General features: G+C 31.4%; 1 protein-coding gene across 1 annotated transcript; it reads left to right on the top strand.

The window, feature by feature from the left end:
* The first annotated feature begins 24,828 nt into the window (after positions 1–24,828).
* LOC147063800 (uncharacterized) lies at positions 24,829–69,921 on the top strand. The gene is made up of 7 exons (XM_085958783.1): positions 24,829–25,288; positions 43,756–43,887; positions 60,916–61,003; positions 63,399–63,484; positions 65,445–65,552; positions 66,682–66,741; positions 68,097–69,921. The coding sequence occupies exons 2-7, from the start codon at positions 43,786–43,788 to the stop codon at positions 68,181–68,183; spliced, it is 531 nt and encodes a 176-aa protein (XP_085814909.1). The 5' UTR covers positions 24,829–25,288; positions 43,756–43,785; the 3' UTR covers positions 68,184–69,921.
* Positions 69,922–72,089: the final 2,168 nt, after the last annotated feature.

Below are 72,089 nucleotides of genomic sequence, written 5' to 3'. Positions count from 1 at the left end.
GAACATACATAATTTTGAAAACACTCCTAAGAAAATATATACCCAAAAGAAAATTTGAAAAAGTAAGACACCCCGCAGGAATCGAACCTGAACCTGCTCAGGTATCGCGCTCACGCACATAGACCACTATGCTAAAGGAGCCATACATAATTGTGTCAATTCACTAATGGCTTTTAATATTCACCGAAGCTCTTTCCAAATTCAGCTACTATAGTGATGCCCGAGAGATGCAGGTTCGATTCCTGTGGGGTGTCTTACTTTTTTCAAAAAGATTTTTTCTATTGGATATAATATATTTTCACAGAAGTGTTTTCAAAATTATGCATGTTAAATAAATTGTAGGTTGATTTAATTGTCGTGTTAATGGAAAATCATTGAAATAATATATGTGTTTTTAATAATTCATTCATTTGTACGTGTGCGTATTTCGGGTAAATTTATTAATTAATCACTTCCGGTAGGTAACATGTGGGTTAGGTTAGGTACGTTGTCCCATGCGTACCTACTCAAAAGTTTACGAAGCAATCAGAAACCAAAGCGCCTTATCCCCATAGTGCCGAAAAGGGATATTCCATCAATATATGTATTGTATACATTAGCTGCTGTATACCTACAGCCCAGCCCCTACTGAAATATAAATATGTGTGTACGCGTGCTACGTCGTAAGACATATTATTTCAAGTCTCAATAATGATCAATTATTTTCAAAAGTACCTTTACCAATCATTTTAATAATAAGCAAGATAAGATAAAAGTATATATTAATAAATAATAATTTTATTTCGTATTGAATATATTATACAACATTGATTTTGTACTATTCCATTTATTTTGGAATACCTAGTACAAATCTTAAATTACCCTCAGTCGAGAGTATTACTAATATAAGATTCATTTTATTGAAAATCAATATTTTTTTATAAATAAACCGTATTACATATTTCAAATGGAGATGGGCTGGACACATAGCTCGAAGAAGAGACAATCGTTGGACAAATTTAATCATTCAGTGGAATCCAAGAGGCACAAACGATTTCGGCCATTCGGGATTTCAGCATTCGGGATTTCGGCCTTCGGGATTTCGTCCGGCACCCAGTACCTAAGTAGTTTATTAATCAAACTACTGAAACATTTATGCTTAGCAGATAACTTACTTAATATTTTGTTTGTAATTTCATACTCTCTTAAAATACGCATTTATGCATAATAATATACATGTATAAGCTTTATTATAATATTAAGTCGATAAAACGCTGAAATATAATGTTATTTTCATTCTAACATTATTTTTAATATTTGTTGTAAATATAAATAAGTACCCATGTATAGACAATAAAGTAATTGATTATGCACATCTTTAAGTTTTAACGAGGGAAGAATTATTTTCTTTTAATAAACATCATAAGGCATAATAATTATTCTCAATCTGTATTAAAAATGTGTCAAGCGCGAAATGTATAAGGTACAACTACTGAGAAGATAGAAGCATATTAAACTGACTTGCTTATTATTTACTCCAACAAATCGTAACGTACGTCTATTCCTTTGCGCATTTAATTCAACTGTGCCGCGTCCAATCCTCCTGGAGGCCAATTGGGTCGGCGTCCAATTGGGCCGGCGTCCGATTGTACCGGCGGCCAATTACCGGAGGCCAATCGCCGGAGGCCAGTTCGCGGTGCCAAATCGTCCTAGACCCTTCGCTATCCGCATGAGTGCTCTTATCCATTAAGGGGGGACATGCTCGTCGAAGGTCAAAATTGAGTTTTTATTGTATTTTCAAACCATGATCCTGGACACTCCTTAAACGTTGTAGATAATCTATTTATATAATTTTGAAGCCTTATTATCCTTTATAGTTATTTTACACATTTGATGACTGCATGAAGTATTTTTGTTACATAAAATAGTATTCTTTTAAACCTCTCGCTTTAATGTTTTAGAATATAGTCATATTTCGGTACAGAACTGTGCAGTGGTGTTAAGATTTTTTACATTTATTAATTTTTAAACGCATTTATAAAACCATTAGTATAATTTATTACGAGATAATTTTTGTAAAATATTCACGATAAAAAATTATTTTGATAATCTCTGTGATCCCAAATTTGTCAAGAATTAGGCATTTTATTATTCAAAAAATCGGCAAGATTTACACATTCGAAGATGATTCTAAAGATATTTATTATAAGCTATGTCTTTGACCATTCAAGTGTAATAAACATCCCACGAATAATGATTGCTTTATAATAATTATTGACCTAAAAATAAGGTAGTGTTTTTTTGAAATACGCCATTTCTTTTGTCATTCCCTAGTGGTTAAGCTACAACATACGGCCGTAGCCATAAAATGACAAACTATAATTAAAGTAGGGAGTAAAATTATGTTAACGCGCGTGTTTGAACATGTACCAAACCGAATTTTTTTTTTTTTTTTTTAAACGGTACATGTTCAAACACGCGCGTCAATATCATTTTACTCCCTACTTCAATTATAGTTTGTCAATTTATGGCTACGGCCGAATGTTGTAGCTTAACCACTGGGGAATGACAAAAGAAATGGCGTATTTCAAAAAAACACTACCTTATTCTTAGGTCAATAATTATTATAAAGCAATCATTATTCATAAGATGTTTATCACACTTGAATGGTCAAAGACATAGTTTATAATAAATATCTTTAGAATCATCTTAAAATGTGTTAATTTTGCCGATTTTTTGAATAATAAAATGCCTAATTCTTGTCAAATTTGGGATCACAGAGATTATCAATATAATTTTTTATGGTGAATATTTTACAAAAATTATCTCGTAATAAATTATGCTAATGGTTTTATAAATGCGTTTAAAAATTAATAAATGTAAAAAATCTTAACACCACTGCACAGTTATGTACCGAAATATGACTATATTCTAAAACATTAGAGCGAGAGGTTTAAAAGAATACTATTTTATGTAACAAAAATACTTTATGCAGTCATCAAATGTTTAAAATAACTATAAAGGATAATAAAGCGTCAAAATTATATAAATAGATTATCTACAACGTTTAAGGAGTGTCCAGGATCATGGTTTGAAAATACAATAAAAACTCAATTTTGACCTTCGACGAGCATGTCCCCCCTTAAGCTGTACTGACCCTCCATTATTGCTGTAAAACATACAACCATTTAATAATAAAAATAGAACAACCTTATTTAATGTAACTAGCTGAGCCTGCTGGCTCTCGCCAGTCTGTCTCGCTAGGTCTTGCAGACAGCTTTTCGTCGTAGTGACTTGGTGTTGGATTTTAATATAATAATTGTAAAGCGTGTATAGACGGCGCCATAGTTTTCCCTTCAGGATGGATTTTCATTCACGTCAGACAGTTGAAAATTTAGCTGATTTGTCAGTTTTACGATCTGCATGTCGTCAATGCCAATACAAATTTGGAGTCATGTGCATAATCTTTTCTGGAGTCTGGCCTTCTCAATATCGTCTGACACCATTTCAGGCTGCTAGGCCTAGCAGAACAGCTGGCAATCGCCGATTGCTACCACTGTCATTTTAATTTTAATACAATAAATGTGTAGGTATGTGCATTTAAATATGATAAATAATTATACATCTCAATCGTGATTATCATAAATAGCAATCCAATATAACGCGAATATTAATCTCTTTCGGGTCCCATTTACATAATAGAAAAAGGTTGGCAGCATAAAAAATAAATTTAAACATTATTTTGTTTCATTGTCTATAAAAAAAATGCTTGGAGCCATAGAATAATATTTTAAAAATCATATTTTGATTTAAAAATTAACCTTTAACAATATAGTTTCCCGGTGCGGGACATTCATATCGAGACAAATGTTGATAAATAATGAAGCAATACATATTATATATGATAAGAATAGGAATTTATAAGACCTAAAGATGTTGAATCAGCTTAAAGAGGCCTTCATCCAGCAGTGAATTGATACAGGTTGATGACGATAATGACGATATAAATGGGTAGGTATATAAAATCACAAATTTAAAAAAATATTGCATTTTATATGACCAAGAAGAGTAGAATTAGGTTGGGATAACCTTTATCCAGCAGTGGATTAATCTTGGTTGATGATGATAATGACGATATTATGAATGGGTAAATATAATATCAACAATTTTGATAAATATAGCAATTTATATGACCGACAGAAATTCAAACAACTTATAGAGGCATTCATCCACCGGTGGATTGATTCAGGCTCATCATGATAATGGAAATATAAATAGATATAATATAATATCACCGATTTTGATAAATACAGCAATTCAAATGACAGAAAGGAGTAGAATCAGGCATGGGAGGCCTTTATCCAGTATTAGATGGGTTCAGGTCAATGATGATAAGGAAGATAGAAATAGGTATAATATAGTAGTACTCGTAGAATCAGGTTGCGAAAACCTTCATCCAGCAGTGGATTGATCCTGGTTGATGATGATGACGATATGAATATGTAGATAAATGTAATATCACCGATTTTGATGAATACAGAAATTTATATTACAGAAAGGAATAGAATCAGGCTAAGGAGGTCTTTATTAAGGAGTGGATTGGTTCAGGTCGATGATGATGATGATGACGATATGAATATGTAAATAAATATAATATCACCGATTTTGTTCAATACAGAAATTCATATGACAGTAGAATCAGGCTAGTGAGGTCTTTATTAAGCAGTGGATTAATTCAGGTCAATGATGATGATGATGATAATGATGATAATGACGATATGAATATGGAGATAAATATAATATCACCGATTTTGATAAATTCAGCAATTCTTATGACAGAAAGGAGTAGAATCAAGCTAGGGAGGTCTTTATTAAGCAGTGGATTGGTTCAGGTCGATGATGATGATGATAACGATGTGAATATGTAGATGAATATAATATCACCGATTTTGATAAATACAGCAATTCATATGACAGAAAAAAGTAAAATCAGGCTAGGGAGGTCTTTATTAAGCAGTGGATTGGTTCAGGTCGATGATGATGATAATGATAATGACGATATGAATATGTAGATAAATATAATATCACCGATTTTGATAAATACAGAAATTCATATGACAGAAAGGAGTAGAATCAGGCTAGGGAGGTCTTTATTAAGCAGAGGATTGATTCTAGTTGATGATGATGATGATGACAAAATGAATATGTAGATAAATATAGTATCACCGATTTTGATAAATACAGAAATTCATATGACAGAAAGGAGTAGAATCAGGCTAAGGAGGTCTTTATTAAGCAGTGGATTAATTCAGGTCAATGATGATGATGATGATAATGATGATAATGACGATATGAATATGGAGATAAATATAATATCACCGATTTTGATAAATTCAGCAATTCATATGACAGAAAGGAGTAGAATCAAGCTAGGGAGGTCTTTATTAAGCAGTGGATTGGTTCAGGTCGATGATGATGATGATAACGATGTGAATATGTAGATGAATATAATATCACCGATTTTGATAAATACAGCAATTCATATGACAGAAAAAAGTAAAATCAGGCTAGGGAGGTCTTTATTAAGCAGAGGATTGATTCTGGTTGATGATGATGATGATGACAAAATGAATATGTAGATAAATATAGTATCACCGATTTTGATAAATACAGAAATTCATATGACAGAAAGGAGTAGAATCAGGCTAAGGAGGTCTCTATTAAGCAGTGGATTAATCCTGGTTGATGATGATAAGATGGATAGAAATATGTATAATATCACAAATTCGTTAAACCAATAGTAGTAGAATCAGGTTGCGGAACTCTTCATCTAGCAGTGGATTGATCCTGGTTGATGATGATGATGATTATGATGACGATATGAATATGTAGATAAATAACAATAGAAATTCAATACTGTCAAGAATACAATCAACGAAGAGAGGCCTTCATCCAGCAGTGGATTTATTGAGGCTCGTGATAATAATGGCATTATATATAGATAGGTAGATAATAATATAATATCACTGATTTTGATGAATATAACAATTCATGTGTAAGTAAGGAGTAGAATAAGGCTGAGGAGGCCTTCATCCAGCAGTGGATAGGTCAAGATTTAAAAATAGGTAGATATTATACAATATCACACATTTTGATAACTATAACAATTCGTATTAATTTATTTCATTGTTTGCAATGGCAACTTTGTTAGTTTAATATGACTATATTGTGATATATGGAAATTAGTAGCCTAGGTAATTATTCAATAAAAAAATAGTGCGTAACAGCCACAAAGAAGTATTTAAAAAAATCAAATTTGGAATATCATGTTATCTATGAATTTGCGGACAGTGGCGCATGCTCCTGTCAAAAGACATTATACGTAGTGAATTGTACCAGGATTATGGTTTTTTCACCGTAAAAAAGTGCGCCAATGCCTACATTACAATATTTGAATAAAAATAATCGAATCCGTTTGTCAATTAAAGGATTAGAAGGTCTTAAGCGACGAAGACGTCATTCTGCTGTACGTTAAATGAAATATGGCGAATCGTATACGGTATGTAAGAAAATATCGGATATAAACGTCACGTACCTGTAAAAACATTGAAAATTTCTGAAATGTGGTCAATTCAAACGGTAGATGAATCGGTAGCGCACATTTTGAAGTGAAGATGTAAAAATAACAATAAAATGTCGCTTAAATGAGCTGTTAGTGAATTTTCCAAAATCTCTTCGGATAATAATATATAGGAGACTAGCTGAGCCAGCTGGCTCTCGCCAGTCTGTCTCGCTAGGTCTTGCAGACAGCTTTTCGTCGTAGTGACTTGGTGTTGGATTTTAATATAATAATTGTAAAGCGTGTATAGACGGCGCCATAGTTTTCCCTTCGGGATGAATTTTCATTCACGTCAGACAGTTGAAAATTTGCCAATACAAATTTGGAGTCAAAAATGCCAATACAAATTTGGAGTCATGTGCGTAATCTATTCTGGAGTCTGGCCTTCTCAATATCGTCTGTCACCATTTCAGGCTGCTAGACCTAGCAGAACAGCTGGCAATCGCCGATTGCTACCACTGTCATTTTAATTTTAATACAATAAATGTGTGTGATGATGATGACGATGTGAATATGTAGATAAATATAGTATCACCGATTTTGATAAATACAGCAATTCATATGACAGAAAGGAGTAGATTCGGGCTAGGGACGCCATTATCCAACAGTGGATTGGTTCAAGTCGATGATGATAAGATTAATAGAAATATGTATAATATCACAAATTCGTTAAACCAATAGTAGTAGAATCAGGTTGCGGAACTCTTCATCTAGCAGTGGATTGATCCTGGTTGATGATGATGATGATTATGATGACGATATGAATATGTAGATAAATAACATTAGAAATTCAATACTGTCAAGAATACAATCAACGTAGAGAGGCCTTAATCCAGCAGTGGATTTATTGAGGCTCGTGATAATAATAGCATTATATATAGATAGATAGATAATAATATAATATCACTGATTCTGATAAATATAACAATTCATGTGTAAGTAAGGAGTAGAATAAGGCTGAGGAGGCCTTCATCCAGCAGTGGATAGGTCAAGATTTAAAAATAGGTAGATATTATACAATATCACACATTTTGATAACTATAACAATTCGTATTAATTTATTTCATTGTTTGCAATGGCAACTTTGTTAGTTTTATATGAATATATTGTGATCTATGGAAATTAGTAGCCTAGGTAATTATTTAATAAAAAAAAATAGTGCGTAACAGCCACAAAGAAGTATTTAAAAAAATCAAATTTGGAATATCATGTTATCTATGAAATTGCGGACAGTGGCGCACGTTCCTGTCAAAAGACATTATACGTAGTGAATTGTACCAGGATTATGGTTTTTTCACCGGAAAAAAGTGCGCCAATGCCTACATTACGATATTTGAATAAAAATAATCGAATCCGTTTGTCAATTAAAGGATTAGAAGGTCTTAAGCGACGAAGACGTCATTCTGCTGTACGTTAAATGAAATATGGCGAATCGTATACGGTATGTAAGAAAATATCGGATATAAACGTCACGTACCTGTAAAATCATTAAAAATTTCTGAAATGTGGTCAATTCAAACGGTAGATGAATTGGTAGCGCACATTTCGAAGTGAAGATGTAAAAATAACAATAAAATGTCGCTTAAATGAGCCGTTAGTGAATTTTACAAAATCTCTTAGGATAATAATATATACTAGCTGAGCCAGCTGGCTCTCGCCAGTCTGTCTCGCTAGGTCTTGCAGACAGCTTTTCGTCATAGTGACTTGGTGTTGGATTTTAATATAAAAATTGTAAAGCGTGTATAGACGGCGCCATAGTTTTCCGTTCGGGATGGATTTTCATTCACGTCATATATTTGAAAATTTAGCTGATTTGTCAGTTTTACAATCTGCATGTCGTCACTGCCAATACAAATTTGGAGTCATGTGCGTAGTCTATTCTGGAGTCTGACCTTCTCAATATCGTCTGACACCATTTCAGGCTGCTAGGCCTAGCAGAACAGCTGGCAATCGCCGATTGCTACCACTGTCATTTTAATTTTAATACAATATATGTATAGGTATGTGCATTTAATTATGATAAATAATTATACATCTCAATTGTGATTATCATAAATAGCGATCCAATATAACGCGAATATTAATCTCTTTCGGGTCCCATTTACATAATAGAAAAAAGTTAGCAGCATAAAAAATAAATTTAAACATTATTTTGTTTCATTGTCTATAAAAAATAAATGCTCGGAGCCATAGAATAATATTTTTTAAACAATATAGTTTCCCGGTGCGGGACATTCATATCGAGACAAATGTTGATAAATAATGAAGCAATACATATTATATCTGATAAAAATAGGAATTTATAGGACCTAAAGATGTGGAATCAGCTTAAAGAGGCCTTCATATAGCAGTGGATTGATATAGGTTGATGACGATAATGACGATATAAATGGGTAGGTATATAAAATCACAAATTTAAAAAAATATTGCAGTTTATATGACCAAGAAGAGTAGAATTAGGTTGGGATAACCTTCATCCAGCAGTGGATTAATCTTGGTTGATGATGATAATGACGATATTATGAATGGGTAAATATAATATCAGCAATTTTGATAAATATAGCAATTCATATGACCGACAGAAATTCAAACAACTTAGAGAGGCTTTCATCCACCGGTGGATTGATTCAGGCTCATAATGATAATGGAAATATAAATAGATATAATATAATATCACCGATTTTGATAAATACAGCAATTCAAATGACAGACAGGAGTAGAATCAGGCTTGGGAGGCCATTATCCAGCAGAAGATGGGTTCAAGTCAATGATGATAAGGACGATAGAAATAGGTATAATATAGTAGTAGAATCAGGTTGCGGAACCTTTCATCCAGCAGTGAATTGATCCTGGTTGATGATGATGACGATATGAATATGTAGATAAATGTAATATCACCGATTTTGATAAATACAGAAATTCATATGACAGAAAGGAGTAGAATCAGGCTAGCGAGGTCTTTATTAAGCAGTGGATTGGTTCAGGTCAATGATGATGATGATGATGATGATGATGATGACGATATGAATATGTAGATAAATATAATATCACCGATTTTGATAAATACAGCAATTCATATGACAGAAAGGAGTAGAATCAGGCTAGGGAGGTCTTTATTAAGCAGAGGATTGATCCTGGTTGATTATGATGATGATGACAATATGAATATGTAGATAAATATAGTATCACCGATTTTGATAAATACAGCAATTCATATGACAGAAAGGAGTAGATTCGGGCTAGGGAGGCCATTATCCAGCAGTGGATTGGTTCAAGTCGATGATGATAAGATGGATAGAAATAGGTATACTATCATAAATTCGTTGAACCGATAGTAGTAGGATCACGTTGCGGAACCCTTCATCCAGCAGTGGATTGATGATGATGATGACGATATGAATATGTAGATAAATAACATTAGCATTTTTAATAAATATAGAAATTCAATACTGTCAAGAATACAATCAACGTAGAGAGGCCTTCATCCAGCAGTGGATTTATTGAGGCTCGTCATAATAATGGCATTATATATAGATAGGTTATATAGATAGGTAGATACTAATATAATATCACTGATTTTGATAAATATAACAATTCATGTTTCATGTCAGGCCTTCATCCAGCAGTGGATAGGTCAAGATTGATGATGATAGGGACGATAAAAATAGGTAGATATTATACAATATCACACATTTTGATGACTATAACAATTCGTATTAATTTCTTTCATTGTTTGCAATGGCAACTTTGTTAGTTTAATATGACTATCTGATCTATGGAAATTAGTAGCCTAGGTAATTATTCAATAAAAAAAATAGTGTGTGAACAGCCACAAAGAAGTATTTAAAAAATCAAATTTGGAATATCACGTTATCTATGATATTGCGGACAGTGGAGGACGCGCCTGTCAGATTTTTATTTACGTAGTGGATTGTAAGAAGATTATGGTTTTTTCACCGGAAAAAAGTGCGCCAATGCCTACATTACGATATTTGAATAAAAATAATCGAATTCGTTTGTCAAATAAAGGATTATAAGGTCTTAAGCGACGAAGACGTCATTCTGACAGGCGTGGACAGTAAATATGGCGATCGTATACGGTGTGTAAGAAAATATCGGATATAAACGTCGAGTACCTGTAAAATCATTGAAAATTTGTGAAATGTGGTCAATTCAAACGGTAGATGAATTGGTAGCGCACATTTTGAAGTGAAGATGTAAAAATAACAATAAAATGTCGCTTAAATGAGCCGTTAGTGCGTTTTCCAAAATCTCTTAGGATAATAATAATGAAAGATGAGATTATTTCATTCTTCGCTTTCTAATAATATTATTATCGACTATGTGCATATTTTACTAGAGTAATTTAGATTATCTAAGGTAAGATTTATAGGTACTTAAAAGATAGAAGGATTTTGTAATAATATACGTAGGTACATTACTTTTATGTATCACCATTTTTTTTATTTTACAGATTACAGAATTAATCTCCATAAAATATTGCAATTATGCATTTATTTCGATAAGGCATTTGTGTGTTATATTTTCAAAATGTTAATATCAATTCTATTGCTAAGAAGGTCAGTTTAATTGCTGCCTTTGTTGTTTTCAGTTTACGAAAACCAAACTATTCTACACCGAACAATCACATTGAAAAGATCGAGGACGTTAGAGTATCGAGGGAAAATAGAAACTCAGGAAACATTTTGGTCAGTAACTTGATAGTTGAGAGTACTTAGAAACCAACATTGAGATGAACCTAGAACTTGCCGGCAGTCTGAAGTGTAGAAATGCAGCGCTCTTCTCACTGAAGAGTCCATTCAGGTCTAAGCCCAAAAAGATAACATTTCGGGTACAAAACGTGACCGTGACCGTGACACCAATCGCTCGGTATTGGTGTAAAACCTAGACCCTTGAGAAACAAGAGAAGGGTATTCAACTATTCGAAAACAAAATTCTCCGAAAAATACTTGGACTGGTTAAAGAAACCAGAGGCGGTGCATCTGTATGACTTTAAATCCACTATAGTCAATGTTTTAAAGGCACGAAGACTCAGATGGGCCGGCCACGTTGTTAGATACGATGGATCTAGAGCTCTCTATAAAGTTTGTGAAGGATCTACTGTAAGCACTTGGCCCCACAAGGGATGGGCGGAGAACGTTAAAAAGGATGCCGAGGGGTTGAGAGTGATCTACCGGACAGAGAGAGCTCGGGATAGAGATAACTAAGTAAGTAAATAATAGCTGAGAATATATATTAAATATATAAAAATATGCCAAGAGAACTTGTCTTCTAGAGTGGAATTAATTCAGCTGATAATCTATCTATTCTACGTGGCTTACGGAGCAACAGAAAACCCTTCGAAGTATTACTACAACAGAATGAAGAAGCTTAAGACAACGAGTAAGTTCCATGAAAAATTTCTAGCGGTTGCGATACGTTATAATATATTTAATTGGATATATTTAGTAGCACTTTATTTTCAAGACCGGGTGGGTATCAATAAACCAATTTAAAAGTAACGTTTATTCCAATAAGGCTCCGGCGGCTCTCACTTAATTCGATTTGTGTAAGAATTTTCTCATGGGGTGGATTTCTATGTACTTATCTGTATCTACATACCCGCGTGTTCACTACTCAATCGATCAGTTAATATTGAAACAATCTGTGCGATGACTAAATGTTATTGAAACGTTAAATTCACATCGCCGTTTGTAAATTCGCATGCCTAACTTGCGATCTTCAAAAGAGGTTTAATCGCCTTTTGTCGGATTTTCATTTAAGCTGTGGAGATCATTTCTGTAATCGCTTTCGAATATTCTTACCTTTTACGCGCAGATAAATTTTATGGATTCAAATTTACATGTTATGAAGCGATATTGTATTACATTTTTAATGTATAATACAGAGTTGGACCATTAATCATTTTCTTCATAAAACCCCACCAAGCGGCAAAAATAAAATACCTACTTATTTATCATACGCATCTCAGAATTTCTATTTCCGCACCAGCATCTTCAATAATAGAAGAATTCAAAATATTATTTTTTTTATTAAAAATTCTATACTTATTCTTTTTTATACAATACAGCAAAATATTATATAAATTAAATATAAGTATTACTTATATGAGTAACTCTCTGTGATAATCCATACAATATTTATTTTTAAAACCATAATTTATTAAATTATTTAGGTAACAGGATTTACGTGTAGGCTGATACTACATAATATTCATGATTTGAATACTACATATTATATACGGCTATAGGTAGAGATCATAATGTAAAAGGGTGGCTATTATAATAAACGAATCACATGAAACGAAAAAAAATATAACATTTTATTAATAATATGAAACTACTGTGAAATTTAATTTTACAACTAAATGCTTTCTCAATGAATATATACTTTACTGTTTTATACGTTTTGTCATAAACTTGATAGGCACCTATTATGCATGAATTAAATAAAGGTACGTAAATAATAATTATTAGTAACTAAAGTTTTTAGGAATTGATTAGGAAATATGCTGTTAAGTTTTAAATAATAATAGCTGCCCGGAACAACTCTTTACTGAAGCAAATGTGGTGTGCAAGTAGGGATTCCAATCCCGGGATCCCGAGCTATTTTCGATACCTATGAATCCCGGGATTGATAAACATAATCCCGGGATTTCGGGATTGATTTTTTTATCATTTTTTATGGAAAACAAAATAAAAGCGAAAATATAACAGAAAAAATACTTTTAATAAAAAATAACTTCATTAGAAATAAACTGAGTTTGAATGAAGTTTGATTTATACCCATGTGTAGGTTGCCGATTCATTTTATTTTTTCACATAAATTATTAAAAATGAGAAAGATTGGAAAAAAACAATGCTTCGCACTTTTAACAAAGTAATTCCGCCATGATATCATACGTTTTACGGCAGTTTCATATTTGGCTGACTAATTAGATTTATGAAGCGGAAAGGCCATACGTACGCCATGATTATTTGCTTTACTATTTTAAATCTCGCTAATCCATTCATTATGTCTTTACTATCAGAAACAGCAATCTCATATTAAATTCACATTATTATTTATATTACAATATTATTTACTCCATTAAACTTGTGTATTTCCAAGATTGAACGTATACAATATTAACAATAAATGTCTGAAATAGTATAAATTATACTAGATTTATTTTTGACCGATTTTATCAATGTTATTTGTAAATATAAAAATTTTATATTAACAATGGAAAAAATGCCAATCCCGGGACCAGTCCCGGGATCCCGGGATTATCAAATTGTAATCCCGAAATCCCGGGATCAGAATTTTGGCTCGGGATTGGATTCCCTATGTGCAAGGATTGCAATACCGAATGAAAATACCTATCACTACCGGTTTTTCGGTATTTCTTATTGAATACCGGTATTAATACTGGTATTCGTTAAAATATAAGTATATAGATATTTCAATCTCTTTAAAACATTATTATATAGTAAAACCTACCTAGCTACATTTATTATGGTGACATTTAAAAACTTCACACACATTTTTTTTAGATGGTAATTATTAGATATATACTGGCCAAAAAACTGAAAAAAATATACCATAAATCGGCAGACAAAATACAATATGTAAAATTTTCCTAGGGCACCCAAGTTATTCTGCTGAACTAATAATACAACCACATGCCTGCAGGTAGGTCCAATCACTTTGATATAATCATACTATGCTGCTGTAGTGCATTTGAATTTCTTTGAAGCAGTTTGTTTACCTTGCCCACTTTGCATGCAATTTTGTTAGATCTGTTGTTGTCTTCAGATAAAATAAATTTTAAAAATTCTCAGGGCACTTAAGTTATTCCGATAGGTTTTAAATCAATAAACAAAACAAAAAACGTTTTAAAAACGATATTTTTTATAGTAGATAATAAATTTTAATGCATACAAAGTGGTATCAATGCAAGTGACAGAAGGTGAAATAGGTATTCGTTTTTTAAATCTTATATAAAATGAGTGAATAGTATGCAAGTGACAGTGTTTGTGACCTTTTTCAATTTAGTAGAAAATGAGTGGGGTATCGTATTAAAGCGTCTTGAATTTGGAATGGTTATATAATTAGAAAAATATATTAGACACCCCTTAATATCTATTATTATTGTCATATAAGTACATGACCCATGTGCAATCCTATTTAATAACTACGAAATTAACTAGCAGTTTTTATATCTTTTTCAATCTCAATTTGTCAAAACCTTTTTCTAGTATGTATGTATCAGCAGCGAAGGGTGGACGTAGGCTGTTAAGATCCGACATAAATAGTGCACATTAAACTTTGTTAGTCATACGTATTTCTTTTTATTAACTAAGACTACAATTTACAGATGGTGTTGGTTAGTTTTTAAAAATCAATTAAACCCTGCCAAAACCAAAACATGATAGTTTTGGTACGTTTGATACAATAAAATTGTGCACACTTTTTCATTCATACTTATTTATTTTCGTTGGATTAAGAATTTTTTTTCTTCCGACCATGGCCGATCCTAATAGGATCATATGGGCCACCACAGAGTAGTTTGTTTTAACAGATTAAGATTACATATTACAAATATTGTTGGTTCATTTTTTTAAATTCATTAAGCTCTTCCTAAACCAAACTATAATAGGTAGATACAAATAATATTACTCGTAGTATATCTATAAATTATCCAAAGTTATGTATGATTTAATTGCACAACTTTATATATTTTATAGATAGACTAGTATTTTGTTACTATTATTTAGCATGGCTTAGCATCGCGGGATTTTATTGAATTTTAAAAATTAACCAACACCGTTTGTAATTAATCGTAGTCTTATTTCAGTGAAAACAAATATGTATGACTGACAAAGTTTAGTGTTATACCATGTATGGCGAATTTTAGCAGCCTACCTCCACCCTTCGTCACTGGTATGTATATGTGGAATTTTCAAATTATGTATGTTCAATGTAACATTCTCGAATTTTGTGAATTATTTATTGAATAAAAATAATTGTTTGTGAATATTATTATTCTTTAATTTAATGGTTGGTTGAAAAGGCATTATATTAATAAAAAATCTAAATAGGTACATAGTACATAATATTCACATAATAATAACTTTGAAAGGCTCATTGTAAGCGGATACATTGAGGGTTAACTTAGAAGTGGAAGGTCGACTACGCGATGATCCAACTAAGTGAAGGACGCAACGGGTTTCTCAATATCTTCAGTTATTCAGGCCATCGCTGGATTGGCATAATAATTATTTGCTCTAATTATTCGGGCATTTGAAAAGAGTCACGATCCAAAACAGTGAAGGACGCATAAACGAAGAATTCACATAATATAATAATGATCAGGAACAGGTTCGTTCGTTTAGAAGGAAATAATTATTGTCAATTGAATATTATAATATATTACAACTATTTATATTATTATACAAACAAGTTAATGACTGCAATTTTTTTTATGAAAGCATCAAAAATTATTTTTAAAATATTAAGTGGTGTGCTTTTGGGTGCCTGAATAATATCTTCAAAGGCGACCTCCAATTCTGTCGTAAAATGTTTAACCAATATGTGCTACCATTTTTTACGTTTGTGTGTGAAACATTAACATATGCTATAAATACATTACCATCACGAGCTCACATACTAAAACCACCAGAACATTAAATAATAAAAACTGGCAACCTATAAAAACCTTGGATAAATAATTATTTGGCATTTGGATCTTCCTTTCAAAATACGAAAAACAAAATATACCTACACGTGAGAATACATGACTCGATAAAGTATGAATATTCAGGAAATATAAAACAGAGTTCTATTACGTGTGCGGTTGGTGCTGTGGCGTGATATGCGTGTGGTTATCGTAATGTGGTTCTGATACATTTTAGCAGATTTTGATAACTGACATTTCGTGTTTCGCTCAAAATCGACTACAGGATTAGAGCAACTACCTAATAATATTTTAAATGCCAAGTAAAACAACATTGAACACTTTTACGACAGCCATACTAGTATTATAATCTATACTCGTGCCGAGAGCTAACCATTAGCTTATGTACTCACGTGACGTGATCGTAATGTGTTTCTACCATTAATGTAAATGAAATTTAAAAAATGCGAAAAGCGCAACTTGGTATCAAAAGGTGCATGGTGGGCATAATGCGGAAAGACCACAAAATAAAATATGAACTGGTAATGGGATAGAAATGTGGCTCGGCTAGTGGATAACCTGTTATTAAAAATATAATTATGTTGTATTACTATAAATTAATTAGGTATTCTTATTAATATAGAAGCATGTAAGGTTATTAACAATAACAAGAGTTAGACATCAACTCTACGGTAGAGCTAAACAAAAATTCAATACAATTACAATAACCTCAAACGGATTCTCCAATTCAGGATAGATTGCGAATCTGCTACATAACAAAAATTCCGTCTTACTGTGGTACCCGATAGGCACTAAACGACTAAACCAGTGGTCGGCAAACTCATTAGTCAACAGAGCCAAATATCAACAGTACGACGATCAAGATTTGTTTTGAGAGTCAAATTTCTTAAACTGAAATTATGTAATATGTACACTGTTTATAAACTTTAGTTAAAGATTTAAGTCTTAATTAAACTATAGGTAGGTACACTGAATAAAACTTGATATCATACATAATAATGACCTTATTTATTGATAAAAATTAAATTGTAAGTAAGGTATCCATAGAATTAAATCATGACTGACTGACAAACACCCAATGTGAATATTGGCCTTGTACCTCCTTGAAAAGTTTGGGTAAGTCAGGTTTGTATGTTGATGTTTTCAATTTTAAGCACGATTCTGGGTTCTCATCAATAAGACAACTTCTCAATTTACTTTTGATTTCCTCTCTTAGAAATCTCTTTACTAACCACAAAACATGCAATATTAACATTGTTGGAAGATTGTATTCAGTAATTAAATACAGAACTTGTGTTTAGTTGTAAAGCGTCCCTCCAAACTTGTACCAATTTTTCCCGACAAATAATAAAGGTCGGTTGGCCATTTAAGTTTTGAATAAACACGAAAGTCTCGGTCCATTCAACTTTAAATTCACGATTTTCGTCATCCATTTTTCTTTGCTTATTCTTTGTAGCCATGTCAAATAGGGCAGAGGGCATTTTTGGCAGAGCCTCACTCAAGGGCCCAAAGAGCCCCATGTGGCTCGCGAGCCGCGGTTTTCCGACCACTAGACTAAACGATCACAGTGACGCTCTAAAATCTACTGAATAAACGTACATAAAGTTTGGTGGATGTACGAGGCAGCAAAGAACGAGAAACCGAGAAGAGTGGAGGAAGCTAGGGTAGGTCTTCAAGCAACAGTGAATCGACCCCTGCTGATGATGATGATGAAGAATTCAAGGACTTCAATTAACATATAAAATTAATGTCGTTAAGTAGATCTAATATTATAATATTATGTTGCAACTAAATCAATCATTAAATATAGTACATTAAATTTATATTATAATAATTATAATACACAATAAATGCTTAAATATTGAAATTTTTAATTATTATTCTATAGAAACAATATACTTTAGTGATCAACAGTGTGGATAGATAACGCTTGGATAGATAAACCAGTTCAGTATGATGGTAGGTACACTTACATCAAAATGTATTAATTAGGCATTCTTGATTTATGACCAGGATTACGTCTTGCGTAGAGCCTTGTATACATCGTAACAAAATAGCAAAGGTCAAGTGAAGTGAGTCGCCATTGATGGGAGCATGTACGATCGAATGGCGCACTTTGGAGCGGAACAGTCATTATAACAAGAGCCTTTGCACAACTAACTACTCAAATCAGACCTTTAACTTATACTCTGGATATAATACTACCCCCGACATACTAAAATATAATATTTGAAAGCGTAATGGAGCATTTAATACGCAGGAACGTTTAAATTGCTTTAATTCTTAGATCGCTAGTACGTTTCACTTTGCACTGATCAGATACTTGTGTATAAGATTTTAGGTTTCAAATGAACTAAAATAATAATTTAAATTGATATTTATTGACTATTCATGCTCTGGAATATTTTATTAATTATATCTGGTTTACGCAGGGGTTATTGGGGCCACGAAAATCATTTTTAACCACTTATTATTTCATCAAAATCTAATTATTTTAACATTTTAGATTCAACATTAGAGCAAGTAAAATTACTCGATTTTGAATAATCGTATTACGTCTTCTTCTAGGTCGTTCCATAATGGCAGAGGATTGTGACTACTTTTAAATTTTGTCATTTTTTGAGCGACCAGAACTTTCCATCCATCTCGATCTTCTACTTCTCTTAGCGCAGAATGAATGATGCCCCCCACCCCCAGTCAGCTCCTTCATTTGGTTGCTCCAATGCGCTGATACTCTTCCACTACTTCGCCTACCCTGGAGGCCACCCAAAACCAGCAGTCTCTCTAGGTTGTCCTGTCCGAGCCGGAAAATATGCCCAAAAAACTGAAGATTGCGTCTCAGATATATTTCGAGAGTCGTTTCTTTACCTGCAATATATGGATGATTGACTGGTTTTTCCTGTGCTCTGACCAAGAAATACGAAGCATTTGGCGCCAACACCACATCTCGAAGACATTAACTGCCTTCCGCTCCCTTGCCTGCAGGGTCCATAACACCGTATAAAAATATAGAAAACACTAATGCTTGCACAAGCATCATTTTTGTGGCAATTGAAATTCCTCGATCCTTCCATATAGTGGTAAGACGTGTCATCGCATTTTTTGCATTCGGTTTGCGCCATCTTATCTCTGCTTCACATCCGCCTTTTCCACTAATAATCGATCCAAGATATACAAATTCGTCGACTTTTTCTTAGTTTTGGAGAATACTTCCTGCTGGTAGAAGGTTAGTCCAAACGACAACCTTTAAATTGCGTTACTGGTATTATGGAAATAGTTTTTTTAATAGCTCTGCAATCCAATATGGATTTTGACTCCCACGTTATGAGGGTAAAAATTAAATTACTATCTTCACTCTTAAGTGGATTACATGCGCATTGACAGAGAGGAGAATTAACAAACTTTTCTTTCATTGCTTTATTTTTTATTTATTTATTAAAATATTACTTTTTTAGCTGCGGTGAATGAAAAGATGAAAAATCAACATTCATTGCATATTCAGGGATTTATAGATAATCTCTACCAACTCGGATACCATGATTGAAATTGATTTATGACAATGTGGAAATTGACGTGTCACCTTGGCAATTATTTTCAGTAAGTAGTAGAATATATGCTTCATAACTTTTCACTCCGGCTCTATGATGAAAATGATGTAAAATATTCTAAAAAAAAAAATTTACATAATGTATTATCTATTTATTTATTATTACATAAATATTAATACAAGTGAATATCATTTGATCTAATTTTATGCGAGGTAATCGGACAAAGAGGCGTATCTGTATAACAAAGAATGCAAAAAAGTCCAAAGTTATAAAACGAATATTCTAGTTTACTGTTCACCGTGTACTTGAAAATTCAATGTTTATAAAGGATCGTAGAATTGGACTCGTATTTTATAGATATTCGTATATTTACACAATTTTCAACTTTAATAAAATGTAATAAAACTCATCTACAAACCAAATCATTAGAACATCTGGGTATTCAGCTATGCATTTTTCCCATATTATAATTCTGAATATCATTATATTTTAAACTCAATGAAATATCTTCAACAGTATTGCAATCATCAATAATAAAATTAATATTATGAATCTAATCTCCGAAATTACAATGGCTATTGCGTAATTTCTTTAGCCAATGTTATTACTGAATAAAGAAATCCCATGAATGCCGTTTTGAATAAAAGATATTTTGACTGCTTTGAAAAAGCACTGGCTACCAAAGGAAACTAAAAAATCTAATTAAGGTTTTCTTTTGTGTAACATTTTATAAATTTTTGGCCTAAATTCGATTCTAAACAAATCCAGATTAAACTGGTAAATAACATAATTAATTTCATTATCAACCTTTAGTATAATTCAGTATTATCATTAACCAACAGTGTAAAATGATATACAACAATATTGTTCCAGATAAATATATAAATTATCGTTCACTCGTTACAAATCCATTGTAAAATAGATGAATGATTTTATTAAACTATTTAAACAAAAATCAAGACTTGGTATAGTGATGTAAATGCTGAAATTTATATATTAGGCAATAATAAATTTATATGGCTTTTTATGTTCTCTCAATTATCGTCTCAATCAATCTCAATAATTATTCCCTCGATTTTAATTATACATATTAATGTGGTAATGTTATTTTGGATTGGTTTTCTATCATCGAAATGAAACGGTATGATGGCGATTTTTGTTTATTTTCCGAAATATTAACAATTATTGCAAAATTATTATTATATAAGATTCATAAAAACATATTCGACGTGATTTTATATTTCTATTTACCTCGTAAATATCACATTAGTGGTTAAACCAGATAATAACCAAATATAAAATAATCTGAGAGAATATTGTTTTTGCGTCGACTTAAAAGGATGGTTTAATTATAATTATAACCCACATTACATTCCAGGTCCACATTTTTACAAGACTGTAAGATCTGTGCGGAAATTTCAAGTCTAAATAGAGCCAAGATATTAAGCGAAGTAGAAAATCGTGTTTACTTAAAATCATTAAATCTTAAGCAAGTCATGAGCGACGAAGCATTTTCATCAACTTTTCAATCTGCTCAATAGCTCAAAGCATTCCTGCAAAGCGCGCCATTGAATCTTAAATTTAAAAGTAATTTGCCTCAATCTCGAGTGTATTGTGTTTTTTGTGCTCTTAGTAGAAGTAATTTTATTACAAAGTTTCACCATTTTAGAAGATTAGCAAGGCGTCACTTCGAATTATTATTTTGAAGTTATTTTTTGGAAATAAAATGATCTCTTGGATACAATTGGGAGTGGAATAACTCTGTAGAGCCGTCCTTCCGTACGAACAAAGCGACATCTGGTGAATGCGCTAAATAAATAAACTGGCCATTGGGTGAATTACTTTTCACCGCCGGTTGGGAAGACTGATAATAAATACAGTGCGCGAGCCAACTTAAATGTAGATTTAATTATACTGAAATGGGTAGCTTTTCGCAGGTATTAAGTAACTACTCTATTGAATGAAAATAAGTACCTACGTTGAATCTCTTTTTATTTTTATTGCAATCATTTATTGTACCTGTATCACAATATATTCTTATAGACTTAATTTGCAAATTTAAAGGATTTTAAGGAATTTAAAGTTCTCAAACGTTTTAAATTGAATACTGGACAATTTTCATTACAGTCATAGCTATTGTGAAAGTTCTTCAGTGCATATTTATATTTATCAGAGCTATAAGTACCACTAAGTCACTAAAATCAACATTTCATCACGATCTTGATATTATATGACCCTTAGCATGTTCGTCATAAAACGTCTGGGAAATTAGAAAATTGGCATTGAACATGCTTCACGGAAGCACATAAAGTTTTAATTGGTTCCATATATAAAATGAAGTGTTATCGTACTTTATTGATGTATATTATTATAGTAACTATACTTACATATATTATATATTTATTTACTTAGGTGCATAATTTGAAAATACCACAAAATAGAAGTTTGAGGTGTTTTCAAATTATTAATGTTCAATTTAAAGAATGTTGTAATATTCGCAAATATTAATATTAATAAAATAAATAGTTTATTAAATGACTAGCAAGTGCAGGTACGGTATAACTAAAATTTGGAGTAATCCGGCTGTCGGCTAAAAGCATTTCAAACTACTAGTTTATTTCGTCGTAATTAGACAGGACGCCAATATCTAAAAGAAGTTTGGCGTGAATACAGGTTTACATCCCTTCAGGCATTATATTTTTCAAAAATGATTTTTCTAGTAGGTATTTGAGGTGTTTTCAAATTAAATATGTTCAATATAAAGAATATTACATTCTAAAACCGTGTGAATCATTCCTTGAATAAAACGAATTGTTTATTATATATGTTTTTACTTTTTTCATTGTCGTATCCTTAACTGCTGACAATCGTGGAAAAAATGATGCTTCACACTAAAGGTAGGGTCCCGTGTTCGCCCGATTAAGACCGGGTGTGGCACGGGGTGAGTGTGGTTTGGTGGTGCCATTAACTTCAATATCGTCAAAATAATAAGTACCTACTTATAGTTATTTTTGTTATTTTGTATACCTACCATTCGAGGTTCAATGTATTCTATATTCATTTAACTTTTCTATAATATTTATTTTATATTTAAAAAAATATGTATAAATAATGAATTCGTGGTATTGAACATAAAATTCTCTATTCGTAGTATGATGGTGTTGTGCAATTTTTTTTTTTGATTAAATTTTGGTTAGTTGGAAATGAAACCGCTAAAAAAATTTACCTTGAAAGAAGGTACGTGAGGCTTTGCTGTGGAATATTACAAAATATCCAATGTTTACTAAACAGAAACAATATTTATAATTAATTCATACAGACTGATTATAATATATTCTGTATTTCTTATAATTCGACACGGGGTTTTCAAAAGTTGTTTATTTTTTAATAAAAATTAGATGTTCATAACAATATAATATGTAGGTACCTAACATAATATCCCTTAGATATTTTTTATAAAAAACGAACTCATTTTCTTTTTTGATTAAAGTTGGTAATTGGAATCTGAAAAGGTTTTAGTGATTCCAAGAGATGACATTTTTCTTTAGATTGAACGAAAAAACTTGTTTTTGGAATAATTCCAAACATTAATAATCATTAGAACCGAACCAATTTATGATATCACAAAAACATTTATAAAAACACTACATGATCTGTTATTGAGATTTTCAAAAAGAGACTCAACTGTTTTTTTTAAACAAATACACATAGTACCTAATTTTTTCTCGTAAAGAATCCGTATATTTTTATGGAATAATTACATTTATTTCAAAATAACATACAAACTTGCATTTACTATTCACCGCTAATAAACTGCAATAAAATAATTACAAGATAAAAATAACTTTTTATACATAATGTTTTTAAATTTCCTGTTGAATCATATAAACTTGACTTGACTAGCTTAAACGATCAAAAAAATTTGTGCTCGATAGAAATAATACTGAAATGTCATTTTGACATGTCATATTGATTTCCATAATAACGCACGTATATATTAATAATTTAGTTGCTAGGACCTCAGACCCCTAGCAACCAATAATGGTGTCGAAATAACTTTTCATACAAAATAGAATTAACTGAAAATGAATTCAATTCTACTTAAAGATGGCTAAAAGTATTAAAAAATGCATTGGCATCGTGTTCTGATATATTCTAAAACTTTCAAATGTCTAGCTAGTTGGGAAGTTAGTTAAAAAGCGATTGCAAGATTTGTACCGGACAAAGAACCACCGGACAAATAAGAATACGAGCTAAAAAAAACATTGTAATAAAATACGTATTGGTCATGTATAATAGTGTTATAATGTAGCTGTTGATAATTGCCAGATCTCTAGGTCGTTATACACCAAATATTTTTTTTTATTTTCGGTAATCATTTTTAACTGATAATATTTTAACACATTAGGTGGGTGTATTCGAATTCTAAAATTTATATCAAAATGACGAAATAAACTACGTTGAAATTGATTGTTTCTCGTAGTTAGTCGGGTGTGAACAATGCGTTGTTATATTATCCAGTACAATTAAATCTGTTAATTTTTAATCTGTTTTGTTTTAATGTATAAAAAATAATTTTATCTATGGATAGACTTTTTTAAATTAAAATAATAATAATAAGTAGGTACCTTTTTAAAATACTAATTTATGAAACTTGGAACGTGAAACCTTTTGACGGACTTTCACAAAGATATTTGAAAATTACAAAAAAATCAGGTACTAAGGCACTTTTGTTGATTAAAAAAATAGTTGAAAAATATGAAGGTGCAGCCACAGTTCGTGTTTTTTTAAATACCAGAAAATACCAAACTCCGAGACGGAAAAAAAACAGCATAAATTAGTAGAAGGCGAGTATTGTAAAAGCTTCTATAGAGCGCATGTCTATTTGAGGCGTCAAATCATTTCCCAGCAGGGCGAACATTCGCGTGCTGCTGTTTTTCCGTTCAGTAAGGTTTCGCTCCCCGGGCCGGGAGGACGTACCAATTGCAGCCCCTTCTCGCCTTTCGCGAAAGCTATCGGCGGCACTGTTTATTCGCGATTAAATACTGCGCTACTGAAAATAATAAACATTGAAATCAGTCTGGCAGGCGAAACGTGTGCTAAACACCCTAGACAAAATCTGCTTTGTTTCTACTATAAAAACATTTAATTATGACTATTTTTAAAATGAGACGGTATTTTATTGGAAAAATTTTATTGTAAAAAATAAAACAATATATTTTTCATTTTATTATTGTGACTGAAATATGAATGACACCCCCTGTGCATATTGTGAATGTATGCGTTAACAGTATTTCATTTGAAATAAAAAATATTGTATTAAGAATCGATATTTTCTGAATATGTTTTTTGTAATTTGTACCGAATGCAACACAATGTGAAACCAAACGACCGACGGTGTATGACACTTTACAATATCAGAGAAATGCTGTTCGTTAAAATGTATGTATAACTTTCCTTTTTCTAAACAATAAAAAAATACTTATAAACGATCTATTCCACTGCGTATTTAACTAATAAAATATTATCGTTTGATTATAATATGTAAATCTGAAAACACTTTGTAATTCCTAATAGGTATCCAATATCATTGTTCTCTTATTTAATAAAAGTAAGTATTTTCATAAAACTCTACTGTTATCTTTTTTTTTCTTGTTTTCTAAGCCATTGTCAAAACAACAATAGTATGTTAAAATAATTTGATTTATTATTCATTTACACGAAACACGTGCTTCGTCTACATAGCAGACACTGTTTGCTCTTTCGGTCATTTAAAAATAATTATTATTATTTGATTTAATAAAGCGCATTTTTTTGTAATACTTATTCCACTTTAATAATTAAATTTGGACCGGTTTCGTTCGCCTCAGAGGGAAATAAGTGGAATAAGTACTACAAAAAAAATTGCGCTTTATTAAATCAAACAACAATACAATGCAGTTCCACCATGAATTGACAGTGTTAACAAAATAAAAGAAATTAAAAATAATTACATATCAATCAGTTTTCATCAAATTCTCAATCCTTTGTAAACTACATCAACCGAGCTTTATTACAACATTCACTATTTATTCAACAAAATATAAAATTATATTTGATAATTTATTTAGTTTTATTGTAGCTATTAAAAACTAGTCGCAAAAATAGTCATATATTAATAACGCAATAATGTAATTTATGACAAAATTTGATTGCATTTCATTTTTATATGTTTTTTTAGGTTTTCGTCAATAGGTTTTTATTTAATATACTTACATATTAATTTATTCTTTTATAAAACCAATATTAATAAGTAGCTTAATTAAAAAAATATTTAGCAATTCGATAAACCCTTCAATAAAGTTATACGTTTCCATAATAAATATTTTTTTAAAAGACTAATAATATGACATGTTTATTTGACATTCTGTTTTTTTTATTTCTCAGGTAATACTTAGCTATTATGATACACGTCATTATCTTTCTAATGAGCCTAAGGCCGTGTAGTTTTTGACATGTGTACTTATTGTCGTCATTAACTTGATACATAGAAAATCGCGCAAGCTTTTATTATTTTCGATATATTATTATCACAGGAAAAGTTTTTCCTTTATTAACAAGCGAATATAATATTTAATAGAGGAAAACAATGTATGTTTTGCGTGTTTCCTTATTACATTGTTTTAGAACAAAATACTTTTATTGATTTTTATTAGGTATCTAGCATACCTATTACTACTAGGTACCTACTTATTGTTGACTATCGTAGTCCGCACGAAAGGGCTATGTCACAATTACCGTACTTCCTAAACCTTTTTAAAACCTTACAGTATTTAAAAGCTTTAGCATTTCACTTGACGTATTAATTACACATCTAATGTTTATAAATAAATATACGTATTTTAATAACAATGTACTTTTTATAATAATTATACCACTTAATTGAGCGTATAAAAATAAAGGTCGCCATTATAATCACAAAGGCAGAGTTTTCCACTGGCAGTGCATCTATTCAGAATTAAAATTTCACGGCTGATTTAAGCTCACGTGTTCTTTTATTTAAAATAATTATGTAAGTATATCTGAATCTAGGCCATATCATTTTTTTAATACGAGGATGGGTCAATAATTCCTTAGAAAAAAGCATTAAAACAGTTTTTATTTTTGTATTTTTTTTTAATTTCTCAACATAATCTCCTTGGAGCTCAATACACTTGGTTAGACGTTTCTCAATTTTTTTAAACCGTCAGAAAAATAATTTTTCGGAAGGTCCTCAAAATAAGCATTTGTCCGATCGATGACTTCTTCATTTGAAAAAAAACGTTGTCCACTTAGCAATTTTTTTAAGTTTGGGAAAAGGAAAAAGTCACTGGGGGTTAAATCTGGCGAATACGGTGGGTGGTCGACCAATTTGAACTTCAATTCTTCAATTTTAGCCATTGATCGTAAACATGTGTGAACACGGGCATTGTCCTGATGAAAGAGGATTTTTTTCCTGTTTAAATGAGGCCGTTTTTCTTCAATTTTGTTTTTTAGCTGGTCCAATAAAGATGCATAATAATCCCCTGTTATTGTTTTTCCTTTTTCCAAATAGTCAACGAAAATAATTTCACGTGCATCCCAAAATACAGTAGCCATAACCTTACCAGCTGATTTTACGGTTTTCGCCTTCTTTGGACATGGTTTGCCTTCGCAATCCACTGCTTTGACTGTTCTTTCGTCTCGGGAGTATAGTGGTGTATCCATGTTTCATCTACAGTCAGAAAGCGACCAAAAAATTCATCCGGATTGCGTTGCATGAGCGACAACAGGGCTTTAGAGGCCACCACCCTATTGCGTTTATTGTCGACTGTGAGCAAACACGGCACCCATCTTGCAGAAATATTTTTCATGCCCAATTTGTCATGTAAAATAGAAATGACGCTACCTTTTGAGATCCCTGTAACCTCAATTATCTCACTCAACTTTAATCTTCGGTCACTTAACACCATATCGTGGATTTTATTGATCATTTCTGGTGTAGTCACCTCTACAGGACGTCCTGGGCGTGGTTCATCCTTTGTTGATGTACGACCACGTTTAAATTCATTTAACCAGTTATAAATAGTTGCAAGTGAAGGAGCAGATATGCCGTGAACTAAATCCAACTCATTTTTTATTTCCTTTGCTGTTAACCCTTTTATATTAAAATGTTTAATAACAGCTCTAAACTCAATTTTCTCCATTTTCCATTCTTCCATTTTCCACAAGCAATTTTTTTTTAAATGTACGAGAAACACACAACAACCCGACCAATCTGATTGAAACTTCGCAGCATACTGAATCGGTAGTGCCGCTGCATGAAAACAAACCGCTTACAGTACTAGTCGCGCCACCTGTCGGCTTTTCTAAGGACTTATTGACCCACCCTCGTATCTCCCTTTTGATTTTCTGAATAGAACCGAACAACATCAGAAGAGATTGTAAAGATGCTTCTATATTAAAATGGAAATAATTATTATAATTTAATAATAACAATCAATCCGCATAAAAACACTATTTATGCATTCCAAAAAATATTTTTTGTTGTAATACGTTAACGGCCCACATGCTTAGCGTAGGTCAAAATGGTGCTTTTATGGTAGTTATATTCAGAACATAACCCTGGACATTCCATAAACGTTTTACATAATCTATTTATATGATTTTGAAGCCTTATTATCTATTATTTAAGCCTTATCTAAGCCTAATTACTATAAAGCAAACATTATTCGTAGGATGTTTATCACATTTTAATGGAAAAAGGCATAGCTTATAATTAGTATATTTAGAATTATCTTCAAATGTGTTATTCGTGTCTATTTTATAATAATAAAATGCCTAATGTTTGTCAAATTTGGGATCACAAAGATTATAAAATATAATTTTTTATCGTAAATATGTCACTATATAATGTTAACATTAATTTTATTAATGGTTTTGTAAATGCGTTTAAAAATGCAAAAAACCACTGCACATGGATGTACCAAAATATGACTTTATTCTAAAACATTAGAGCGAAAGATTAAAAAGAATAGTATTTTATGTAATAAAAATACTTTATGCAGTCATCAAATGTTTAAAATAAATATAAAGGATAATAAGGCTTTAAAATTATATAAATAGCTTATCTACAACGTTTAAGGAATGTCCAGGATCATGCTTTGAAAACAACATAAAATCTCAATTTTGACCTACGCGGCGCACGTCCCCCCTTAATTTAATTAAATTAAAAATAGTAATTTTCATTACTAGTGAAGACATCAACAAATTTTAGTTTTAACGTACGTACTTGTAGGTACTTGTCAATAATTTTCAAATTAAGCTAGGTATTTTGTTTTCAGTAAACAAGGTATGAATATTTCTTAAAAATATAGAGCTTAGATGTTAATATGTCTTAGATTTACCAAATGTATGTCTAATAATAAGAATAAAAATAGTTTCATTAAAAATATATTAATGTTTTTATTCACCTATTTAATCGCGTAGCCCTAATCAGATAACGGAATATAAATAGAATATATATATTACAGGAATAACATATGAAAATAATATCTAAAACGATTAAAAACAGAAACATCATAATAATTATACCATAATTATAATACTCATTATGTACTCGAATTAATTAATAAATTGCGGTGAATTCAAAATGACCTATCTATTAATTATAGACGTACTATATCTTATAATAATAATTATTATAGTTATTATATGTAATGGTTAGAACGAAAAATACAATAAATTTAATGCATTGTTTATAAAATTTTATTATGAAACTTTGCATGAAGTAATGGATAGCTCTTTTCAATTTTCAACACAATTATCATAATAATATATTATTATATATTATATTGAATACTTACATTTTGAGTAATTATAAATATCATTAGAGATATTTTTAATTTTAGAAGTTTTACAACAAATCCACAAAATAAAGTAAGTAACAAAAATGTATGTAGGTTTGGAGCTCGATTTATTTTTTACAGGATAATAATATCTTAACATTATTTGCTATTTTTCAAGAGATTCAATTTTTAGTTGATGGTTCGTCTTAATGATAATTTATAACTGATATTTACCATAATATATAAATATTAATACAATCGAGGAGAAGAGGGGTATTTGATGGAGTTTTAACTATTCCATGTCAATTGTTTTAACGTCCAGCGTTTTACCTTTTGGCAATTTTAATCACGAATATACATTCATAGTGCACGAAGATGTTGAAAGACAAAACCGGGGTCGCTTAAAACTATTTAAATAGAATATTAATATGATAAAATAGAAGAAAAATTAAATACCTACATTACTTTATGATTAGCGTTTTACTCACGTGATGAGATTTCTAATATGAGTTTGAATTTATGTAATGTTACAATTATTGTCAAAACTGTATAAAAAAGTAAAAAAAGAAGTTGCAATGATAGTATCAAAAATAGAGGTAGATTTACTAGTTTTCCGAGATGACAGGGGTCTCAAATTGAAACAATATTAAGTAAAAATAGTCGTTTCGTACATGTTTCTTATTCTCCAAATGATTTTTTTGGTCCAATATAATAAAGTCAGACGCATTTAAATTTTTATTAAGACTGAATATAAAGAGCGATAATTTCATAAGATTTGAGAGACATTATCTATCAATCATTTTTTTCAAAAAGATTTTCTAGTACTTATCTTCAATATGTTGTCAAATTATGTATGTTCAATAACAAAATTACATTCTCAATTCTTGAATAGAATAAATATTTTTTTAAATTATTAGCAAGTGCAAGTACCTACGTACTAAAATTTGGAGAACCACTGATACCGTAATTAAGACAATTAATTGATACTTTGATTTGAAATAAAAAAGTCGATTGCCGAATTAACGCAATTTGTGAAGCGCTTCGGAAATGTAAAAACTACTAGTTAATTTTATCATAATTAGATAGGCCGCACATAGTTTAATTTATAGAGAACATTTGGGCGAATCCAGTGAATACGGGTTCGCATCCCGCTGCGTTTTCAAATAATGCATTTAGAATATTTTTTAAATACTTTTATATTTTTATCGCCGTCTGCGAGAATATAAAGAATGTTTTTGTGTCTAGCGTAAATCTTAAAAGTAGTTTTATTTTTATCAAAGATTATAAATGTTGTAATTTTACAAGAGTCTCTTCACTAATAGCACTCATTAAACTAGGCAAAAAATACAAATGTTTCAGACAATTACGTATAAGTATTCATTAATCACGTAGTTTTTACATGTAATATAAAAAAAAACTTAAAGTAGGTCCTTAGTTCATTAATAGTAGGTACGTTTTAACCCAGGTGCTAAATTTTTAATTGCATCGTAATTTTTTTTAACATAAAAAAGTTTAATGTATACTACTTAAACGAGGCACACTCAGTATTAAGATAGGCAGAGTTTAGTAGCGTAATTTAAAGAAAATTAATTCAATACATAATATGTATTGGACGTACTGGTAAAAAATAAGTTTACTTAAAAATTAAACTTATCTAGGGTAAGGACTAAGAAATCTCATAGTTTAATCTCTGCTCGTTGTATCGATCACTCGATATTTATATAAGTACCGTTATAAAATCAAAATAAATTAAATCATTATTAAAATGTAAAGTAACGATAAACCATCTTTAATAATATATTGTTTTTTGTTAATTTTAATAGTTTCGACTAAATATGATAATTAGTAGGTATTATGGTATGCAAGTAAGTATATAATTGTAACATTAATTCTAAATTATAATATAATATCCTCCCAATCCCTTTATATGCCATGTGGATATGAATGCTATATCACGGAAAGATATCCTCGACTATTTTTGAACTGATACATTTATAAATGTTGACGTCCTCAAACAAATCGGAAAAGACCTGAAGATACGCGTGATACTACTGCAGAAAACTACAGTATTTGCCATGGTCATATTATTAGAGGTCAAACGTACAGCATTTCAAAACTTATCCATGGAAAAATCAACCGTAAACGTAGCAGAGAATGACGCCACGGTTTGTCGCTTAATAACTGCGTGATTGGTAAAAGTGCTGCTCCACTGAATAATTCCAGGTAGGGTATAATATGCTTCATAAGTTTGCACTCCGGCTCTAGGATGAAAATTATGTAATATATTCTAAAAATATTTTTTTTACATAATATATTATCTATTTATTTTCTTATTACCAGGTACATATTATATTAATAAAAGTGCTTATTATTTTATTACATTGTATGCTAGGTAATCAGGAAAAGAGGCGAATCAGTGTAGTAATGGTGCAAAAAAGTTATAAAACGTATACTCTAGCAGACAATAAAAGTAATGATCGACTTGATGGTGGCTCTCCTCCAGCATCGGATGACACAAGGATGATAAAAACAATTGGACCTCGTGATTCGACCACCTGATCTTCTATTTCATAAGTATCTGGTACATGAGAAATTACCGAAAAAATCAGTTGAAAAATTAAATAAAATTTATATTATGTGTATGCATCTGCAGACTGCACTGGAATCCACCTGCATATAATGTCTAAGTTACCGGCAACACGGGCTATGTGCGCATCCCCGGAGAGCAATAGAAAATACGTGAACGACCGATACTGAGATGATTGGAGTGCGCTATGGGAGATTTAAGAATGCTTAGCCAAGCAATTGGAAAGCGTTCACTTTGTAAAAAGTTGTTAAAAAGGCCAAGACATGATAATGGATGAAAAATGATAATGAAAAATTATTTTCTGGGTCAAGAATCTAGAGACCGGTTGGAACTCAGTACGTTACTCCTGGACATCCCCTCAGACAGGGAAAAGTAGCCGAAATCATCGCCAACGTCCGATAACGGATATGGAACAGAAAGAAATAAAAATATGATAACATATTGAGCCTAATGATTGAAGTTAATAATAATATTATAAGGTGAGTAAAAAATAGTCAAATATACCGGCATTACCTATGTGATAAAGTTTAGTTTAGGCGTTCTGCTGAAATTGAGATTTATCTAATTTCTACATTATTTCTTTGTTAAAACATCCTTTATAAATGGTAACTGATTTAAATTTGCTTAACTGTATTATTTTTGGCATGTTTCTTCCTTAATAAATGTAAATGTTTTCCTTTGTTCCATATCTTGCTACCAGTCCACCAGCGAAATTTGTTGAGTTTTTAAAATATCAGAAAATACATGGAATTTTAGTTTTACGTGTTTTTAAAAATAATTCTGCCTTAAGTATTGTTAATAAAATTGTTTGATCAATGTAAAAATATTCACCGATCGTTTTGTTTAATATTTTATTTTATTTCAAAAATTGTTTGAAAAAACAAGTTAAAAAACAGTCATCAATGTAATATAATGGACTAAACTGTCAAAAAATAGGAAAATGTTGAAAAAAGACAATTTTTTTATTCAATACTGAAGACTAAGTATTTTAGATTCTTTATTATTAGAAAAAACATAATACTAAAAAACATCCAAAACATACATAATATTACAATTCAAGATAAAACGTTGAGAGGACCACGTCTTTTACCTTCCGGGTGAGTGCTTGCGTAAAAGAGTTGCGTTGAGTAAAAAAATCTAATACCTATACGAGTAATTACCGCTCATTGAAATAAAATGTATGATTGGGGTTACAAAATATGTGTACCTAATAAAGATTTATATACAAATTGTAAAAATAAGCCCATCATAAATACCCAATACTATTAGAATATACATAATTTGAAAACATCTCATGCATATTATGCACACTAGAAAAAATCATTTTGTAGAAAAAAAATACGATACCCGACGGCACTTTAACCTGGATCTGCTGGATCCGCGACGTCGGTTAGTAATTAAGGAATTAATTGATACCTACCTTAATTTAACATACAAAAACCGATAGCCAATATTATAACGCAATTTGATAAGCATTTCATGTAACAAGTACTAGTTCAAATTGTCGTGATTCAATAAGATTCACGTTGCTTTAATTTTCAATGCTCAAGTCCCGTCGGGTGTCGTATTTCTTTCTACAAAATGATTTTTTGTAGTTTTTATATGCATGAGATATTTTTAAATTATGTATATTCAGTACATAGAAAATTACATACTGAAATCTTGTGTCATATTCGATGAATAAAAGAAATAGTTTATTAACACAATACTGTTAGATTAAAAGTTTTCTTTGTGTGTAATGTGTGTGTCGGTATATCGAATTCAAAATATCTGAGCAAACTGAAAATAGATAAAATCCCATTTACAGTTTAAACACAGATATGTCAGGAACTGTATAATGACGAGATTGCTCGATATCTGCGTGAAGCGCATTTGGGCGGTTACATGTAAGTTGTACATAATTATGCAGTTCATCGTGGAATACTTATTCATGCGCCGCAGTACGTGAAACATGAGTTCGTATAACATTTTATCAAATGACGAGTTCTTCGTTGAACATTTCACCGTAGAATACATTTGTACGTATCTCAAAATGCGTCGATAGTTTGCAAATAGTACTGTTCCAATTAGATTAACCCTAACCTAACCTAACCTAACCTAGTAAAGACATCTCCACATGTTTTAGCATACGTACAAAAATATACTCCACGGTGAAATGTTCAACGAAGAACTCGTCATTTGATTAAATGTTACACGAACTCATGTTTCACGTACTGCGGCGCACGAATAAGTGTCCTGTGGTGAACTGTTTACGTACAAATTTCCGGATACGCATTTGGGCTTCTTAATATTATTTCCAATAGCGACCTCCTATTACAGCTAACGTATAAAGTATTCAATCATTGCATGTGAAACATGAACACTTAATGTAAGAAAGATCCGCAAACTATGAGTAACACAACATGAATCGTGCATTTTGGGCATAACTTCAAAATAAACCAATGGATAAAGAGGCAGAAAAGAGTACATGACAGACACCGAACAGATAATAAATAGAATTCCGATAGGTTATAATTATACCAATATAGTAAATTTTGACGCAGGGTTTTAAATGTGCGTGTCCTACGAAAATGAACCACGCATTATAGACGTACAATAGCGTGCGTAATAGACCAATATTATATGAGCATCATTGCATATTAAACCTATTAAAGCAGTTGTCAGTATGCGACGTAGGTATAACGTATTCTTGATACGTGTTTAAATTTATCCCGTATTCTTCCTTACTAGAGATCGGTGTCCTGCTTCTCCTTGCCCGTTTCCTGGTGACAGAGATCACCGAGATAATAAAATGCCAAAAGGCCGACGTGTCGGTAACGGTAATCGCTAAACAACTAACGCAGTCATAAAGTGGTATTCAACGGGTACTAAACGTCCATTCTAAAGCTCGCTGGATCGACGAACTTATCAAGCGATCGAGAAAAGTTGAAGGAGCAAGGGTAAGCTTTCATCCAACAGTGTATCGACACCACTGATAACCATTATAATAATATTATATAGACCTAATATAGAAACAAGGGAATTAAATCCTGGGATCTTGGACAATTTTCGACTCCTTTGAATCCCGGGATTAGTAAACACAATCCCGAAACTTTGGGGATTGATTTTTTTATTAATCATAATCAATTGGTATGTGTACAAAATCATTATGTTAGCGACGTGTATGTACCTGCACATGTCACAGGTGGAATCGCTGGATGCTCACGGATAATAAATACACATGTTTGCTGCCATGTGCAATCGTAACAACATCAAAAAAATAATAAATCCATTTATTTAATAACCAGTTAGATGTCACTAAACGGAACTAGACGGCGTCTAACCGCCATTGCCACGGACGTGCAGGCACGCACTTGTTTCTACGCCGCATTTTATGAATGTATATTTTAATTTTCTCATTGATTAATTGATATTATTGACTTCATTAACCTATGTATTTCCAAGATTGAACGAACACAATATTAACAACATAATATGTATTAAATAGTATAAATTATACTAGACATTTTTGACCGATTTTATCAATGTTATTGTATACATATATAACAATTTAAGTAATATAAACTATCAAAAAAATACTAATCCCGGGATCGTCAAATTGTAATCCCGAAATCCCGGGATCAAAATTTAGGCTCGGGATTGGATTTCCTAATAGTGACTAAGTGATGTTGCTTTAAGGTTGGTAAAGATGTGATATTAATAGATCTATGTCAAAGTTTATTTAAAAAATCTATTCACAAATTGTCTAAAAGCGTTGGGGTGGGTTATTTGTTTCTTTTCGCCGGATAATTAGTTAGGCAAGTCAACGTTTATGGCGGCCGGAAATCCATCATTGAACGTTTTTGCTGACGCAGCGAGTGACAAGCGAGGATGCGTCGTTAGTAATTCTGACTCCGCTTGACTTCAAATCCAGACCAAAGAATCAAGACGCAAAAACCGGAGTGTGCCCGACTCACCAATTAATTATTCCAACAGATGAAGACGACATCTGTGACATATCATTTAATCTATATCATTATTTGGCTCAACTAACCTAACATCTACAAAACGTGTATCACGTTAGTATTATAATATGTTTAACTCTCTATCTCTTAAGGAAGTTGCTCTCATTTGATCGCTGCTATAGCGAAAATGTGTACCTATCTTCCAAGATACATAAAACTAGGGATTGCAATACCGAATGAAAATGTCAATACCGGTTTTTCGGTATTTCATATTGAATACCGTTATTAATACCGGTATTTATAAACATTAAAAAAACAGAAGTAGGTGCTTATCAATAAATATAGCTATTAAAAACTTTTTAAAATATTATTTTATAGCAAAAACCTACATAGGTACCTACATTTATTATGTTGACATTTAAAAATAATGTGTATTCATCATAATTGTAGAACTAGTGATTTTTTACAAATAATTTGAATATATTGATAATTTTAACTAAAGCCCACAAAAGTTCATCAAGTGCAAATAAGTCCCGGCTGCAGGAAAAGCTTCTTAAATTCAACGCTTGCAGTCATCAATAATTATAGAATAATTATTGAACATTTTTGTCACAAATGTTTTCTATTTCGAAATAATATTATGATAATTCATCGCGACAATTACTTATATAAGTACTTAAATATATTTGATGCAATTTGTTTTTTATTTTTTCACCTCTGTTGGATTCACTCAATATATTTGCATTTTAGTAGCACATTACTTATAATTCATTTTCAAAAACGAAAACGAGTGTGCTTTCTTAATACCGAAAATTCCGGTATTTTGTATTTTTAAAACCGGTATTTCGGTATTGATAAATACTGGAATACCGGTATTGCAATCCCTACATTAAACTAACTGGTTACCAACTTTATAAATGACATATATGCATATTCAACATCATCTAACAGGGTCGATCCACTGCTGGATGAAAGCCTTCCCAAGCTCCTCCCACTCTATTCAGTCTTTAGTTCTTCGCTGTCAGGTAATCCACCGAACGTTATGAGTTCGTCTATCCAGCGGGTTTTAAGGCGTCAATATGGTCGTTTAGTGCTCTTTGTCCCTACCAATGTATGACGGTTACATGTAAATTTTACGTAAAACATTTCACCGAGGCGCAGTTAGCCGTGAGCTTTATTACCGGAAAAGAGATGACCGTATACTACAGTCTCCTATTTTATTAGATTTTAATTCATTTTTCATAGCTGATTTTGACAAAATTCATGAATTCAAGAATAAAAACCTAATCTAACCTAACAAATAATCCAATATATCGGCTATTTTCAAAAAAAAAACCCGCTGAATGCCAAAACCAATGATGATGATACTTATTCTGGGATCGTAATAATTGTACATATTGATAGGATGAGAATTTTCAACGCTTTTGACTAGTATTTTGAACCCAGTTATGCATTTTAAAATTTTATTTAACTTGCATATTCATTGTTATAATAATTTTATTCGTATTTTGTGTTTTATTATTTAAATATTATTCTTCTGTGTGACTGAAATGCATACTAAATTACTTTAACGCAAATTTATATACACAACTTAAAAATACATAATTCATTTATAACGAGAGGTCCTGGAATGTTTTCGTAGAAAGTTTTAATCTCATTTAAATCGTGCTACTAAATGAAATGTTAATAGATTAAATTTATAATATCATTCTTTATACGAGTTCTTAAGACGATTAGAGTGATTTAGTTTTCTTTTAAAACTTAAAACGAATATACTAAGTACCTAATAAGTTTTCTTATAAAAAAGTGAATATTATGGGCAATGTCCGTTTGAAGTAAAGCGTTTCCAAAAATAGCAGCACTATCTCACAGGTCGTTGCATTTAATCGAAAATATCTCCATTACACTCGGCAGTCAGTGGCTGCTCAGGAATTTCTGCGATTTCTTGAATTCCTTACAAATTTTCAGATTAGACTCTCTTGGAAATTTTATGAGTGTAAATACACACATTACGCAGTCTCCCCAGACGTTATTTTTGTAATAACCTTTAATGTGGCCAATGTCACAAGGCGTAGGGTCAAACAAATTTCAGACATATGTTAATAATATTTGTTATTAATTTAAAAATCGCGGTATTTAATAAGTCACAATATATAAAATCAATATTTACATAAGGATTGTATTTTTTATAATTGGGCAGTATTTTACTTCATCTATTGGCCACGTCTCAACACATTTAACTGCATAATATACCATAGCAAAACAAATTAGAAATTCCCTTCAATGGTTTACTGTGAGTGTTGCAGCGTCTTTAGCTACCCAGGTCTCGGATATTAATATCGGCAAGATTCCTTGTTTGGCTACTTCTATTGTTATTTTGAACCTTATATAGTAAGTTTTTATTGTCTCAAACAATTCGGTGTATATCTTGGGAGTTAGCCAACTGAGAAACTGGTCACTTGATACATTTGAGTTTTATGATGAAGAATTATTTCTGATATCCAATATCAGAGGTCAGCCACTATCAAAGCGACCTTTTCTTGAACTTTTACCAATTATGATATTAATTCCATAATAGCCATTAAATGCAGTGTCTTTTTCTCTGATGCATTAAGTGTATGTACTTGTATTGATATGTACTGATGTATTAAATAATCAGCTGGAGAATAATTTACTTTTGTCATGTTTTAATGTGACATACGTCACGTCACGAATCCTCTCATCCTTCTCGGTCTTTTTCCTTTCGTTCGAGGATGTCAATATTAGTCACTCCATCAGTCTAAGGGACTTTAGAAATACGTATATATAGTGAAGCTCTTAACTCCCCGCAATGTTTCATTATTTAGTTTACATTATATTATATACCCATACCATAAAAAATGAGAGGAAGAAACAGCAAACCATACGTAGTCTCGGTTCTAGGTTTATTTGTCTTGTTAAAGAGGCTTTGTTAAAGGATTAGATAATAATAATCTTCTGACGTTATTTTATTATGTGATTTTAGTACTGAATAGTATGGAATATTATGTTAAGTTAAAAGCGCGTAAGGGACTTTACGGTCAAAATTAGGTTAGGCTCTTTAAAAAAAGTAATCTTCAGCATCTCAAATATGCACCAAAAGGATTTAATGAATAACTAATTTAAAAAATATATAAATGACAAAACCAATAAAATATTGGTTTCAAATTTCCCACAAGTAAAGTTACAACTTACCGCTAATGCATATTTGGCTACCAGTGTCATTATACTCGTATCATAAAAGTTCCACCGCTATCAAAATTTACATTTATGAAATTAGTGAAATAATTATTTGAATTAATATTAATTAATATCTTCAAGTTTCTCATAAAATAATTGCCCGCCATTAGCGTGTCTCGTTGTCACTCACAAAATATCAGCATTTCTAATTAAAACTACAATTTATTATTGCGTGACTCTACTTTAATATCCACACAACACATTTTTAAAAGCCAATTTAGTCTAGTACTTAATTTATTGTTTTTTTAGATTATAATAGTTATATGTCAAACTGTCAAGATGTAAGGTTTGCAATTCCGATGGATGTGTTCATCCCGTAACCCTATGCATGCTGGTATTTTGCGATTTTAGAACAGGCTATCATACTACGAACCAATCTTATAAAATAAATATGTCTAACATAGCTTATTAATATACCTATATGTTCATAAGTACGAACAATATGATTTTACATGTGTTATAATCAATTTTAATTTACTAAAATTACCCACGGTGCCCGCGCGGCTTAAGCGTCGGCATACAGCGTCGTGGGTCCCAACTTGTAATCCTGGGTCTGGCAAGTACACATATTATTTTTTAATTTGTATATGATTCAGAGTATGGACCTAATAGGTTGAGCAAGTGGCTGACATGGTCGAAAAACAAATCAAATAATATTGTATACCTAACTATTTTATTATATTATTATATATTATATATATTTTATTATTAGAAATCATTTATTTATTTAAAATATCATAAGTATTTTATTCCTATTCGGTATTATATATGATGTGTCGCCGGACACTACATCCACTACACGCTGCAGCAAGTGGTTATCATATGCGTGTGGTCGTAGGAGACCTTAAAAATTATCATTTTTTTCGAATTTATGGAATAGAAAAAAAATATACTTAACAGCGTACATAAGTGAAACGGCAAATAATTTTAAACTGTATGTAGAACGAAATTACGGCCTCGTTGTCATTCGGAGAGCGATAGTCGAGGCGTCTGCACGTCAATTCGTTTTGTCATGGCGTTGGATGAAAATATTCTTAAATCGTGTAAAGATGACTAAAAAACTTTACGTATGCACTTAAAAAAGAAAACATGTCAATGAATATACTATTATTATTACGAATATAATAATAAACATCACATAAAAAGAACGCATGTTGAACTTTTATGACAAACTATATTTCGTTCGGCTTCCGTCATTTACACCCGCGACCCGCATTCTGCGTATCGTCTAGTCACGATCTTTTTAGACCATGCCTCAGCTGAGGTATAGCCTTAAATATTAAATTTGTTACCTGCCAAATCACAATAAAAACATGCAACTAAATGTGAAATATTTAAATTTTATTGGTTAAAACTCGTAATGTATAATTAAAACACTTCTCACCGCGAGTCACCACCAATCTCGGAATCTGGAGATTAGGATTGGGAATACTAATCCCAATCGCGTTCGTATCGGGAATTATGCACTAACAATCAGTATAGTAATTTGTTTTAGAATTGTTCAATTTGCAGGAGCAATGGACTTTCTCTTACAAAAGCAGACAAACGTTTTATATACTGTATACCTACATATAGGGTGTACCAATAAGAGTTATATTTGCCGCCATTTTGCACTGGTGTCACTTTCTCATTTCAAATTTGATATAGGTAGGTACATAGTCTAAACTCTAGAGATATGTGTAATTATATTATCAAAAAATGGTTTAACTACAATACTGTGCAGCGGAAATCAGGGATTTTAATATCCTCAGGTGATTTATGATACACGTCTTCGCGAAATAATAGTGAGAATTTTGTGTGATTTCTGGGCAGGGGGTGTCATCGAACCGTACTTTTAGTTAGATGTTAATAATTGGCCTCTGAGATCATGTGATTTAATACTATTGGATTTATTCTTTGTAAGTATTTTCAAAATTAAGGTGTAAATGAATCATGCTCTCCAACATAATATCTGGTACTTAATTGGCAAAATAGAATCGGATTTATACACAAAGGCCTTGTGAAACATGGTTAAAAGAATGATAGCTATTTGAACAATGTTACATAGGCACTACTTATACATAAATACCGTGTATCAGTATTAATTACAAAGGACCAAAAAAATCAGAAATATTCGTGTTACTTTACTTTTTATCGAAAAAACAAATCTGTTAGTTCTTATTGAAAGACGCTTTATGTGTCTTATGTGTGTGTGCGGGTTTTAATATAATGTCACAAATTGCAGGATGTCGATCTCACCCTCTAAAAGTGACATCGCGTATGGATTGGAAGGGAAGAGCTTTTAAATCAGTTTGACCGGCCGGCTAGTACGACTTGATTTTGACACAGACAAATTTCGCAGATTTCAAATATTTTTCGAGGTCTTTCAGCGATTGAAATGTTGGCCACACCAGCAGAATATAAATCACACACATGCTCTAGTCATGGTGCAATGTTTTTTTAACCTTTTTACATCCGTGGACTATCAAAAAATAAAAAAATGTTTTGCGGACCATCAACATTGGAATAAAATAATAAATATTTATATAATTGATTTTTTATTCAAAACAATTAATTTTTCCATATTATTATATTGCAAAATTAATTGTTTTGAACAGACAGTAACAAAAAATAAAATATAAAAATTCATAAAATTCAACATAAATTCCATTTTTTAATTGAAATTAAATATAAGCTTTTAAAAATAGATACTTACTATTTTTGAACTGCAGAAAATTTTTGCGGCCCACCCAAAAATCTTCGCGGACCACCGGTTAAGAAACTATCCTCCAGTGTACGTCAACATAGGTATAAAAAGGTAGCTCCTGGCACAAATTTGAAATGCGACTAACGTTTGTTACACCGCGATATATAACCGCATAATCGGTGTACAGACTAGGCGAAAACTTTAATCGAATTTAGTGTTTTACTAGATAATACCTACATCACATTGTAATCTCCGTCACATTCAATCTATCGACTTATTAGCTGGTTAGACGTAACCTGGTGATATTAAGAATATTTATACTAATTGTGAAAACACTAACTGTTTTCATGCAAATTTCATTGATTCAGGATACCGATATATTCCAATTACGTGAGATGAGTTTGGGTAAACGTTGTTTTCTAAATTTTCAACAATTTTGTTTTGTACAACTTTTTAAGACACTAATTTGTATTAAATATTATAATATTATTACCTATTATGTATTACTTCACTGTTTTTATGAAATCATTACCATAATATTTACAGACATAGGTACATCGAAATTTTAATTCTATTGGTTATTTAAAATAAAATCGATAACTAATTACAATGATTTAAGCTATTTTACATGCTGTTTCTATAAGGGGAAAGGGTTTTTTTTACAAATAAAAAAATAGCAATTTCAATCGAGTGAGAAAATATTTCCCTGTATTACGGCGGTGTGCCTTTGCTTTACCATTCAGTTTTTTTTGCTATTTTTTGTCGACAAGCTGTAGTTTTGCTTACGGGATCAGTATAAGAGTATTGCTGACTAATATTTTTGCGAGGTATTCTGGGTTGGGTCATGCTCTCGCATTTTCCTGCTAAAAATCGTATGAAGGGAATTCGAAATTTCAGTAAAAAAAGATCTCATCACACGTTGACGTTTTACATTCGAAAACAAATCGAGTAAAAATGAATTTAATGTTATTTCTCCATTACTTACTACTAGGTATATTGTATATTAATTTTCGTGTACCTATAGGTTTTATGCTATCATAACGCAAAAATATTGACTTAAAAACCAACAAAAGTTAAATGATATTAAAACAAAATCTCTCAAATGTTTTTATAGAATTGTCGCAATGAATTAACATACATATTTTGAAAACGAAAATATTCGTGGCAAATATTTCCAATTATTCTATAACTACTAATCTAACGTTGTTAGTACCTACATCCGACAAACAACGTTGAATTTGAGAAAGATTTTAGATTTTAATACTTATATACTTATTTATAGGTACTAACTTGTTTTTTTCTATAATATTTTTTGATGAATACCGGAATTAATACCGATATTCGATAAGATATACCGAAATACCGGTATTGATATATTCATTTGGTATTGCAATCCCTACCCAATACGCTTTCTGAGATAATTTCAGCTTTATTTACTTGAATATTGTGAGCTTGGTGGCTGAGCAGATTCACTCCCAGACAAGCTGCCTATCCTGGTGTATTGGTGTCGCAAAGCTACCTTTATTATATGTTATTATAATTACGTATAACTTTGACATGTGAATAAAGTAAACTTGTTTTGATTTCAGGCGGGATGTAATGAAGTCCGCCGTGTGGTAATGAAGTCGGGCGTGCTGTACTCGTACGGAGCGCTGCACGGCCGCACCTGCTGCCGCCTGCACGCCAAGCACGCCGCATACTTCAGCGCCCTCTACACCCTGGTAATTACCACCATCACTATTCACTATATGCCTATACCACCAGTTTCATTCACGATCAGGCTTCGGGCACACGATAACCACAATATGCATTGCGTCAAATAGCAGCCTGTAGCTGTAAAGCCTAGTACCCACGTAAGTTCTTGCTCGACGGTTTCGCTCGACCAAACATGTTGACTTAGGCCCTCCTCCCACGGCGCAACTGAAATCTGACGGAACTGGTTGGTGATTGAACTCATAAACTAACCAATGTTAAACTTCGCAGACGGCGCTACTGAAACCCACTTCACATAATAATCACATAACTTCAAACTGTCAAACTGGACCATCAGCTGTTTTGTACAAAAACCGACAACACGCACGCTGCTGCGTTTACTCGAATACAATTAGGTTATTTCAATTTTGCTTATCTTGTACTTTGACGTCTTGGGTTGTTGTGGTTTTTATAGCATGACGCTTGTTACGCAGTGCTACCAATTTTGCTAAGAAAATATGATTTTTCACCAAATTTACTGATATACCACTGTTTTACGGTGACTGGTGATCGCGCGACTAGCATGTCGCGTCTCTTCACGACCCTTTTGAAACTGAGAGATTCCAGTCTCGCTGTCTGCGAGCCACCATTGACATACATTAGCTACATACTGGTTGGAATTTTAGTTTCAGTTCCGTCGGATTTCTTGCTCCGTGGGAGGAGGGCCTTAGAAGCATGCTCGTCGTTGTCAAAATCCGTCAAACGTTTTGATATTTTTGCGCGAAGTGGACGCGGCGGCGTAAGCATCGCCATGGTAACAATTTTATAATAAACATAGTAGGTAATTATTTACATACATCTAAATATTTCTAGGCGTTACCATGGTAATAAACAAATTGTATAAATGTGCGATGGTGACAGCTGGTGATTCAGCTACACGTAGGACAACGATGCCGCTTTGCATTGTTTTGGATCGTATCGCTTCAATCCGCATCGCGAACGCGTTCGCATCGACTTCGCCCATATAAGACGTCCAGTAAGACTAGATTTTTAAATGATATATTAGTCCTATACCATGAAAAATATTGAAATTTCTCTATTTGCAATCCAATGTTAAGAATATAATGCTAATTTCTCGTACATATCAATTAAGTAGTTGAATCTCCTAATCTAATCATTTATAAATAAGTACCTATGTATGTAGTTACATATACACAAAACTCTTCCTAACTGTTTTATATATCATCATTTTTATCCCTTTTGTCCTTCGACCATTAATTATAAATTGGTCGACTGGCATTGTTAATTTACATTAATTTAATTGTCAGCTTCAATTACCCTTATTTTACACTATACGGTTTTAGCCGTACGGAAAAAATCGAATGTTAAAAATCCGAATCGGCAACAAGTTCGCTCTTTTCACACTATGCGGTTTATGCAAAGTTTTTTCCCATCAAAAGCTCAGTTTGTGGTTGAGTATTATGCTGACTGTACGAATTAAAACTGTCTAATATGAAACCATGAAATAGGTCACATACATCACTGAGTCATCGGTGGCCGTCCGGGCGCCGTGAATACAGTGGAATGGACGGCTGCTATACGGCGTCGTTTCGGTTTTTAACCATCGACGTGTAATGTGAAAAGAGTCATGCTCTTCTTCACGCCACTAAAAGAATTTCGGTGTTCAATTTTTTGCCATACGGTCAAAACCGTGTAATGTAAAAGGAGCGTTACTCAATTTAATTCAAATTTATTTGGTGGTACCTTGTCGAGACGAGTAAAAGTGTAATATTTGACCGGAAAATGTGACTGATAACTTGAAGAAGGTTAGGAACCTTGTACCTTAATCTAGTAAGTGAGTTATATTTATGTCTAATATATTTTTATTTATGTTGTATTTTCGTTGTCGTGGAATTTAAAAAGAGTACATTTGATTATCATAATAGAGCTTTAGGTCGCATGACTAGCTCTGCTATCTAAGCGATCAGTTTATTTATGTTATCTTACATTATCTTACATTTTGTCAGAAGCCTTACATGTTATATGGCCCTTCACAAATAATGTGGCCCTTAAATACTTAATTGAATGAAAACATGCAATGAATAGCGAAAGAATAGAAGCCGAACATTCACTATGACGAGCTCTATTTCTCAGCCACCGACGCGTCGCGACGGCCCACTCGCTACAGTCATGCTATGAGCTTCTTTATTGCTCAACAAAATTGGAGCGCCGTCACAATACTTTCTATTGAACAAAAGAACACGTTGACAATTGAAAATTACTTGGTTTGTAAGAAAAATCGGATGAAAAATATATTCTCGAAACATAATGTTTGAAATGGTGTAAACTGTTATTCACGGCCAGATTGGTTGCGTAGGGCCAGCCCGATAATTTTGTAATTCGATCAGCACGAAATTTAATTTTACATTACAATAATATAATAAATAAATATATAACAATATTTTTTCATGAAACTAAATGAATCATATTGCCGAATATTGAACAGCTCTGAGGGCGATATAATCGTTATACACACAACACGATAATGCGTCAGGAATCATTTCGTATGATTACCGATTTCTGTGATTATATTTACGATCTATGCACATGTAAATAAGTATATGAATAATTTACAATTTTTAGTAAAACCTTAGATATTATCATACTGCTGGGATTTCTCTCGGTTTGTCACCGGGCCAATTCGTGTCTCCTGTCTTCAAAATACCTCAGAGATATACAATATAATATTATAATATACGTAATAGAAAAAAATCTTTGAAAAAACTACGACGCCCAGCGGATTCAGTCTGGATTGGGTCCGCCCCAGTGTGCTTTACGAATTGAGCCATGTACGTTATATTGAATTACGATGAAACTTTTCAGTTGCCTTCGCGGCCAGTTAGAGACGCCGGATCATCTTAGATTTAAATGCTCATACAATATGTTCTATTCAGCTTGAATACTCTTCCTCTACCTGTGAATTACCCTGGTAGCTTCGGTCAATTTCCTTTATACAAATTTTAATGTATTTTTTCTTTTTTCCCATTGATTCTATAATCCTATCTGAATCTTGGAAGCCGTATGAAATTTTCCCTTATCATTAACAGATTTTTATTACTAGAAATGGATATAAGCCAATTGCTTGACTGATTAAGTCCATATCATGCTACTGATACGCAACGTTTCCTGTAAGGTGTGCGCGTGTGCGCGCGCACACCTACCATAATGTGTCCGCACACATGTTTTCATCGCCTGCACAGTCCTCACACAACTCATTTCTCGGAAGGTGAAGGTCAAGTACGACTAACGCGATCACGCAAATGAAATTTTACGTCTAGCACGATCACTATATCCGTCCCGTTCTATCGCGTGCCAAAGTATACGAAAAGAAGATACATATTTTAGTGTTTATCAATGATCACCTATGTGTTGGTGATATATTTGTTTATCTGCAGCAATTATGCAAGGAAAATTCACGTCTGGAAAGAAATGGATTGAATGAAAAATTGTATGTGTATTTTGGGGGGGGGGGGTGTAAATTTACCGCACCGGGTGACGGCGATCCGCACACACAATAGAAAAATTAGAGGGAACGTTGCTGATAGGTACAATAAATTGGTTAACATTTTACTGAATTCGTGTCTCTCAATTTTCTCATTATTTCTCAAGAATCCTCGAGACAAGAAATCTAGATCACAAGCTCCATTAACATAATATTTGTATACCCACATAAAAGACAAAATATTCTCAAATAAGTAATAATAATATGTATTATGGCTTCAAATGCATTTTATTCTATTGGTGAATTCTGTTTTGTTATTGTCGAAATCTCCACAGTCACGTGAGTATCGAGTGATTTACTCGGTTGGCTGGTTGACTCGAAATCAGCGCGATCCATTTTATTATGTAGTTGTTTGGTAATAATTACCGTCGCGCTTGATTGGCAACCAAAAGATGGATGGTTCAAGGTCGACCGTGAGTTATTTTTATTTTTCTATTTTCGAATCGACTGTAATGGGTTTTTGCTACATATCAGCCGGATTCATTCTGACGAAGAGAACGGTTTACCGTAAGTAAAACAGTTACCCAAAAAATATAAAATTCAAGTAAATAGTTGATGATTTATATTATAAATGATGTGCAGGCAGTCAGTGAGTGGCCAACGTTTAATTGTGCTCATTTAAAATTGATACATCTACTTGGTATATAATGGTGAGTAGCAAGCTAGGGGTCGTAAATTAAGCGTCGCTTCAAAATGCTTGGCCAATGATAAATGTCACAATGACACGCCATTTGGGGTGGGGTTGACGGTTATGCACGTAAACTTATGCACGCACCAGACCTTCTTATATTAATTGAGAATGTGAAAAGCCTCTTTATATACAACCTTCATTCAGAGCTACGTGTGGGAAAAGACGAAGTATGGTTTGTATCAGTAGTTCAGTAAAGCTTAGTACAAAATTAAATTAATTTACTGACGGAAAAAAATAAAGTTGTTTTTAAATGAGTATTATAGCGTCTGTACACGTGCTTTGTTTACTGTCGGCAATAGTGCTTATTTTAAAATATCGTGACAATAACAGTTATTGTACAGTACAGTAATTTACTATTTACACGTAAAAGTGCTGATTGTCTCTTCAATCTCATTCTTCAAGAGTAAGTGAGGCGCGTTGTTGTCATTTTGGTACTATTATTTAACAGGACGTATTGAAAATCGGTTAATGTCAAAGCGAGTGGTTCATTTTTTTTCCGACAGGTTCGCCATTATTGTTCTACTGCGCAGAGTGCAGATCTTACTTGCGCATTAAAAATCAGAATAATTCAGAAGCTTCTAAACTTTTTTGATTCATGCACGCAATCTTGACAACTGCAGGATAATAAATGTTTCCTCATACATTTTCTTACTGTGCACAGTAAATCTATGCACGTGTAAACGGGGTATTAAGAATGGTAAGGATTAATGGGTTTGCCCTGTCACCATAAACTCCACTCTGTGGAGACATTACGTGCAACGTTCATGAGCGAAATGGTTATATCACTCATATTATTATGCTTAAAGATTTTTAAAAACATATTATAATTCTCACATATACACCACTTTTCTTGATTATTTTACACTTTCATATCCACAAGAGCTTACAGTTGATTATTATTGATGGCATTGACGCATTCACAGCTATTTCCTGTTGAAGATCGACATTACTATTTTTTCGATGTCTTACCTTTCAAAAAAATCATTGCAAACTCGCTTATTTATATATTAATTTAATATATCACATGTTTGAATCATTCCATAAAAATATTTGAATCTGTACAATACATTTGAGTACGTCTTTCATTAAGAAATGTATTTCCCCAGTTATAATACGTACATACTGAGACAGTACTTTTAATCTCTCCACGTTATTTCGAATATTTAGGTATATAAAAGGAAACAAATATAGAGATATTGTGAATACTAATATACATTCCGATTAAAAAAAAAGTATACTAGAATATTATTATCAATATACATTAATACTATCGACCTAGTGTACTTGATGGATTTTGAATTGAAATCCATTAGAATAGTATTCTCAATATAACTAAGTATAGGATATTTACAAACTAAATAAAATGTATATGTGAGTTTTATTTATTGGCTCATCAATCCTATGTAGGTATATCTGTGCTGCCTTACAAAAAGGCTTCTGCGCAATTTTTTTTACGATAAATGGATATTAGCGATTTATTCATCTCATCAGGTTCATCATCTGGGTCCAAACATACCTAAAAACAATATGTGAATTTGCCACACCCAGAAATAGCCGACATGTTACCGCTCGGCCATCACGGGCATGTATATGGACGTATTAGAATATATTTATTACCGACTCGTATGTTCAATAAATATAAGCTTTCTATATCTGTAGAATATATTCCCATGTCACCCTACGTTACGGTAAAAATTTAAAAAATCTCCTCTACACTGATTTAAAAAAAAATCTCAAAAAATTTAAAAATTTAATATAATATAGGTACCTACCTACAGAGATTATACGTACTTAGTTCCTATTATACTTGGCATAAATCCAAGAGGAATGAAATCATAATTAATAATAATTATTATAGCTATTAAAACCTGTGGCTTCATCTTTCTTATTGAAACACATAATAATATATTGTTATTATTCAGTGGTCACCTACCATATTTGCCTTGGCGGTTTTTTCTATTTGATTACGTTTTGGGCACACATTTGTTTTATATTAAATCTATAGGTATAAGTCTTAAATTCCAAATAACGTACCCGCAGAAATATATTAACATATATAGGTACGACAAAATATATTTTTTTAATCGTGTTGTTATTTTTCATGAATACATATTTAACAAGTTCATTTAAAATAACAATGTTAACTCTCTATTAATGTCACTTACTTATTAAAACAGATCATGGTATACTGCACTTTCGTCCTCTATATTTTTTCTCCACTTAGTCACACTCAGCTTTTCTACGTTATTTCAGCATCTTTTCCAGAGATATTCCAGGGTCCAATTAAATAACATTAATTTTTAATACATTGTATACGGCAATAATGCGTATATATTACAGGATTTATGCAAGTAAGTATACACCAGTGGCAAAGGGTGACTTTTTAGAAGAGGTAGGCTGTGGGAGTAACCATGCTTGTCAGATATATTTGCGGGAAATAAGAAGATAACCCAATATTACTACTGATGAATAAGTACGCTAAAACGAAGAAATTTCAAAAGCCTAATTAGTTTGTTATAATTAGTTCATAAAAATATGCAATTAGTTTGAATTACTTATGTATTTTCCTAAACATTTATAAACGTAACATACGCTCAAAATATATAACCTATCATCTATGAAAATATCCGTTGATATACGACAACGTTATGTTCCATAACAATTTATAATTTAACCCGTAAAACTAGACATTTTAAAATACTTCTATATTTCAAACACAGACTTAGGTAGGTACAATATCAGATATCTAAATTGTTTAATGAGTGAACTTATAAATAAATAAAAATCACGAGATAAATTATTTTATATTTTTAACAACAATCAATACATATTTATGTGATTGAATCCCATAGAAATTATTTTTTAAATTATCTTCTTATTAATTATTTTGAATAAATGCGCTCTCGCAACGTAAGCACCAACGAAACAGCTTGTACATTTGTATGCAGGACGCCAGACATTTTGAAATAAGGAGAAAAAAACTTCATATTGAAAAACCCGTCGATTCACGCGAAAATAATCCTTTACAATATGTGAAGCGAAACGCGGTGTGTTCTATTTTTTTAAACTTTCGTGAGATGCCATAGATGGTGCTTATTGAAATATGGGAAAAGATCGTAAAATTATGACAATTATACGATAGATGTCTTTGGGCATATTGAATATATTATTATTTGTGGATATATAAATACGTCAACGTGAAAATAAAAATTATTTTTCTTAAGAAGGTAGGCTTTAAATAATCGCCTAGTATGGAGTCTTTGCCACTGGTATACACGAATCAAAAGAAGTTTTCTCTCAGCCGAATTTTGAGCTAAATTTGCCATAATCGAAAACTAGAAGTAGAAACTGCCAAAAGCATCGACGTGCTATATTATTTTATTATTAATACACGCACTTACCAAAAACACCAAAAGTTTCATTACATTTTGTCAAAATATATTATAATATACCTAATATATCTCGATCACATTTTACGCCATCTTCTAATGGCTGTAAAATTATAATAAGTGCCATTTTATGCAAATTATATTCTGTTATTTTAATTTTTTTTTTCGCGTTATGAAATATCGTGAGAAATTTTCCTTGTTTTCAGTATATTTTAGGAGAAAGTAAAAAAGGTTTCATCTTTGAATAACAAAAATTATGGAAAAAAATGTTATATTGATAATTCTGTTGAAACACTTTTATATCCCATTCATTTTTTATCATTGAATTAATTTAATATTTAAAAAAAATGTTGAATTATTGTATAGTGAGTGAATTGCATGGCCCCCATAAGCGGGTGCTGACAGGGTTCTAGCTTGGGACCCCGTGCTCAGGAAGGGCCCTGCGTGGCGAGTCGACGAGATAAGTGAGATAAACACAGATTACAAATTTGCTCTAACGGTAAAAAAGTCGCCTGCAGCGCTATTTTACTTCAATGATATTAATAATTTAAAATATTTGGTTGTACGATGCAATTTCTGTGTGCCGATACTCGACAACTCCATAATTCAAATGGACGTACATATTAAAATATATATATATATATATACACACTGTCTTTACCCTTAGCGATAGGTAGGGGGCCCATCAAACATCCTAGCCTGGGGGCCCGCTTCAGAATATCGGGGCCATGGTGTCAATCGTCTCTATTATTAAAGTTTCTTTGCAAATTATAATCCAGAGTATAACTAATGTGCTCTTTATAGAAAAAAACCATAGAGAACCTGGATGTAAGTCTTTAAAAAAACTCTTATTATTTTTATTATCGGTAGAATTAATTAATCACGTTTTTAGATTGCAAATATAGGCTCCAACTAAAATAAAAGATGATAAACAATCGTAGGTGTAAAAACGATAGTAAAAACTGATTGAGAAATAAAAGCAAGAGCGGTCGTAAACACTAGTAATCAGAACGATTGAGATCGTTTGTTAAGTATTAGAGATAGTTAAGACTTGGGAATAAAATAGGAAATTTTCTTCTGCTAATCTGATAATACCGTATGAAACGTGTATTTTTTATGGCCCCGAGCGATTACAGTCACGACTCGACGCATCAGTATCGTTTTATTGGAGAAAAGAAAACAAAGGAAAATACATAAACTTAGTACAATCCAGATTACGTTTCTGCTTACTTACAATAATAATAATAATTGTTCATTGGTATTATTCATTTTTATCTAAGCGTCTTATTATTTTCCGAATTTTCCGAACGTAATAAATTTTCGGTTTGCTTTTGCGTATGTATATTTTCCGTGAAAAATCACGCTTTGATAAAATCGTTCTATCACGTCTTTTCACCTATGAAATGTTCCAACGCCACGTTGTGTTTGATCGTGCGTTACAATATAAAAAAATGTGGATTTTTTTGTAAAGTTTGTGATATATTTCCGGAACAGCATTGACCTTTAAATTTTCGTTTTTTTTTTTATATAAATGTTGACCCATCATATAGTCTTTCAAACCGAAATGAAAACATCAGCATTTACATAAAAGGTGTATCAAATCATCAACATTTTTTCTATTCTTCTTTATGGCGGCAGGGTACAGAATACAAAACTGTGGGCTCCAACAGATACCCATAAACATGCACAAAGCATTGTCAGTTTTCATTTAGTTTATATAATAACAGCTTAATGTTAATATTGTTTACAGCGCTTATAGTTTCGTGGATCCCGGGATCGAATTCCGAGTCTATAAAATTTACATGTTGCTGTTTTTTTAATGTGTGTTTAGACCCAGAGTATTGACCAAATAGATTGAGTAATTGATTTATATCCATTTCTCGTAAAAACACATTCTCAATGTGACTAAATATTGAGTTTGTATGTTTATATTATGTTCTCTTTTTATATTTTCATTTTTATCGTTTTTAATACTTTTTTCTTTATAATAATGTTTCATGTCGTGTTATGAACGTTTTAAACTTATAATTTCTAATGTCCACAATATGTTAAAAAAATTAAGTTAAAAGTTGAAATTAAATATCACAAGACTTTTTTCTAAGCCATCATTATCATGACCGAGTAGTCATTATTGATTTTTCAATTAGCTGAACGTCTAGAGATTTTTAGTAGAGATTTTCATAATATTGTATGTATCTATGCAAATTTTCATAATAAAATTTTGGTTAAAACAATATTCTTAATTGCTACATGGATAATATTATTGTAATGGAAAAAGTAATCTACTCCCAAATCGCCAGAATGAAACTCTAATCCCTTCCGCTTTTTCAGAGCCTTTGTTTCAAATTAAAGAAACCCTACCCCATGTTTGCAAAATTAAACAACAAAAAATGCTAAAAAGAAAGAGATAATTACGGACATTTAATTAGAATAGCGTCCCTATAAATATTTATCCAATTAGGCAAGAGGGTAGAGCTTTTAATTTAATGTTTTGGAATAAATTATAGATTGCGATTTGATCCTTCCCCATTACTAATCAATGCGGCTTAAGGGTTTGGAGAAAAACCTTTGAAATGCTAATTAGATTTCACTTACACTCTCTTCTTTTTCTTCCATGTTTGCTTGCGGGCGAAGAAATTGGTGACCAAAACTTTAAGTATTTTTCAAGAAATAGTGGAATATTGTGGTGACTTAAGTAATTTGACACGAGTTACTAATTCAATATGCTTTGATTATTAATGCAATATTTATTAGAAGGTAAAACTGAATTATGAAGTTTATAAGTTTCTGTAAATCATATTTTAGTGTTATTTTTATTTTAGATTATTATTAAAGCGCCTGTACACGTGGATGGATTTACTTGCAACAATACTGTATATTTTAAATGATCGCGATAATAACTGTGTACACGTAAAATTGCTGACTGACTCGCCAATCTCATTCTTCAAGAGTGTGCGAGATGCGATGTTATCATTGTATGGTACTTACTATTTGACAGGTCGTGAAATGAGTGTAGTTCGTTTTTTTACCGGCAGGTTCATCACTATCGATCTACTGCGTAGGCACAGTCCAATTTTCGCGTGAAAATTCAAAAGTTTCTGAACTTTTTTGATCCATGCATGCAATCTTGCAATTTGCACGATAATACTTGTTTACACGTGCATTTTTTTGTTATGGCCGCGATAACACGTACTGTTAGCAGTAACAGGGTATTAACCTACGTTTCAGCTGAAGCTTATATAGCTGTAGGTACATCTATATACTGTTGTTACATTCCATTTATTCAAGATTATTTTTTATATCATATTGAAGAAATATATTATTCATATTGGATAGATACATTATAAATAACATTTTAACTTCAACCATGTCGTATTATAATCTATACTTGCATGTTACATTTTTTGAGAAACATTTGAAAACTCAAAACCGAGTTGATTTTTGGCTGAGCTATCAACACCTCAAGATTAAGTGATAATTATTGATAATCTTGATTTCTTAAATTTTCAAGTAACCTTCATCTTTGACCATCCGGACATTGACAAATAACGTGATTTATATCTTCAAATACCCGACAGCCCTAGCCATATTTTAGAGATAATATCAAATTTTGATGGCGTCGTGGCGTTTTTGTGTTGATGTCCTAATCCTATATTAGTATGTTTGACTTATTATAAGTAAACGATGTCTATGTTAGGAATGAATATTTTTATGATGGATTGTAATTGCAATATTTTTCCAAGATTCACAATAAGTTGCAGTATAATTAATAACTATTTGTTAAAAAAGAGATATCAAAACGATTTTATTATCAGTGAATACAGATTTCCAAATATATATTATTATCAACACCGCAACATAATATTTTAGTTTTCATTCAAAATAAACTCTGTAGAGGCTTTTCATCTTAAATGACAATTTGAAGCATCTTCTCAAAAGTTATTCCTTAGAACCGAAATAGTGTATACCTATTATTTGCTTTATTGTAAGTAAACATATAAATCATGAAACTGAAATGAAGGCAATTTAAATTGTCCGCTGGGCACTGGAATTGTGGAATTGAAATGTGTCAACGGAATCCAATAACGACGCCAAAATTCCACAAAAAATCAGACTGACATTTTTATATCTATGCGAACAAACTGACAGAGCGATGCTCATAAAATACTTTTTTCCTTCGGTTCAGATTTTCTTCTCAAAAAATTTATCCTTAGTACAGCCAATTTAACTTTAAATTTTATGACTTTTGTGTTGAAAAACTGTCTGCATTTTAGTATTTTTTTCATGGAGGTTTTAAATATGAAAGTGTTTTATAAAATTAATAAGGTTTTTATAACAGATGGGTTACAAGATTAAATGCTCGTAAATATTCTTATACATAGCTAAAGGCATTGTAACTTCAAATAACAAGATTTAATGACCATAAGATTATATTATTATATAAAATATAATTAAGTAACTTTTTCATAAAATAAAATAATTTCTAATTAATCAGATTCTGTCAAAAATGAATAACCTACCTACAGTTTTTGTACCGAAATCGTCATATCAGGAATAATTTTGAGCCTATTCATGACAGAAACCCGAAATTTTCAAAATCATTCACATTAAGAGCACGAAAAACTTTTTAAATTGTATTAGGTATAAACACATAGAATAAAATAAATCTTTAAAAGTGTGAAGAAATTTTAATAATATTGGTGAGTACAATAAAGATTTTTTTTAAATAATTTTTAAATGAGTAGCACATAATATTATGTAAACGGATTGATAGATAAATATTTATTTATGGCAAGCACACTTATGTAATATTGCAAATTTTACAGCAAAGTTTACAACAAAATTTCGGTGGTTGCCAATATAAATTTGCCTTGTGCTTCATTCGTGGGCAAGAGTATTGCTTCAATAGTTATTTATCTTATAAATTCTTCATCACTTCAAGCCAACTTCAAAGTTCAACAGCCTTGTTAATATTGATTGCCTTCGGAAACCCCTTTCAAAACTTTACCAATTATTATTGTATTTAATTTTGAATTTTAATTTGATGCAGATATTGGTAATAATATATAGAAATAATAAAATAAGAGAAGAACATTCAAAAATATTAACATTAATTCTTATTAGATCTTCTTCTTCCATATCCGCCACTTAGTGAGAGCATATGGACACCAAGCGGCGCCTCAAAGAATCCCTGTCGCTAGTCATTCTTCTTGCATTGTTCCAGGTCATATCAGCATTCCATAGATAGTATTTAACGGCTTTCCAGAACGTCGGAATCCGGTTGGCTTGAAGTATAAGCAAGCCAGGTTGAGGTTCTCTTCTGGCATCTGGTGTTTTTGTAAGGTGCCATGATTCTCTATCCTAAAGTAGCACCGTCAGAATGCAAGCATCGAATAGGCGGTATTTGGTTTTGACCGAGTACAATCGTGAGTCATAGACACTCCGCATCTAGTTGAATGTTGCCCCAGCCATTCCCATTTGGATATCGAGCTGTTTGCAAAATGCCATCTCCCACGATGTGCAACCCCTGGTATTTGAACCTGTTACCGCACTCAACGTTTTGCCCGTCACTAATCAGAGGGTAATACCAGGACAGGTGCTATTGCAGAAAACCAACGATTTTCAAACCAACGCGAGATGAGTTGTCATGCAACCTATCAATTGTCTTTTGAATACCCTCCATTGAGTTGTCAAATAGGACAGCGTCATCGGTATATTGTAGGTTGCATAGCTTCACTGTGGGGGTAATAGATATGCCTCGGTCAGGTGGTATTAACTTTTTAGTACAAATTCAAAGAGGATAATGAAGATAAACGGAGCAAGGACAAAACCCTGTCTGACTCAGGTCGTGACTATTAATCGAGTATTATCAATATAATAGTATTTTCTTTTTTAATATTTACGTGTGCATAATATACTATGTAGGTATGTATTTATTATTAAGTACAAAGTTGTAATAAGCTTCCATCGCATCCATCGCATCTAGCAACGTGACCGGCCTATCTGAGTCTTTTCGCCCTCAAGACATTGACTATATTGGGCTTAAATTCGTATGGATGCACTGCCTCTGGTTGTCATTAACCGGTCCACGTATTCCAATAAAATGTATGTCCAAGAATGTGCTCCGAGAGGGAAGAGATGCTTAAGTCGATCCAACGAGCTATTGGGCCCATCGAGCCGTGAGACCTGATCGTCACAAAGGCCAATTATATTGCATTTGCAACGTCTTATTGCGGACCTGAAGATCTCTTCACATAATTTTGTTTGTCCGTAATGTTTTAGCTTTGTTTTTTGTAACTTATATATTATTAAATGCATTTATTTCTGTTAAGTCTCTGTGCCTTTCTCTTCTATGTCGCTTTTTATTAAATTACGTATTTCAGTAAACTTAGTTCTTGAGAGCGTGGTGATCTTAGTCTTGGGAATCTGCTCCTGAGACATTCCCAGGCGTAAAAAACTGATGATGCTTCACATCACGTAGGGCCTCGATACACTCGATTAAGCCTAAGTGTGGTGCGGTGCGGATTGGTTTTGAGGGGTCTATGTTTGTGTCGGTCCAAATATTCTTCGGAGAATTTTGTTTTCAAATACTTGGATAGCCTCGTGTTTCTCCACCAGGTTTCAGGTTGTAATAAACATTCAATATAAATAGAAGCATCAAAAAACCTTTGTTAATAAAAATAATATTCGTCATCAAAGATTGACGGGAAATAATATTAAATATGAAAAAAAAATATAAAAAATAATTATGGTCTATATTCAATTTGATATCCATTGAATTTCATCTTAATTGAAAATTTATCTCCATTGTCTCGTGAGGAGACGATGAAGTAAGGAAACCACGATAAAGAGCAATAAAAGCGTTGAACCCGTGGCCATAACTTACTTGTTTGAAAACGCGAGGGTTCAGATCAAAGCGTTTTTGCAATTGAGCGGTTTTCGCGTTAAAAATCCACGCAAAAGCGTTCTGCCACTTAATCGCCAATCAAACCTCTCAGACGCTTTTTATATTCTTTTTTTGTTTCACTCGCGGATTGAGAGGAAGTAGGCAGTGAACTGGGGGACATTTTTCTCTCTGGAAATCAAAATTTTTATCCGAATTATAGCTATAAATACATCTTTATTACATATTTTTTTTGCAAGTGTTGGGCTTACATGATTTTATATATTTTTATTACATATACTAATTATTTGACGTTTATAACTACCAGTAGCGAAGGGTGGAGGTAGGCTGTTAAGATCCGCCATAAAAAGTGCACATTAAACTTTTTAAGTACCTACGTATTTGTGTTTATTGAACTATGACTACAATTTACAGATGGTATTGGTTAGTTTTTAAAAATTAATTAAATCCTGCCTAAATCAAACCATGATAATTTTCGTATATTTTGGGCGATACGACAAAATTATGCACACTTTTCATTCATTTGTTTTCGTCGGATTAAGAATAAATGTACATATTACACATATTGTTGGTTCATTTTTTTTTAATTCATTAAGCCCTGCCTTACCAAACTATCATTTGTATAAAAATATTATTCTATCTATAAAATATTCAAAGTTATGTATGCTTTAATTGCGTAATTTTAAATATTTTGAAGATAGAAGAATATTTTTTGACTATTATCTATTATGGCTTGGTTTTGCAGGGTTAAATTAAATTTTAAAAACTAACCAATGCCATCTCTAAATTATTGTAGTATTATTTCAATGAAAACAAATACGTATGGCTGACAAAGTTTAGTGTGCACTATTTGTGGCGGATCTTAACAGCCTACCTCTACTCTTCGCCACTGAACCTACTTATAGAATATACAACGTGGAAGCTTTTTAATAAACGTTTAAAAAGTTCATCTTCATTATTCGCTGCACCCAAGTACTGCTTCTTTTTTAACTATGTTTTATCATTGAGTACAACATAATAAATGGACAAATGGTACACCATTTTTTATTCAAAATTGAACTTACATCTATCTCTATATCCACTCATTTTTTTATGATTTTAGTCTCGTTTTCTCTTAATCAGTTTGATTTCAGTATTATTTCAGTTAAGATTAAAACGACCTGGAGACTTTTTAGAATGGACAGTGCCCAGAAGCGTGTACGTATTTAGACTACAAAAGAGTTGTGGTTTAATTCAATGTCTGGCCAAGTTTAGAGCTAATAAAAAATAATCAATTGTGTTTTTCAAAACAAAATCTGGGTTGTGTTTTTGGAGATTTACAACCATATTATAATCTACGGGCATGTAATTAAATAATGTGTTTGAAACTAACTACAAGTCTTTTTTTGCAGAATTGCAGTAGATGATTCGATTCTTTTTCGTTTGCAAGACTATATTATGTACACATAATGTTTTAAAAATCGCTTTTACCAATGTTGGAATTAAAATCTCATATAACCATGATGTCTTAATTATTTGTGCTTTATGTTCAAATTGATAAAATTAAAATTGAAAAAAAAATCCTTACGTCTCTACGTCACCCCTGTAAGAAGCATCTACTTGAATCACATTTATGTTGAAAGGTGGGCACTTATTATTATAATCATACAGTAGATATATAAAGAGTATAATAAAACCGTCCATATTATTATTCATTCAGTTAATTACTGCGTAAAGGTTCTACTCCACATCGCCGTTTCTCCCCTTTAGATATTCTATAAAATAAATAACAGTTCGGTCTGTTTTGTATCAGTTCCAGTTCATCTCATGTATACACTTTATAATACTTTATTTGTATAAAACCAGTACGTTTTAAAATGAACTATTAGTGACCGACTAATAATAAATGATAACATAAAGCTCGAAGGTTCAAAGCAAAGATAAATTTGGAATGAAATCTTCCTATTCAAAGCAACTCTAATGCGTCTTTTATAATTGCCGATATAATATTATGTTGTATTTTTGTATAACTACTTCGTATTTTATGTAACCGTGGATAACTTATTTTCCAACAGTTAATACTTAATAATATAAGTATGAAATTTTATAATTAATACATACATAATAATACTAATAGAAACGCATGACATTTCATAATATTTTTCTTTTTCTAAATATTTTGTATTTTACAAATTTCCTTGATTTCTTTAATTTGATAAATTACGAATAACGTGAAATATTATCTGAATCTAAAAAAAACCCAAGGTGACGATATGAAGAATCTTTCCTTGAAGGTGTGAGTGCAGGTTTAATCCCGTGTCTGGCAAAAATACCTACATATTATTGTTTCAATATAATAACAAAAAATGCGAATGGTTAATAAAAATTCCTGATAGAAAATGTCTATTAATATAACTTCCACTTTGTAGATAATCATTTGCCTAGCTAAAGAGAAAACATGGGAATATACTTTTAGTAAATCTTTTTTTTATTGAGAATAATATTAAACTATGACCATTTTTTTTCTTACAGCATATATCCCTACTGGTAGTTATTCTGTATATCTGGAGACTTGGCGTGAACGTCAAGAAATATGGAGATTTAGAAGACGTCTACTATGGTACGTATATTAGTCACTTTTATAAAAAAAAAGATATTTTTATAATATGTGAATTGGATATATTAATTTGTGTCAAATCTGTATATTGAGATTGCCCAAAATACATATTTCAAAACAGGAAGAATTTTTCTAAAATACCCGATTTTATAAAAGTAGACGAGTTTCAAACAAAGTTACCTACTTCGTTTAAAATATAACATATTTTTCATAAAAAAATCTTTTTTGCTTCAGTAAAATGGCTTTTGAATTATTAAAAAATACTGTTTCCTAGTTCTAGAGCTTATCTGAGGCACCGCGTGATGTCCATATATTTTTATTATACCCCAAGTACGGAGCGGATGTGGCCGAAGAGTTCTAGACCGAAATGAGTTTATATTCAGATTTATCTGCTAATAATTTTGAATACAAATAAGTTTTTTGGATTTGCAAAAGATTCAACGTTTAATTGGTGCTAATTCATGATAATTTTATAAAATGTGTGTATCATTCAGTATTCATCCCATATGAAAATTATTATTTATTATCACACGTGTCCCATTCATGAAAAGTGCCCATCAAAATTTTACATGTGAGTTTAAATAATATAATTATTACCAAGGCTTTGAAAGTGGCAGGGAGAAAACAGCCACATGTTGTGAGGAAGGGACAATTACTAATTTCTAAATTACAACCGTATGAAGGTCGTAAGGATTTTTAATGGTTTGCAAGTGAGAAGTGATTTGATTTTTTTTTAATTAATGTATTATTACTGCTAATTTGTTTAATTAATTATAAGAACTATAAACTATCCATTATAAATCTCATTTATTCGCGTGATATATAATTTTATAACTAGTGAATTATGGATATTTTCAGTAAAATGGTTTACGAATTCTAAAAAAAATAAAAAATGTCGACATCTTTTATATTCATTAAGCAAGAGTGGGTAATATTGAGTCAACGCGAAATCTTCCCCATATAGGTATACGGTCATAGTCGTTACTCATGGCTCTCTATTTCAATACACCACGTTCATTTTTATCTTTGCTTTTAAACAGTTTTCTCTAAAAGTATATTATGGAGTATGAATAATGTATAATCATTTCATTATCACTATTTTGGTTCTAAAACTGAAAAATCATATATAATATAGACTTATATGTTTTTATTACACAATTTATCGTATAAACATAATTAATATCGAACATGAAGTAAGTAGGTATTTTAAAAAACTGGGGTTTTAAATTTTAAATCTGTTTTCAAAAAAGAACGTTGCTATTTTTATATTTTCCTTATTTAAATTTAGATATAACAAAATGCTTACATGGATGAAATAAAATTTATGTGGTGTTGGGTGTTAAAAGCTGGCAGGTGTTCGCGGCTCGGAAACGAACTGGTCCAAAATTGTTTACAAATCATTTTTATTGCACTCTGTGCAAAACGCCGACGCGAATTTTCATTTCACTAGAGTCTCCCCGTACATTCACATTTTTAAATATATTTTATAAACGATTTTAAATGTTAACTTTTTTTCGCCAATCAGGATTTTTAGCCGAAACAAATTTAAGCACTTACCCAAGTAAAGGATATAAGGATATTATCATAAAATTAATGTTTCATTTCGATACGGATTTAGTTATTGTTATTGTTATCATATTTTTTTAATGTGTTTATTAGAAACACATAAGTATCTAAATCGGAAACCAATGATTTTTATAGTCATTTATTGAATGAAATAAATAACACAATAATAAGAATAACTAATATTAATTATGTACATGCATATTATTGTCATTATTAAGAGCATTTTTGTCCCAACATATTAAAATGAATTTATTTACATAAAGTGAACATCACTTACTTAATTCACCCTGTCACTTCTCAGTATCGGGGTATAGGACAAGTACAAGGTCGCGCCACTTTCATCGGTCCTTCGCCAAATCTCGCGTCTCCCAGCATGCGAGACCTGCAACGCGTGTATCGAATTTGTAGCACCGCTGCAGAGTGAAGGAGGGCACATAATAAATTATAAATTCAAGATATGAGAAATCAAAAACATAAATAACATTATTACCAATGAAAAATATATTACACCGAATGAGCTACGTCGACCGCACGTTAAGAATTTATGAAACAACATCCAATTAATTATTTCCTCTCTCGTAATCAGAATTTATTAATATCTGAAACTATCTGGTTGAACAAAGATATTTTCCTCTCAATTGCCATTACCAATGACACGTTAGTTCATACTATATAAGAACAAACAACGGATACTTTTAGTTTAGACAATTCTTAGGACACACAACGATGCAGCATTGTCATTGCATATAATTCGGGAAAAATATGTAGGTAGTCAAATAAATATGTACATTTTTAATATTGTTTTATCTTATCGATTATATTTTTTTCACAGGTGTCCAAATCGCGTACTTGGCGATTGTCGGTACTCAAATCTTCATGATCATCTTGAGCGTTTTACTTTTTTATGGAATTTACCAGGTGAGACAAAGAATATAATTATATTATTTAATTTATTACACACATTTATCGTCTACATGTACGTAAATACGTACAACGCTGTTACTTGTAAATAATTATAAAGCAAAACTGTAATGCAAAAAGCTGATTATGTAAAAAACATTATTCCATGATCAAACCAAAATGTACTTAATATAATAAACATATAAGAGTTATTTTTAGCTTTAATAACAAACCTTATCTTTCTATTATGTACATGGTTTTTGCCTCGTGTAATAATAATGTAACATTTTGTAAATGAAAACTTTTGAACACATCTCCCAGTTTTAGCGAAATGTTATTTCTTGTATTTGAAAATGCCTGCTTTACACATTTATATACATGCGCATAGCATAATGATAATAATAGCTATAACGTGATATTCTTACTCCCTTATGTATCATTATAACATTATTTGAAATGTGAAAGTCACAATTGTAACTACAAAATCCTTTTATTAATGATTGTCATTGTTTTCGTGTAGGTACCCAATTTTCGTATTTGATTTTTTTTATGTTCATTTAATATCTATCCACAAAACAAATAAAATAAACATTTAATAAATTTATCTAGGTACCTATCATCGTTGAGCTGTTGAAACTTCCAATGAGACAATGTTGTTTTTTATTCATTTATATTACGCCGTAAAATTCTCAATGTTCTCTAATATACTATCAAATTTTTTATATAATTAATTATAGAAATCTTGGATTCAACATGCCTTATTTGACTAAGATCCATACATAATATTGGACATATTACAATCACTCGAAAGTCTACATTCAGAAGTGTTTTTTTGTTTCTCCTGTAAAATTTCAATTTTGTCACATCGGAATTTTAACATCTCAATAAATTTACATTAATAACTTATATAAATGATAGACTAACGTATGCTACGTATTTTTGTGGAATTTCGTAATACAAGAATATCATAAATATAGTAAATCTATCAAATAAAGTATCAATATTAAATGAAATATCTAAAGTGGTTTGAAGTTGAAAAAAATTCTACCTTTACATATTATACTGTGGTGTCCTGTACAAAACCTACATATTTTTAATAAATCCTCGTAACCTTCAAAGTTTTCCGTACGTACAAATGTTGTACGATATTTTAAAAAGTCGAGAAAGTCATCCTATAAATTATTTAGTAAAAAAAACTTTACACGGCTACGGAAGATATATATCGTTTGGGCTTAGATAGGAAACTTTCAGCCGTTTATAGGGCTTTGTTTTGCGATAAATTATTAAGAAAATAATTACCCACCGGGCAAGTTTATGAAATTTAAAAATTTGGTATTCCATTTACCAAGTATCTACATACATATAATACCAATTATAGGTTGTGAGAAAAAACCTTTCTTCTGAAAAATGCTACGAGTATATTTTATTTCTTTTACTGTAAGTTATTCAGGCGAAAATTCAGGATTTTGTTGAAGTGGTGAATAATGTGGTGAATGGGCGTAAAGTTATGTAATTGCTAGATAACGTGTCAGTATGAATTTATTCGTAAGAAGATTGATACTAAGCTCTTCGCTAATATCATACTTTTTCTATTCGCTTAAAAAACATAGAACATACTCTCATTATTTCTTTATCATCTCATTCTTAATTATGGTTAAATTAATTCATCATAATATCACACTTCTTCACAATGAACACAGAAAAATAAAATACTATCTAGTAAAGAAACAATATTACCGCATGTGCCATAAAAAGGTCGAAAATAATTTGGAGTTTCTTCAGAGCCAAGTCTGAATAATTTTTAGACTTTGTATAAAATATGCAATGGCTAACCAATTATAAAAGAGTATCTTAAATGTCGCCGATCTAAATTTTAGAATATGCATAAAGATGTCTCAAATTATTTTTTGTCAACATTTAATTTATGTTTGACTAAATTTCATGCTAATATTTATTTGTAAAATTTTTATATTTATAGGAAAATTCAGCGCTAGTTGTCCCATGGATTATCGGCTGCATCACATTCATGGCCTTAGAAGCCATGGCCATGGTTTATTCAAACGTGTTGAGAGACCATGTTAATAAAGTGAGTATTGATCCATATTATATACCTATTATGTAAAATACTGATTAATGTGGTCAAAAATATAATAAAAGCATCATAAATTGCTATTCATATATTTCAAGCTACGTATAGGTAAGACTTTCCAGTAATATTACCTCGTGAAACTTTCAAAATTAAATGAATCTATCATTGTCATGAAAGAATAAAAGAATCACAAAAGATTGTGCCAAGAGAACATTAAATAATATGAGGTTTTCCTTGTTGTTGCGACTAAGTAACTGTCGCGGTAGGTGTGGTGGAAAAAAATGGCAAAACATAACAAATTGTTAACACTCGACAAGTGGTTAAAAGTAAATTCGCGTTTTACCGGAGTTGCAAATACAACTTTGCAACAACTCATCACGTTTGTTCTACCGACTTTTCACGTACAAGTTTAACATGCAATATTTAAACAAATAACTGTTTTAGAAAGTTTCAATAAAACTTTTAATGTTCCGTTAAACAACACAGACTTAACCGCTGTTTGATTAAAAAATAAACATCTTAATGTAAATAACTTATTACTTACCGCAATCTGAAAACTTTTAATGAAAGACTCGACACACCTTTACAATAATTAATTAACCATTTCGAAAGTTAAGTGCTGTCGTGTTAACAAAAGACGCATTGTTAGTGTGGACGTCGAATTGAAATAAATTTCTGGGCTAACTGTCGACAGGACAATACCGTGCCTCGTACAACGGAAAATTACCGCTTTCGTTACAAAAGAGCCTGTCATCAAATAGGCTTTTTTCCTATTCTCCACTTTCCCTCGCTTGATTGTAATATCGTTTTTTAATCAACCGATATTATTCAATACTTGAATGGGAGTTACTATTGATTTTTTAAATTAAAATCATTGTCTGTAAGAATACAAGAATTATAATGGGAATTATCGTGCAGAGTTTTACAAAATCAATGTGTATGCGTACCACAACCTTGTACATAATTATTATATTATGTTAATTAAAAAATAGTATTGTCTACTTATTACATTTTAATCTGTAATAATCTATCTATCTTAAAGATTTACATTATAAGACTGGCTTCAAATATATTTTATTTATATTACTATTGTGAAAAATAATAAATGTTATTGTTTTTTTTATAGCAATTTGATTCAATGTGCAAAGCAGAGATGACATTTTTCATCACGAGAGCGTTTGTTAATGTACGTATGATTGTTCTCTACTATCTGTGATAAAACTTTTTTTATTACTTTAATTAAGTATATGTCTCACTAACTATTCCAGTAAAAAATATTCGTGACTTAGTCACATAACTTTTACTGACGCAATTTTGGCACATTTACTATGATGTTATAACCCAGTGGTCGGCAACTGATGGCTTTTCATGCAGTTCGTGTATTGAATTAATATTTCAATGATAATCGTATATAAACAATATAATTTAAAAAAAATCGACATCATATTTTTATATATGCAAATCTGTAGCTGCGGTTGGATGACAAATGGAATTATAAAAATCATAAAATGTTTTTCAATCCTTTTAACTTAGACATCAATGACGTACTACACCGAATATAGATTGAAATTTTATAATTAAAATATAACACATTTTGTTCTACATCGTCTGCCATGAGTTTTAGGAAAAACAAATTTACTTCTTGTCTGATTAGTGATAATGTTGCGATTGTTTTCATTCTAAACCTACCCGAAGTTTTAAAGCGGGTATATATAGTACTCTCACGATAGCCGCGCGGCTTAAGCGTCGGACTATGGTGTCGTGGGTCCCAGGTTCGAATCATGGGTCTGGGAAGTACACATATTGTTGTTAAGTTTGTGTATGAGTCAGAATATGGACCTAATATGTTGAGCAAGTGGCTGACATCCATTTCTCGTAAAACCAAAATCTGCTAATACAAACCTCCACTCTGTGTAGGGCCATATGATCTTGTTTGGATCGGACATGGTCGAAAGAAAGAAAGAATAGATAGTTTGTTAGGGGAAACCACTCATAAAAGTTATATTTATTAGGGATCCAAAAACTGTGCTTCGTCTTTAATAATTGAAGTATCATTAATATTTTTACCAAATAATATTTTTTAATAATTTAGGTACTTTAATTTTAGTTTTTAATTTTTACAATTCATATCTTCTCTTCAATAATTTCGGCTCTAATATTAAATGTAAATATTGAATGTGACATATGAGTCTGAAAAGAATCCTATCAATATAACCATATAAATAACTATGTTTTCTCAGAACGACAATTAGACCCGTTTTACACAGGACACTTATGTGGCGCCACCGACATGGCGAGATTCCGCATTTACACATAACTGAATGGGCGCGTTCAGACGGGGACACACGAGTGTTGCGTTCATTTATATTATGTGAATGCGGAATCTCGCCATACCGGTGACGCCACACAGGTGTCCCGTGTAAAACGTGTCTTAAGCTAACAGTTTTGATATATTACAATATTGTATTTGACTATCTGTAGCTGATTTCAGCCGTTAAAATATGTCCCAGTTCTCATATTTTATACGTTGTTTCAATTAAGGTTTTTGTCATTTGGGGTGTGATGAGATTCTACCACTTACTGAAGTCAGGCGTATCCTGGAAGGAGCCAGAGGCCATCGAGCTATGATACATGTCCGTGTTGGTGCCAGAATGCGTGGAGTCGTCTCCGCCGGCCGAGCACGACACGCTGCTGGCCAGGGACGACACCACCACCAGCCCGACCCCATCCCCACAAGACTCTGACTCCAGCCACACACAGTGAACATTCATTGCTATAACAATATCATTACGTATCATCACGTATCTCAAGAACTACTACCTCGTGTTTTTATAATTAATAAGATGAATTTATCAAATGTGGACAAGTCAGATATCACTGTTGCATGATTATCAAAATGCAACTATTAAAATGTTGAAGAATTTATATTATAATAATATTTATTTTTGAAAACCATAAATAATATCTAAAAATAATAACATTTTACGTTAAGTATAATCATTTTCAGTAGACAACAAAAGTGTTATGAAGAATCATTCTTTTTTAAATGCGTTCATAATTTATTATGTACCTATGAGTCATCTAAAAGAACCGAAAGAGTTTTTTAACCCCCATCAATGTACTTTTATTTTTCCAAATATGAATATTACTAAAATACCATTTAATTTTTCGTCCAACAATAAACTTCCACACGATGCTTTGGATTTTTTTGTAATTATAATTAAACAAAAAAAACTCTAATAAAACTAAAGAAGTAATAATAACAGATGAACAATACTACCAAATGCCTCAAATGCGGGGTCTTTTATTTTCTACCGAAACTTCAATACATAGAGGTTTTTAATAAAGTAGCCGAATCAGACAATTCGTAGTTCAACTGTTACAAAATAAATTTATCCAAATCAAGTACTATGTATGTTGAAGGGTTAAGAAAAAATGGTGTTGGTAATTTGCTTAACGTATCAATCTATGGATTCAAACAACATGTGAATTGGCCAGACGCGGGATTGGAACTCATGACCCACGGCTTCAAAAGCAAAAATTCTACTACCCAAAAACGGTGAGCGATATTTCAACATAAATTACTTGGAGTAATTTTGGAATTGTGTTTGACGAATTTACTATGCCTACTGAAAAGAAATACGCATTTGCTTTTGACTTTTAAGAAAAAATCAAATAGGTGCAATTGCCAATTCCAAAAACGTGCCGACGGTAGAATATTGTCGGAGCATCGGTCTCTAAAGAATGAAACATTAAATCACAATTCAGTCTCTGGCAAATTAACATGTTTATTTTGTAAATTCGTTTAATTCAAATTAGGTTAAGTAAACGGCTATCGAGTATTTCTCGTAAAAAGGCTGTTCATGTACCTCTATCCCTACAGCCATTAAGACTTACCTTATTATCATTGACTTACTAATGGACACATAGTAAAAGAGCCCTCATGAACGACAAGATCTGCCGATTCAAATTTCATTATGATGTAAACAGGTGAATGTAATCGGAAATTGAACTATACCTACATTGCAATAAGGTTATATACATAATATAATATATTAAATCCATGTTTGTAACTTTACAGAATCATTGGCTTGTTCTGCAATGATTATGTAGGTACCTATATGCTAACTTAAAATAAAATGCAGCATATGTATATGGCTAAAAATACATTTTACAGAAATATTATAATAAAAGTAAAATTGGTTACATATTATAAATTGGCATTCATATATTTACCTATTTCATTGGCTTTTTTATTTTAATATTGAGATTTTTTTAATTAAAAAATTGTCCATTAGTAAATAAATTCTTATTATTTATTACCGCAAAAAAACTAACATGTAATTTAAATATTATCATATCTTAAACGAAATTACAAATTATTTTAATCACTGTTTACTAAAACTATTAAACGGTCGAGATAATAAATTAATTATTTGATTGATATTTAAATAATATTTTATTATTCAATATTGATTATTGTATATCCATTTATCCTCTAAGTTTTTAATAATGTAAATTGGAGTTTATTGTAAATTAAATATTATACGTAATACAATATGGAAAGTGCCAAATATAATAATCGCCTACATGTAAAAAATATTACTGTAGATGCTTTTTTCAGTTTATTTTCAGACGGTTTAGATTTGATACGATTTTCGATAAGAGAAATTTCGAGAAATCTATTGTATTAAGCTACTGTAACGTGTTAAAATATTGCAAAAAAAAACTTATATGAATAAATATTTTTATAATAAAATTATATGAATTACAGTGTTATTTTTTTATTACTGCAAGATATATATAAATAGCTACCATGGTGGCCGACGGTCGTGGGTAATCATTTACTTAAAAATAATAATATATATGTAGTCTCACATACGACTTAAAGTGAACATTCATAATTTTGGAAACACTTCTTAGAAAATATAATATTAAAACGAACCTGCATCTCACGGGTATCGCTCCCACTCACATACTCCATTATGCTAAAGGACTCATACTTAATTGTGACAAATTTAAACTATTGGCTTTTAATATTCACTGAAGCGTTTTCCAAATTAACCTACTATTGGCGATCGGATTTTGTATTTCAAATCAAAGTAGGTAGGTATTACTTTATTATTAAGATTTTTTCTATTGGTTATAATATATTTTCTCTGAAGTGTTTTCAGAATTATGTATGTTCAATAATTAGAATGTTACATTCTTAAATCTTGTGAACTATTCGTTGAATAAAAAAATGGTTAATTAAAGTCTTAAAATGAGATCACATTTTATTAATTCAAACTGCAACTGATAATAATTAATAAAAAAAAAATTAAATGTGACAATTCAAAACTGTCGTACCACGGCTTGTATTTTTCAATTTTAATTATTTACTACTTTAATTATTCAACACTTACATCAGACGTACACAAAGTGACATGAAAAAATAAATAAATAGTATTCAAACAATATACAAAGATCTGTTAAGAGTCGCCTCTGCAATGAGCCCGAAAGGTCAAGGAAAGATGGAAGAAGCACACGCAAAAATTCTACCATGATCACGAGTATAAAAATTAAATACAAAAATTACAAAGTATACCCTATTTTAAGAACTTATAAAACAACGTCCTCCTATAAATATTCATCCTCATCGATTGATAAGCTATCACTATATTATGTATATATATCTGCATAATTTTTCCTACAGTGCACTATTTTTAATATATAAATGCCAAATAAATGACAATGGTCTCCATTTTGACTTTTAAAAAAAACGTGAAAATTACTATACTATCATTATTTTGATGCTATGACTGCAAATAATTTTCAAATGTCATACTCGCCTATATAATAATTAAGTTGTAAAGAAAGTAGACTTATTCATTTATTTGTTTTATAAGCTGTTGAATTGCAAAACCTCTATATAAATATAGTTTAAATAATTACAAGATAAAAAGAACTTTTTATACACAACGTTTTTAAATTTTCTTAAAAAGTAAATAAAAAACAAGCAAACAAATATAGAAATACTGAATATTGAAATTTCATTTGATTTCCATAGTAACGCATGTATATATTATTAATTTAGTTGCTAGGACGACCCAGTTAGCAACCAATAATATTGGATTGGATTACGGATTTCTTCCGAAATAACTTTTCATACAAAACAGAATTAACTGAAAATGAATTCAATTATACTTAAAGATGGCTAAAAGTATTAAAAATGTATTGGCATCGTGTTCTGATATATTCTAAAAGTTTAAAATGTCTAGCTAGTCGGGAAATTAGTTAAAAATCGATTGCAAGATTTGTACCGGATAAACAACCACCGGACAAATAACAAGACGAGCTAATAAAAACGTTGTAAAATACCGAATATCATTGTATTTGACTCTATTATATATTTTATTTTATTTAGACCAATTTCAACTCTAAAATTATTGCAAGATTGCTTTTACTTTGAAGGTATCATGTAGAATTGACGTACAATTTTAAAATAATTGCATGGTATCGGTGAGAAATTAATAGTCTCGCAGCTCGAGTGAT

Source organism: Rhyacophila brunnea, unplaced genomic scaffold (genome assembly GCF_057557595.1).
Source record: "Rhyacophila brunnea isolate RB1 unplaced genomic scaffold, BYU_Rbru_1.0 scaffold_8, whole genome shotgun sequence".
Lineage (NCBI taxonomy): Eukaryota > Metazoa > Arthropoda > Insecta > Trichoptera > Rhyacophilidae > Rhyacophila > Rhyacophila brunnea.
The sequence above is the reverse complement of the archived record's forward strand: the minus strand, read 5'-3'. Positions and strand labels throughout refer to the sequence as shown.

Bases quoted from the DNA above. Each gene is read 5' to 3' on its own strand.
- LOC147063800 (XM_085958783.1), top strand. From the start codon at position 43,786: ATGAAGTCGGGCGTGCTGTACTCGTACGGAGCGCTGCACGGCCGCACC. The intron at 61,004-63,398 runs GTACGTATATTA...TTTTTTTCACAG, and splicing joins TTTAGAAGACGTCTACTATG to GTGTCCAAATCGCGTACTTG. The intron at 63,485-65,444 runs GTGAGACAAAGA...TTATATTTATAG, and splicing joins TTTTTTATGGAATTTACCAG to GAAAATTCAGCGCTAGTTGT.